This window comes from Cricetulus griseus, chromosome 6 (genome assembly GCF_003668045.3).
Source record: "Cricetulus griseus strain 17A/GY chromosome 6, alternate assembly CriGri-PICRH-1.0, whole genome shotgun sequence".
NCBI classification, from domain to species: Eukaryota; Metazoa; Chordata; class Mammalia; order Rodentia; family Cricetidae; genus Cricetulus; species Cricetulus griseus.
The window spans coordinates 88,352,579-88,424,667 of NC_048599.1; the positions used below are offsets into that span (position 1 = coordinate 88,352,579).

Sequence of the window (72,089 nt, forward strand, 5' to 3'; positions counted from 1 at the left end):
ATTAACATTTCTTAAATTTGGTTTTCTCATGGAATGTCTTATATTCTCCAATTATGATTAGGCTAATATATTGTTTATGATCTAATAAAGTCATTAGAGATTGGTTTACAAAGCCAGCCACACTGGTTAGCTATAGAAATTATGCAGTGATGGCACACACCTTTTATCCCAGGACTCAGGTTTAAGAGGTAGACAGATCTCTGAAAACTTGAGGTCACCCAGGACTACAGGAGATTGAATCAGTCTAAAAGAGTAACAGAGATCACACATTTAATCCTAGGACACATGAGAGGTATTTAAGACAGGAACAGGGTGTGAGAGCTGGCATTCATTCTCCAGCCACATTTGGGATACGAGGGCACTGAAGTCTCTCCAACCATGCTGATGAGAGGCAGCAATCTGAGCCTTAGTGAGAACTTGTGGAGACAGGATCAGATCTTTCACCCTGAGGTATCGGTAAGAGATAGTGGCTGACTGGTTTGCTTCTCAGATCTTCAGCTTGAATCTTCCTCCCCAATATCTGTCTCTGGTTCTTTTTTATATATCATGTTACATATATTGACTGAAAATTTTGCTCCATATAGTATTATAGGCTTGCATTTGTGGTCTCTGAAAGTATGCAAGACATCTGTTCAGGCCTTTGGATTTAGAGTCTCTATTCCATTGAGAAGTCATTTAAAATTCTAATAGGTCTGATTTATATGTTATTTGGTTTTCTTCCCTTGCAACTTTAAGGATTCTTTATTTGGTCTGAATGCTTTGTGTTTTGAATATTATGTGCCAAAGGGACTTTCTTTTCTGGTCTAGTCTATTTGATGTTCTATAGGCTTATTGGTGCTTTGATCGGGATCTCCTTTGTTAAATCAGGCAACATTTATGATTTTGCAGATAATATTTTTTGTGGCTTTTTCCTGTATTTTCCTTTCTATGTTCCTTTTATTATTGTATTCAAGCTGTTCATAGTGTTCTCATTTTCCTGGACTAATCTGTACCAGGGAGCTTTTTGTTTTGACACTTTCTTTTATTGACATATCCATTTCTTCTATCGTATCTTCAATGCCTGTGATTCTATACTCCATCTCTTATTTTGGTTGGTATAGCTAGTATCTGTTGTTCCGTTTGAGTTCCTAACTTTTTTATTTCTAGATTTTCCTCAGCTTAAGGTTTATTAGATTGATTTTGTTTACACTTCTAATACTTGAATCATTTTAATTTCCCTCCATGGTTTACTCACAGTTTCATTAATTTCTTTAAGATATTTATTTGTTTCTTTTTTTAGGGACCTCCATCATATGCATAAAGGCAGTTTTAAGACTTGTCATTTTGTTTCCCGCTGTGTTGGAACATTCAGGGACTACTTGGCAGACTTATGTCTACTGGAGACCTATGTCTAGTGGGTACAGTGTACATATTGTCCTGACCACCATTGATAGTGTTTTGGTGTTGGTATCTTTGCATCTGTGATTGGGAAGTTGGGATTCTAGGTTCTGGTTTCTGGTCCTAATAGGTGTGGATATTGGGGGTAACAGGTAAAATATTTTTTCTGGGTATTTGGACCTTTGACTTAAGAATGGGGATGGCCTTCAGGTTGGGGTGGGGGTTGGTGGAGAGAATTTGCAAGAGATAAGAATTCAAGGTATCCTACTAAAATCTTCTTAGTTAGATACCTGGTAATGTTTGCAATGATTGATGAGAAGCCATAGCAGAAGGTTTGCCACTGTGCTGGAGATGAGAGTAGAGGATTGGAGTTATAGCAACAGAGGGAGGCAAAGATGTGCAGTTAGTCTGTTGGCTTCCCTGGTCAGAATGGCCTGCAGATGAGTCAGTGTCAAATCAATGAGTGAAAGAAAGGAAGTTTGGAGTAAGATCTGTGTGCTGCATTGGAGACAGTTGCAATAAGGAAGGAATGTTATAGCAGGTTCTCTGCTTCAGATCTGGGGATGAGACTGGGGGATTAGTTTGGAGGAGTGGAAGGAGTGGTGAAGAGCTGCATTTTACCTATGTGTGTCCCTGGCTGCAGTGCCCTGTGTGTTATCAGAGAGTACCTGATGGAGTTTGGGGGTGGGACAAAGATACAAATGGGAGAAGGGAGGGTTAGGGGGGGAATAGTTTTGGAATCCACTAGAGATGAGGTAGGGAGAGGCTTCTATGGGTATTCTGCTGGAGAGTTAATTATGAGATTGGTAGATTACAGTTGGAGCAATGGAGGGAGAAGCGATGCCTCTGTTGTTAGCCTATCTGTTTCCCTGACTGGAGTCTATCTCTTAACTTATAACCAGTGGGTCTACATGCAAGAATAACAATATGTGCATTTAAAATACAGCTATTGTGCCTCATTTTTGTCTTAATAAGCATAAATGAAACTATAAAATAATCTTGACACTCAATGCTTTCCAAATCAAAGAAAATATAGTTGAATAAATATTTAGTGTATAATTCCTAATCAATATGTCTAGAGACTAGTAAATAACCATGTTTCCAAAGAAATTATGTCTAATCCTAAACTATGTACATATTTTCATGAAATGTAAAACCATATATAATTTAATTATCTTGGAATATTAAAATAAATATTGTATATTTTGTTTTGTTTCCTTGAATTTCATTTATATGGAGCTAGAGTTTATTAAGTCATGATATGACTTAATATTCATTATTAAGAGAAAATTATTTTTTTCAGTAGAAGAGAGATTTCCTCTAATTACTTCTATGTGTTTCATGAACACAAGTTATGAGGCTTCCCCAGGGTCTATGTCCCTAGTGCCAAGTAGTTACATATTAAACAAATAACAATATTATGAACTAAATTGTCAGGTTTCTGTCTTCTTCCTGACACCTGTTTGTTCCTTATAAATTGTGTGTGTATTTTTGAAATTTGTTTCAATGATAAATTACAACTAATTTGAGAGAATATAAAATCATTTGTATTTTGAAGAAGACTGTATATTGGTTTATTAATTTATCAATGACATTATCAAAAGTGGATAATGGAAAATACTATATTTTGGTGAGTTACTACAATGTTTTTATCTTTTCATTCTTATGGGATGTACATGGAGTCCATACATATCAGTGAGCTGAGAAAGAATAGTACACTCTTCGTTATTAGGTTTCTAATCTTGAATTCTAATGTTTCTTTCACCACTGTACTGAATTTAAATACACAGGGCTTTTCTGTGTATCCTTGTCTATCCTAGAACTCACTCTGTAGACCAATATAGGCATCAATTGATAGATATCTGCCTGTCTCTGCCTTCCAAATGCTAGGATTAAAGGCATGTGCCACTACCACCCAGCACTTTCCAGTAATTTTAAACTAATAGTTAACTGTAAGTTTATTCTCATGACTCTAATGAATTCAGATGCAAAAAATAAATACATAAAACATGTCCACTTAAAATAGTCCAAAAGGTAGAGCTTGTTATACAAAATGCAATATAGTAGTTGCAAGAAAATGGAACAGGATTAAAAATACTGGAATTGATGAAGAAAAAGCAGTTTTCTGAGAAGAGCTGTGTGCATATCTTGTCAAGAAAGCAACATATAAACCACTAAACAATATTTTTCACAGATGATATAAAGTTAAGTTATCTTTAAGAGCCAATATGGTAGCCTTTTAAAAATTATTCAATTTTTATATTTCTTTCATTTTATTTTTCTCTTTCCTCCTTCCAAGCACTCTCGTGAACTCCTCCATGCTATTTTTCAAAGTCATAGCCTTTTTTTACATTATTTATGCACATTTTTATCAAAGCACCCTGGAAACAGAAACAGGTGTATCTCTGCAGTTTTAAGGAAATCCTGGCCCACATAGTGAGCTCCATGTCATCCACCACTACATAGTGAGACTGTGTTTTTTTTTTTAAATTACTGATAAGAATTAATAAAATATTTTGTTTATGTCCTTCTCCATGATTCAGTGGAGTCCATGAAAACCAATATTAATTTGTGCATTTTATAAAATTATATCAAAACAGGAAATAGTGTCTTTATGATTATCAACTGAGCAAAGGACCCTTAATGAAAATGATATTTGAGCCGGGCATTGGTGGAGCATGCCTTTAATCCCAGCACTCGGGAGGTAGAGGCAGGTGGATCTCTGTGAGTTTGAGACCAGCCTGGTCTATAACATCTAGTTCCAGGACAGCCTCCAAAGTCACAGGGAAACTCTGTCTTGAAAAACCAAAAAAAAAAAAAAAAAAAAAAAAAAGCCCTCGGAAAATGATATTTGATTGGTAATGACATGTGATTGGTAATGTTATCCCTTTGATTTGTTGGTCATTGACTGCAGAGTACTTTCCAACAGCCATGTGAACAGGGTAATCATTAACCACCAGAGAATAGTGGAAAAGCAAGGAAAACAATTTATAACCTAACACTGGCAAGGGAAGCATCAGTGCACAGATAAACCCAAAAGTGAATCTTAGTCCTTAATCTAAAAGGAGACAAGATACAGCTTTATAACTTTTCTTTTGTTTCATGTTTAAATGATGTAAACATTGACATATCATTTAAGTAACATTTTTGTAAATATTCTGGATGGTTTGTCTTCAAGAACCATAATGGATATGATGGTATCAAAGATATTTGTAGTGGTAGCAGATTATTATTGGAGGCTTCTCAAATTGTGTAGTAATAGGGCAGTAGAAATGATATAAGTTCATAGATAAGATTTTCATCAACACATGTGACTGATTGTATAACACTCAGAGTTCCAATAAGGTACCATGTCATGGACATTAGATGGTATAGATAATGGTCTACTATTAGCATCAATAGTGACAGGAATTATGGGAAATTATTTGTTGTTACAGACAAGTTCAAGAGTTGTGTCAGTTCTCTACATATTCAACATATGCAATTGTAATTATTATCCAATATTTGGGGGACACAGAACAATACAACAGGAACATCATTTGCACTTGAATATCATTCATTTTCTCTCTGGACATGCTCTTCATTGACCAGATCACTAAAGCATTTCCAAATGTTTCAAGTTAAATATTGTATGTATTACTGAAAATAGACTTTTAATGCTAAAATATTTAGGTTTACTTTAATCTCTAATTTCTAACTTATAGATGGTTATGTTCTCCTTTAATGCAATGTGCTATGAACACATGAGTGAAAATGAACAAAAGGTAGGAAATGTGAACGTTTGAAGACTATTCCAAAATCCTTCTACTTAGTGTCATGTTTTACATCCAGAGCCATATACTGTGTATTTAGTATGCACAGACCTTCTCTAACTTGAACTTATGGACACTGTAATTTTCTTAGTTCTTGAAGAACTTTATTATATGTCTTTAATGTCATGGTTTCATCATGAAGTACTCTAGCATCAAATAAATGCATATATAATTACCATATGTCTATAAACATAAACCATAGTTCTCAAAGAATAATAATGATGGGTACTACATTTTAATTCCAGACAAGAAAAATACAATAGTAGAGAACAAAGGACATTGCCTTCATTGCTAATCACTGATCAGCCACGTAAGAACCAAAAGTGAATCAGAACACTTATGAATTTAATATGCCTATATCTGACTTCATATTTCTTGATGAGCCTCACCTGAATTCCTACCACTCTACTCTCTCAAGTTCTGTTAAATTTCATTTTCATTTTTCAACTTTCATAATCTGAATGATGCTGTCACATCAACTGATGAACCAGAGTTCTGTTACTACATTCATCTTGGTGGGCTTCTCAGAATATCCACAGCTCCAAATACTTCTATTCCTCCTGTTCTTGACCATCTACTCAGTGACTTTGATGGGCAACCTGGGCATAATTGTGGTTATAAGGATCAATCCCAAACTTCATACGCCCATGTACTTTTTTCTCAGCCATCTTTCATTTTTGGATATATGTTATTCTAGTGTCTTTACACCCAAACTTTTGCAGATCTTGGTTATGGAAGACAGAACCATTTCTTTCAGAGGATGCATGGCACAATTCTTCTTCATTTGTACATTTGTGATTACAGAGATGTTCATGTTAGCAGTGATGGCCTATGACAGGTTTGTAGCTGTTTGTAATCCCCTGCTCTACACAGTTGTAATGCCTCATAAGTTCTGTGCTCTACTAGTAGCTGGTACTTACTTGTTGGGTGGATTATGTGCTGTGATACTCATATACACTCTTTTACAGCTATCTTATTGTGAATATGGCATCATTAATCACTTTGGCTGTGAGTACTCTGCTGTCATCTCTGTATCGTGTTCTGACTCCTCCTTTAGCCAGATGACATGTTTAGTCATTTCTATATTCAGTGAGTCTTCTAGTGTCCTGATCACTTTAGCCTCATATGTGTTCATAGTTGTTACTATTATTAAGATGCCTTCCAAAGGAGGACTACGAAAAGCCTTCTCCACCTGTACCTCCCACCTGACTGCCATCACAATCTTTCATGGGATCATACTTCTCCTATATTGTGTGCCCAACTCAAATAGTTCACGGCTCTTTGTCAAAGTTGCCACTGCTCTTTATACAGTCATGATCCCCATGCTGAACCCCCTTATCTACAGCCTTAGAAATAAAGATGTGAAAGAGACAGTCATGAAACTTATCAGGTCCAAACTGCACTCTCACTTGACATAATTGTGTGTGTGTGTGTGTGTGTGTGTGTGTGTGTGTGTGTGTGTGCGTGTGTGTGTTTGTGTGTGTGTGTGTGTGTGAGAGAGAGAGAGAGAGAGAGAGAGAGAGAGAGAGAGAGAGAGGGAGAACTACTGTCCATATGTCTCACCAATCAAGATAACAATATAGTATACCTCAACTTAATGAATATTGAAGCAAAAGTGAAATCAATTAATTGTTTATTTTATTGTAATATCACTTAAATCACTTATCTAGTGACACAAAACAATACTACTAAATTGCATCTTGGATCTTGCATTCTCTCCCAGGGTCTATTCCTCAGCAGTGAATCATAAATGAGTCTAACTCATTAATTAACCAACAAGAAAATATATTTATTTCTTTATCCTTCTTAAACATTTCTCTTTCCATGGCAGGATTCACAATACTAAAGTAGATCTCATCTTCTTGCCCCTTAAGAGTGGCCATCACAATGAAGTTATTCTCAAGATTTAACAGTAATCTATTTTTGGCATCCTCATTAATAATACACATCTCTTATCATTTCTAAAAATGTACATGTCTGTTGACCTTTCCACATAGATGACAGTGTTGTAATAGAATCCCAGTGTACTTTTGAAAATAAATGTTTTCAGCAAAATAATATTTACCTTCATGTTTACTTTCATTAAAATAAAATAACTTAAGAGACATAACCATTTAATTCCTGAGCAGAACAATAGTGGAGTAGTGCTGGTATCTTACCACCCGGTTATAAATACTGGTTCCACTGCCAGCAGCCCCATAGACTGCCCAAGTCCCACAACTGACACACATATTCAGGGGGCTTAGTTCGGTCTTATGCAGGTTCTCTGCTGTCAGTCTGGAATCATTGAGTTCCCACTTGCTCAGGTCAGCTGTTTCTGTGGGTTTCTCCAACATGGTCACGACCCCTTTGCTCATATTATCACTCCCTGCTCTCTAAAATTGGACTTCAGGAGTTTGGCCTCATTCTTAGCTGAGCATCCCTGCTTCTGCTTTCATCAGCTATTGGATGATAGCTCATTGATGACATTTAAGATAGTCATCAATCTCATTTTAGGGGAAAGGCATTTAAGGTATCCTCTTCAGTATTGCTTAGACTCTTAGTGGGGGATCATCCATCCCCCTTGTGTCAAGTTTCTCATTAACCCATTAATGGTTCCCTTTATCAAAGTATCCCTTTCTTTTCTCTCCTTATCTATCCTTCCCCAACCCCTTCTCTTCCTTCCCCTTCTTCTCCTCCCCTTACCCGTTCTCTTCTCCTCTCTTCCTTACATCCTTCTCCCTCCTCCCATACTCCCAATTTGCTCAGGAGATCTTGGATGGGAGGGTCCATTTATATCTCTCATAGGGTCCTCATCCATTTCTGGTGGGAGTGCAAACTTATAAAACGACTTCGAAAATCAGAATGGCAGTTTCTCAGAAAATTGGGAGTCAGTCTACCTAAAGACCCAGCAATACCACTCTTGGGCATATACCCAAAGATGCAAATTCATGCCACAAAGACATTTGCTTAATTATGTTCATAGCATCATTATTTGTAATAGCCAGAACCTGGAAACAACCTAGATGCCACACAACTGGAGAATGGATAAAGAAAATGTGGTACAAATACACAATGGAGTACTACTCTATTAATAAACAATGGCATCTTGGAATTCAAAGGCAAATGGATGGAACTGGAAGAAACCACCCTGAGTGATGTAACCAAGACACAGAAAGAAAAACATGGTATGTACTCAGTCATAAGTGGATATTAGACATTAAGCAAAGGATACCCAGGCTTCAATGCACAACCCCAGATAATCTAGGTTTGTTTCTTTTCTAAACAGAGAGAGATCGTTGAGTGCCCAACCAATGACTCTTCTAGCCTAAAACACATGACACTAGAATAATCCTAACCCTGACATTGCCTGGAGCTCCGAGGTCCACAGGGTAAATGACCCAGAGACCTAGCATAGAACCAAACATGAATGGATAGAACAAAATGTCAATGTAATGATACCTAACCATATTTCACAATACACATAGATTGGTGTCTAGCTTAATTGTCATCAGAGGGACTTCAACCAGCAACTGATGGAAAGACATGCAGACCTACAACCAAATATTAGGCAGAACTCAGGAAATCATGCAGAAGAGGGGGAGGAAGGACTGAGAGGACCATAACAAAACTGACAGAATCAAATAATCTGGCTGCTAGGGGCTCACAGCAATGGAATCAACAACCAAGGAGCCTGCATAGGACTGACCTAAGCCTCTGCATATGCTTTGTGTAGCTTGGTGTTCTTGTGGGACTTCTAACAATGTGAACAGGGGCTGTCTCAGACACTTCTACTGTTTTTTGGGATCCTCCTCTTCATACTTGTTCTCCTTGCCTAGCCTTAATACATGGGGAGGTGCTTAGTTTTAATGTATCTTGATATGCCATGTTAGTTGATATTCATGGTAGACCTGCCCTTTCCTAAACAGACATAGAGGAGGAGTGGATTGGGGTATTGGAACAGAAGGGGGTTGGGAGAATGGAATGAGAGAGGAGGGAGGGGAAACTGCATGTAAAATGAATAAATGAACAAATAAATAAATTATTAGATTTATTTAAAAACAGAAAATTGAAGTGAATTTGAATGAATGGGATGGGAAGTAGGGAGGGTTTGGAAGGAGTTGAAGGAGTAGAAAAGGGTGAGCAGAATATTTTCTGAAAATATTTTTAAAAAAATAACAATTCATTTTTTTAATGGTAGACTCACAACCTAAACATAAAGAAATTGCTCTTATATTTGGTGCTCAGAACCTGTTATCAAATTCTATTTGGTGTTATGAAATATATTTTCTTTCCATATACCATAAGAAGAATATTGTTCTTATTTCACAAATTCATGATCATTTTATGTTTTGCCATTGGTGCCCATACATTTATTGGTTGTGTATTATTAACTGAAAATTTGATTGATGCTATTTTATACTTATATTCAATTTAAAAAATAATATGATGTAGTATAATTATATTTTACTCAGCTTGTAGCATAACACAAATATTGTTAGGTCAGCATATTTTAGTTGATAAAAGCAAACAAATATAATCCCCAAGAATATTCAATGGTAAATTATTATATTAAGAATTTACTGAAGTAGCTGTGAATATTTATAGAAGTTTGGAATTTGAGAGTTTGATAACTTGATCTGTGAACCTCTAATATGCCTGTGTGACCTTGCTTAAAGCACCTTTGCCCACTGCTCTTTATTTAAAACAGTAATAATGGAGTTTTGGAAATATCAAAATCATCCTTGAAAAAGCTGGGATGTATTTGTTTGCATGCTATGTTTTAAGTAAATTCCTGTGTGTAATCCCCAAAAGAAGGAGTGTGGTGATCTTAAAGTACAAATCAGTAATCGTGGAGGAATGTTCAATATTGTTATACTGGCAGTGTTTTTAATTACAGAGAAAACAAGCCTCTAGACACACTTGTGTCCCATTATCTAGATTAAGTTAGTCTGTGACCATATGAGGGATTGTCTGGATTAGGTTGATTAAGATAGGCAGTACCATTCCCCAGTACATTGTTCTGGACTGTATGAAAAGGTGAAAACTATCTGAGCACCAGCATTTACTCAGTCTGCTTCTGCCATGACAGACTTAACCTTGGAACTATGAACTAAAACAAAGCTTTCCTTTCTTAAGTGGCTTTGTAAAGTACCTTTTGGAAAGAACAAGACAAGTAATCAATACCTGTGGTACAGGGATGTTATAGCATAGCCTCTTTTCTCTCTGGATACATGAAGATCATCTCCTCACTTTCTTGCAGTTGGTTGAGTTAGCTGAGACTACTTAATTGAACAGTGGAGGAGATCACAATACTCTGCCTGTGAATTCACTGAATCGGTAAAGACTTGAAGAAGTAAGTAAAACATTTATGCCATAGGTTAGTAGGCTGTGGAATGTGCAGCTAAATGGAATCAGTGTGAGCATTGTGGAATCAGAGGATTATTAAATAACTTTCAGGTGTTAGTGAAAGAGTCTTTATAGTTTAACATGGATCTTAAAGTTATTTAAAAGTAGCACCAAAACTTCAGTGTGTTTAATGAAGAAGGTGTCACATATGAACAAATGTGTGCACTGTATTACAATAATATCAGGTGAATTAGAATATTCATAGTTTAAATTGTCTTCAGACATTATTTTTAAATGTTATTATTTTACATTAAATGCCATAGTTTGGAAATAATGATATATCCTCTTTCATCTCACCCATGGAACACTGCTATAACAACAGTGCAAAGCAGCACACCTCACTCAAAGCCTGGTCCTAAGCACCTCCCTGCTTTCTTTCAAATCTATTGTCTCGCTTTCATTAATTGTTGTGCATGCACATATGTATATGGATATGCATATATATTCCTAAAAATATAAATACAACCCAATCAGTCTGTATAATGTTACATGTTTCTATGTTTCCAGGTCTTGAGTAGTCAATTGGTGTTCTCTTCCAATCTCAGTATTGCTTTTCACCTGCTGTCAAGGAAATCTTTTTTGCAACAGATGAAAAACATCACACAACCCCTGTTTTTGTTTTTGTTTTTGTTTGTATGTGTGTGGGTTCTGGGAATTCAAATTCAAATGATCACGCTTGTATGGTGAGTGCTTTAGTTACCAAGGTGGTACTAATGTTGAAGTCGCAGGTGCTGGTGGTGAAGGTGCTGGTGTATCTGGAGGACCCTTTGTGGGTTGACCTTGGCCCAGGCAGGAGGAGTGAACCTGAAAGATACATTCAAGAATGGGTGGGGTAAAATGGGATTTCTTCATACAGAAGCACAACTTTCCCCAGGAAATTGCAGGTATCTGTAAGACAGCTGGAACAAGATTTACATCTTGGTGACATCGCAAAAGGCTATGGCTTTAGGATAAAGGACATGAACATTTTTAGAACACAGAGGAAATTTAAATCCCTGAACCTCTGAAGTTACATCTGAAACCTGTTAATTCCTGACTACGAGAACTGTAAAAAAGGCACACCTGTCTGTACTTTTACCAGGAAACTTAACTTAATGAACTAATGAGTTATCAGTCATCATATGTTATCAGATCTGAGGGAAGAGTAAATGAGTAGAAGTGAGACAGATTTTTCAGCTAAAGCTGTCCCAGGTTTTACTGAAATGGAAAGGAAGGGATCCCATCCATCCCCATGACAGGAATTGGAGAGGGAACTGTGGAACCCGAGTGAAAGGTCAAATAAGAATAGGTAGCTCCCATGTCCAAAAGAAAAGTAATGGACTTGTTTACTACCTGCAGTTTTACCCTAGGCTTGGAGAGGGCAATGGGAGTCACCAAGTCTGAGCTGTATCAGTCTTCTGCCAGGCTGAGTAGTTCGAAGGCTGGCATAGTCTCAGCTGCCAGTGTTGGTAAGGCTGGACCTCTGTGGTGTGGCTTAGAGGACCAGCCTGCATGGGGGAGGGGGTCATTCTCATTTCCAATGTCCAGGCTGACAGCTGAAGGTCTAGGCAATATCTTGCCAAATGACCATCCTGTCCTCATTTGTAGCAGGCTTCTGGTGGAGTTGACTTGGGTTGATCTCTAGAGGGATTGAGCCACATAGTGGTCAAATTCTCTTGTAACCCTTGTGGCCTCAGGGCAGCTGCTAAGGCTCAGGCTTGGAGCATGGCTTTCTGTTGGGAGGACCCCACTGCCTTTTCTCGAGCATTGAAAACTTTAAAAGCCATTTCACCAATTCCTGTATGGGAGTTTGGGGATGCCTCATCAACCTTTTAAAATTGCTTTCTAATATCTAGCACTGACTGAGAAATGAAATGGATGGCCAGGACTGTCTGCTGGGGAGGCTAAGTCAATGTGTACAGGGAGACAAGGGGGTGACATGGAAGGGTAGGGAGGAGTGGTAAGAGGAAAGGGTAAAGAGGAAGGTGGGAAAAGATAAGGAAGTCATTACTTGACCTTTGTCCTGGAGAGAAAGGAAGGGGGAAGAAGTAGAAAGGGGGAAGAATGAGAGGAATGTGGGCCACTTAATGGAACATGCAATGGGGTTGGGCAGGCATGGTTTGGGATGATTGGGAGAGGGTGCCAGTGTCTGGGTCAGCAAGGTCGGGGGGAATTTTCAGGGTCACAGTTCCCAGATAGGCAGGAATCTGGAATCACCTTGATTTTAGCCAACAAGACCAGTACTTGAGACACTGGCTACTGAGGGAAGGGCAGAAGTGCAGTATCCAAAAACCAGGGACATATGGTGGTTCTGTTCACTTGTCTTCAAGCGAGCAAAAAATTTCAAGATCAAGGAGGATGAAAAATTCAATACTTCTCTCAGGCAGCCATCGTGTCCCATTGTCAGGGGCATATTGAAGCCAGGCCTTAGTACACAGAGAAATCAGGCATTCAAGACAGATGGTGTCAGATAGCCCCAATTTAAAAAGATCATGTAAAAGACAGTGCAAGGGCATTTGGGGATCTAGCTGTAAATGGCACGTGCCCTTTTCACAAGTCTATGTCTGAGCCCAAAGACTAATGCAATACATCCACTGTGGTAGGTCTTGGAACAAAAACAGGGGGTATGTGATATTCCCTTGAAGAAGGGTTCCCACTAAACAAAGCAGGTCCTTGTCCCAGTAACAGGTTGGGGACCTGACATGGCTGCATCTTTGGCAGGACACCCCCAAAATGTCAGGAGGCCCTGACCTCTAAGGTAATGACTTACAAAGGACAAGTTACTCAGTTGAAAGCTGGTCTAGCCTGGTGGAGAGCAGGTGTGGGGGGAAAGGGACTTTTCCCACCATGTGGCCCTGGCTTTTGGGGTAAAAACAGCCCTTTCAGTGGGACCTCCATATGAAAAATTTCGATGCAGCAATCCAGATCAGACCAAATCAAATCAAATTAGAAAAAAGTCCATGTTTAATGGATACAGAACTCCCAGGTGGCCTTTCAGCTCCCGCAGAGAAAAGACATGAACACAGTCTGTTCTCTGGGGGACAGTTTACATACCTTGTGGAAGAGGTCTTGAGTATCATTTGGCAGGTTTTCTGAGATGCAGCAGTGTTTGGAGGGAGATGGGAGAGGGGGCCTTGGGTGGATCTTCCACCATAATATTCTAGACTCTGGATTTAAGAATGCCAGGGGCTACCATAACAATGCCGTTGGTCCCTCAGGGTCCTACAAACTTTGCTTTTCTGCCACAGGATTCCTGGAACTTGGGTCTCTGCATCTGCTCTCATTAATTGCTGGATGAAACCTCTAGGATGACATTTGGTCTAGGTGCCAATCTATGACTTTTATTTTCCTTTTTGGGGCCAGTTGCATCTATTCTATCATAGGTCTCTGGGCTGTCCAGCCTCTGTGTCTGAGTCATCCAAAAAATGTCAGTTGTGGACTCTCTTCTTTCATGGGTCTCAAGTTGGGTCAGTCATTGGTTGGCCATTCTCACAAATTCTGCTCCACCTTTACCACAGTACATCCTGCAGGGAGGACAATTTGTGGGCAGAAGTATTGTGGCTGTATTGATGTCCCAATCCCTACACTAGAAGTCTTTCCTTGTTATAGAAGATGTTTTGTTCAAGCTCTATATGCCCATTTGTAGGGAGCCGTCCCTGCATTCTCCATTACAATGATGGCGCCTGCAGGCACTGAATGCAATCAAGATTATTGCGCAGGCGCTGGGTAATTTTCCATTCCTTGATCTCTGCCTATTCTGTGGCGTTATATGGCCTGATGAGCTGCAGCCAATCATAGGGTGACACGTCCCAGGCGGCGGCTGCCAGCCTTTATTAGGGGACAGGATTCTTGGCTCGGGGTCTCCGCTCTGGTAAGCTTATGCTCTCCTCTCAAGACGCATTAAAGCTTTACTGCAGAAGGATCCGAGTGTCCTGTGTGGTTCTTGCTGGCAAGGCGATTGCGCGGGACATCTGGTGCCGAAACCCGGGAACTTGTTAACATCGCCGGCACTGCGGAGACCCCTCTAACGGGGCGGATTCAGATCTGCAGGGTGGTAAGTTCGGAGAGGTATGCTTTATTCTGACACCTTCTTTTTTGACTTTGTTTTTAATTTGTCACCACTATGGGATGGAAAAGCCTTAATTCTAGTCTTTATTCTTCTTTTGTTCACATTGGTCATATATTATGCCCACCATGGCTGGTGTTCCAGTTCGTGACCAAGCTTACCCCAGGTGGCCTCCAGCATAATGGGCTCTTCAAAACAGAGAGACCTAATTAAAAACTGTCTAGAGATTGAGGCTTGCCGTCCCATGGTAGCAGAGAATCAAAAAAACGCTTAAAGAGGTACAGGATAATATATCAGAAACCGAACGAGATGAGAGATTAGGAGCTCAAAAAAGGAAGGACATGTCTAAGGAAAAAGGCCCTCCCCAGGATACAAAAAAAGGGGGAGAGAAAATAGGGAATAACCGGTCACACCCCGGTAAACTTAAGAGAAATAAAGACTCAAAACCTAGCCTCTGCCCTACAATGAAACTAGAGGCCTTGGAGCTGAGCAACTCAGACTCTGAGATTTTAGACTCTAGCGAGGAAACAGAGCTAGAGCAAGACAGATACCACCCTGATAGAAAAATGAAAGCAAATATGAGGCCGTCGCCTGTTAATCCAGCGGGTGTACTTCCATCAACACCCCCATTATTTGGTACCGACTCCTTTTTACCATTAGAGGAGCGGAGAAAATTACAGATGGCTTTCCCAGTCTTTGATAGGGAAAAAGGCTGTGCATGTTATTCAACACTTCTTGGAGGCCTGGAATGCCTGGGGAAAGCCTCATAAACATTGACGCTCGGGGCCATACTGTGGCCAAGCGCCACACCTCAGAACCTGAAAGGCCAAAGGAAATGGTAAAATGGAAAGATATCTTAACTGGTCTTTGGAGAGGCCTGGATCCTATTCTCATAAGATCCAGGGGAGCTATATGTGTTTTTCCACAGGATGAAGAGAATCCCCTATGGATCCCGGAAAGACTCACACGAAGAGCCCCTTTGGACCCTCAAAAGTCAGAACTCCACCCTCTCCCCGGGAGTTGAGAGCCACTATTATCCAGATTAACTCCTGTCCTTGACGGAGAGATTGTCATCATAGATCGCTTAATGGGTGGGGATGGGATTGTTTGGTGCAGCCGTTTGCTTCGGATTGGTGTTGCTTCTCTGGCTGGTCTGTAGGCTCAGGGCTCAAACTAAGAGAGACAAGGTGGTTATCGCCCAAGCACTTGTAGCTTTAGAACAAGGGGCTTCCACTGATATTTGGCTAACTATGCTTAAGCAATAGGCCACAGGCCAGACAGCTCTTGCACACCCGGAGCCTAGGCTCATTGCACAGGGTAGAGTGTCTGGTTTGAGCAGCCCATGAGGGATGTTGAGCAAGGCATCACACAGAGAATTGCCCAGTATGCAGGCTTCTCTGGGAGGCATGTTGTCCTGCATAAGGGTTGCCTGCCCTAGTCTCCCTTTCCCAGAAAAACGGCAGAGGACAGGTCGAGAGCACTTCAGGTCAAGCTAACAGCCTGATGGCGACTCTTGTACACAGTCTTAATGTTTGATTGGGAAGGTACAACATCTGCCTCTATCCCTCAACATATGGGTGACCTATTTGCTTGTAAAAATATAAAGCCTTATCATTAATTAATAAAAAATGGGGAGATGTAGGGAGCCATCCCTGCATTCTCCATTACAATGATGGCGCCTGCAGGCACTGAATGTAAACAAGATTATTGCGCAGGCGCTGGGTAATTTTCCATTCCTTGATCTCTGCCTATTCCGTGGCGTTATATGGCCTGATGAGCTTCAGCCAATCATAGAGTGACACGTCCCAGGCGGCGGCTGCCAGCCTTTATTAGGGGACAGGATTCTTGGCTCGGGGTCTCCGCTCTGGTAAGCTTATGCTCTCCTCTCAAGACGCATTAAAGCTTTACTGCAGAAGGATCCGAGTGTCCTGTGTGGTTCTTGCTGGCGAGGCGATTGCGCGGGACACCCATTTATAGGAGTTTAGACTAGGGTCACCATTGTAGATTCCTGGGAGTTTCCATTGCACTAGGTTTATACCTCACCCTGGAAATGTTCCACAATTCCAGTCATCTCTCCCAGGGTTTCTCCCTTCATCCATAAAAGTGTCAATATTAGAATGGATCTATCGACTGATTCTTTTAACACCTGTCCTGCCTTCCTTCTTAAAAAATATTTTCAATACAATATCATTTTCTTCTGAATTTCTTCTCTTCTTTCCCTTGAGGTTTTGTACATAAAACATGCCCACAGTTTATGGAATGTATCAGTTAAAAGAACAATAAATGATACTTTTGAAGAAGAAGCTATTGTCAGCACAACATGGAGCTTGCTGACATACAACATCATGCAATTCTGCCAACTTTTGCAGAATGATAATTAGCAATGTAGTGTATTTTGAGAAATATTTTCCCAAATAGAAAATACTTAAGAGATTTTCTCTTTCCCACGGGAGTCTAATATCTTTTTTTTCCTCTTTGTGCATGTACCTATCTACTACGGAATATGCAATATGCAAAATGGAAAAAAAGAAATTGAAAAAATGGTGAAATCAATAGCTGTCCTTTGGCAAAGACAAATTTGTTAGACTGTTGCTATAGCAATAAAGATTTGTATTTTTCTTAGAAGAGCAACTTTCATTAAAATATAAACTGTTTATCTTCTCTTTAAATATTTTATTGAAAATAACTTCTTCATACAATATATTTTGATTATGGCTTTCCTTCCCAGAGCTCCCACCTGGTCTTCCCCAAATCCCCATTCACTGAACTCTAAACCCTTTCTTTCTCTCTTTTTTTGAAAACAAACAAACAGGCAAACTAAAGAAGCAAACAAACAAACCAGAATAAAAATAAAAAAAAAAAAAAACATGAGGATCACACAGACAGAGGTGTTAATTTTGTTGTTTGTTTTCACACATGAATATCAGTATAGTAATGATTTGGAAGATACTATGTTCTTAATAAGAGATGAGGGAGTTCCTCCTAATTGTTCTTGTTTCAGATGGCGATGAACTGTAAGGATTCTCCAGGGTCTGAATCCCTGAAGTAGAAAGTTAGGTGTTCAGTACATAAAATGTGCATAAAATATAGCTTCAAGGCTCCACTAAGAGCACCAATGCTCAGCTCAAATCCTTGCTACTTTGAAATATGGTCCTTTTTTGAATTGTTTGCAAGAATTTGCAATTGTCTTTAAAGGAATGGCTTACTTAGCATGTAGGACTGTTTTAATGTGGAACAATATTGTGTCATTAGCAAGGGCATAATTGAAAAGATTGTAACAGGAAATTCTGTCTTTGTGTGAATATTTTACATTTGGAATATATTTTGATTTTAATATCCAACGTGTTTGAATTCATAATATTTTTTAAAGGAAAACCTATTATGAAATGAGAAAGAGTGGCATATGCTTACTTGACTAAAGGTCTGTATTTTGGTGCTAAGCAAATGTGATGAATGTCATTTTACTGATTTACTCAAAGTTCCCACTCGGCTCTTCAGACCATGTGATGCCAAAGGATACCATTCAAGCATAAGGCTTTTAATATTTTATTTTAGCAATTGCTGTACCCACTATTTGTATAGACTAGCCTGGTCTTTTACTCACAGAGATCCAACTGCTTCTGCTGGATCTAAGGTTGTGTACCACCACACCCAGCTTGCAATGTATATTTTGCACTTCAAACAGTTGTACAATGGTCAAACAAGAAATATCATTGTTTTCTTGAACCCTTGTACATTGCTATGGATCCCTGAAAACAATGTTTTACAGTACTACAGGTATACTCTGTACACCCTTACAGAGTTGAAGACTAATTTCTTTTTATTACTCTCTCTCTCTCTCTCTCTCTCTCTCTCTCTCTCTCCCCCTCTCACTCTCTCTTTGTGTGTGTGTGTGTGTGTGTGTGTGTTTGTGTATGTGTGTGTCTGCATGCACATGTGTGTATGACTTATGTGTAGGTGCTAACAGATGTCAGGAGAGGATGTCAAATATCTTGAAGCTTAAGTTACATGTAGCTATAAGATACCCCGTGTGGGTAATGGAAAATTAACTCTGATCCCCAGAGTAGTTACAGGTGCTCTTAATCATGGAGCCCTGTCCACAACAGCAGAGTGGAGATGTAAAACTACATCATAAATATTTAACTAATTGCCTACCTTAGAAATGATTAAAAATGTCCCTAATGATGAGTAAAATCAGTGGGACTCTAAATTTTAGTGACCGGCTTTTTGTAAAGATATTTTGGGTAAAACCATGTGTTATGAATTAATTCAGCTATGATGGATAGTGTTGTATATACACTGATGGAGTTTTAGAAATGAACTGAGTAGGGACAACAATTTACTTCATTTATGAGTTTGTTTACTTTTTATTTATTCTCTAACTTATACATAAAACTATGCATAGTAATATAAATGGTACCAGGTAATAGTTCAATATCTGTATATATTATATTATCTTTAAATAATAGAAACATATAACACTTTTGAAACAGCTGTCATTTATCATGTGTATAATAAAACACAGCATTTGAACTTTGAAAACAAACTACATGTTTTTGTTAGCCACTGTGCACCAGTATGCAAGAATTTCCCACTCCTCTCACTATAAATTGGTATTTCGCCATCTATTTCCTTAGTTTCTGTCTCTGGTCACTTCCATTCCACTGTCAAATTATGTGAGTTGAAAAAAAATAAATTCTATCATTACAATCAAAATATCACAATATATTTGTCTTATCAGGATAGCACATTTCAGTGAAAAAATAATGTGAAGTCCAATTCTAGTCTTATCATTGCCACTGACAACTTTTCATTCTTCTTGTGGCCAAACAGTAAATACATCACTTGTATTCCATATTCTTCAGAACCCACTTCATAAAGCAGAGAATTATGCTTTATGTTTAAAACTTTGGATGGTGTGAATACAGTAGGTATTGGTGTATACAATCTAGTCAGCAGGTTGGTTCCACTTCCTTCTGATAAACTCAGCAGTCTAAATACTGCGTTATATGATAGTCGTGACTACTGAAACATATAATCTGTCCTCATGGGATCAAATGTGAAAGACTGTACTATTCATCCAATAATTGCCAGCATTTTTCTGTTTTGTTATAATAGCCATTAGTATAGTGTGAACATTATGTACGTGTATGTATGTACCTTCTTAGTTATTAGAAATGTTGAAAATTTTTTCTTTTGCCTTTGTTGATTTCATTGTATTCTCTTTATAATTGTCTAATATGTATATATGGTTTATTTTCAAATCTTGTTTCTCTTTTCTTTGTTGAGATTTTAAGTTCCTTATGTATTATAGACACTAACTTACATTCTATACTGCATTTTCATTCACTGTATAATTCTTCCTTTCAACCTGACTTTATTTTCTTTCTTCCTATAAGGCTATTTTATTTGAGAATAATTTTTTCTTTCATCCTTGTGCTTTTTTTAAAGAATCGAGATGCCTTTCATAGTCCAATGTCCTAAAATATATCTTCAATGGTGTTTTTGTAAATAAAATTTTATTGTATCTTATATTCAGTTATTAGTCTGTTTAAATTAATTTTATAGTTGAAACAGGACTAATCCTATTATTGAGCATGTGAACATAATAACACTTTCAGCACCATTTATCAACAACACTGATCTTAATCCATGTTTTTAGAAATTTGATATAAATTATTTGACTATCAATGTTTGTGTTTATTTCAAGTGACTTGTTCCTACTTGTTATTTTTTTTAAATAAGTGTCTATGATTGTGATGACTGGAGTTTTGCAGTATTACTTCAGAATCATGGAGTTTGCCTCTAGCTTTACCATTTTGCTCAATATTACTTGAAATAATATGGGTCTCCATATAAATTCTTTGTGCTAGATTAACATTTGGTTATATAAAAGTTGTCATTGGTGCTTTGAAAGAATGATCACTGAATCTGTATATTATCCTGAGTAGGAAAGCATTTTGCCAATGTTTATCCTTACGAATATATGAAATATGCATATGGTTCCCTTTATTTTCTGCCTTCTACAATTCTTTATATTGAAATTAGTTATTTCATTTCTTCATTTACATTTATCTTTATTTTTTTCATGTCTTATGGATAGAATTGTTTTCTTCTCTCCTATGTCATTAAGTAGATGTTTGCTTTTGGAAATTCTATTTAATGTTGTGTGCTAATGTCAAAATATATATGTCATTATATTTTATAAAAATATTTGACTGCGCATTTTACCTTGTTCTATCTCAAACGGAAATATTGAAGCTTTTGTCATATTTTGCATGATGTTAGCCATTAATTTTTCTTATTACACAAAATGTTTAAATGGATCGGTGGTGGTGGCCCACAACTTTACTCCCAACAAGTGCTGGGATTAAAGGCGTGCGCCACCAACGCCCGGCGCCATACTTTTTCTAATAAAAATATCTAATTATCCATTGTACCTGTGATGTTCTATATTAATGTCACTTATTAAATTGATGGTGATTAACAAATAACATGCAGCTTATTTTAGTGACAAGGAGTGAAGACCACTGGAAGTGAGGAGATCTTTGATATAAAAATATAATACAAATGAAGGATTGAGGATTAGAAGAAAATGATGAGAGAAACATGGTAAGTATGGGATTAAATAAAAATAAATGTAAAACTAAAATGTGAAATACTTTAATGATTACAGAAAAATTTATTTTACACTTATCCTAAACTCCCTTTATTTCAGATTACACCAAATTTTAATTTGATATTGGTTTATGTTGAGAAGATCACATAATGTTATGACAGTATAATATGACCTCACTAGTAATTATTTTTTTTCTTTTCCCCTTTTTCTTAATTTATTTTTTTGCCTTCCAATCCCTCTCACTCCCTCCAATAACCCTCCTCCCATTTGTTCCACAGAGAGGGTAAGGCCTCCCATAGGAAGTCTACTAAATCATTCCCATCACCTAGTTGAGGCAGGACCAAGGCACCTCTCCATCCCACTACCCTGTGTCTAGGTTGGTCATGGTATCATTCCATTTAGAATGGGCTCCATTAAGTTAGCTTGTACATTAGTGTGAGGTCTTGGACCCACTGCCAGTGACCTCATATATTGTCCCAGTCACACCATTGTCACCTATATTAAGGGAGTCTAGTTTGGTTATGCAGCTTCCCTATTTGTCAGACCTGAGTCAGTGATCTCTCACTAGCTTGTTTGATTTCTTTGTTCATATTTTTTCCTTCTCCCTAACTTTGATTGTACTCCAGTAGCTTGGCCCGTTGGTTACTTGTGAACTTCTGCATCTACTTCCATCTGTTTCTGGAAGAGGGTTCAAGCTTCTCTGGGGTTACAGATTGTAGGCTGGGTATCTTTTGCTTTATGTCTGGTATCCACTTAAAAGTGATTAATATTATATTTGTCTTTCTGGTTTTGAGTTACCTCACTTAGGATATCTTTTCTAATTCTGCTGATTTGCCTGCTTATTTTAGAATGTCATTGTTTCTTACCACTGAGTAGTTCTCCATTGTGTAAATATACCACATTTTCTTTATCCATTCTTCAGGTGAGGGCCATCTAGGTTGTTTCCAGTATCTGGCTATTAGAAATAATGTTTCTATGAACATAGTTGAGCAAATGTCCTTGTAGTGTGAATGTGCCTTCTTTGGGTATATGCCCAACAGTGGTATTGTAGGGTCTTGAGCTAGGTTGATCCCTAGTTTTCTGAGAAATTGTCATATCGATTTCCACAATGGCTGTACAAGTTTGCACTCCCACCAGCAATGAAAGAGTATTCCCTTCTCCACATCCTCTCCAGCATAAGCAGTCATTGGTATTTTTGATTTTAGCCATTCCGATTGGTGTAAGACAGAATCTCAGAGTCGTTTGATTTGCATTTCTCTGATGACTAAGGATGGTGAGCATTTCCTTAAGTTTCTTTCTGCCATTTGAGATTGTGCTGTTGAGAATTCTTTATTTAGATTTCTACCCCATTTTTGTTGGATTATTTGGTAGTTTGATTTTTAAGTTTCTTGAGTTTCTTTTATATTTTGGAGATCATACTTCTATCAGATGTGGGGTTGCAGAAGATCTTTTTCCATTCTGTAGAGAGCTCTTTTGTCATATTGACAATTTTCTTTACAACATCTTCTCAATTTCAGGAGTTCCCATTTATTAATTTGTGCTCTCAGATTCTGTGCTACTAGTGTTCTCTTTTGGAAGTGGTCTCCTGTGCCTATGTGTTCAAAAGTATTTCCCATTTTCTCTTCTATGAGGTTCATTGTGGATGGATTTATATTGAGGTCTTTGATCCATTTGGACTTGAGTTTTGTCCATTAAGATAGATATGGATCTATTTTCATTCTTCTACATGTTGAGAGCCAGTTATACCAGCACCATTTGTTGTATATATTTTCTTTTTTAGGAATTACATTTTTAATACCATGTAAAGTGACATAAAATTGATTTCATTGACTTACAAAGAAAGATATAACATGTCTAAATCATCAATAAAGGAGAATCAACAAAGGTCTCCAGTGTTGTGGGATTTCTACTGTAAGAGAGGGTGACATTAATCACATGAAGTGACTGAGGTAAAATACATATTTCACTTAAACTATAAAATGCTGTAGTTAAATGGAAAAGTTACATTTTTCCCTTCCATTCACAACATTCAATCATATTTATATAATTTCTACCTTTATTCCCTGAATTAGCCCTTCAGTATAACCATCTGAACTACTTAAAGCTTCAATTCTTTATGAGTAACCAAAGTAAAAAGTTCCCATTAACAAATCACGTATATGTTTTAATTTTCTTAGTTTACATAAAAAAGGGATTTTAGTTTCTTTATTATGAAAGAATATCTTTTCATTCCCCAATCTTTTCTCATGTTTATTTCCTAGTAAATAGTTGATTATTCTTTCTTTTTTTGATGAGCTAAGTACTAAACATGGCCACACAAGTTGAAAAACGCCATTGTGAAACTTTTAAAATTTCTTTAATTTCATTTTCAAGAAAATGTATTTGTTGCTGCTGAGAGCCTTGAGTTCTCTAAACTGTCAGAAGGTGGAACCTAAATTCAATAACAATGCCATCAGTGTTCTTCAAAGGCCTCAGAAATTTATAAAATGTATATGATTTTAAAAGTATGCAGCAATGTAATGTTCATAGAATAGATAAAAATAGCATAACACTGTGGATATATGATACATAGCTTGATGGACCAAATCTAGTAACTTTACCATTACATTTTAATATATCTGATAAAGGTATTATATCTGAAGGATTCTTCTGACATTACTTTATTACTAAAAATACCATTTAATGACTTTTGTCTTTAATGTGGGCTTTGTTGTCATAAAATTTTACTTTAATAGATAACATTGTAAGAATATGTATACATATATAATTTATATTATGATAATTTTATCAGGTAATACTTTTAAATCCTAGATTAAAAAATAAAACTCTGCATGACTGAAGATGAAATTCAATGAAAATAATATAAATCAGAAATCAATACAAGGAGGATTCCAACTGAAGCAGAATTCTCATGAATTAGAATGGACCACCTCCTTTTTCACAAGGCATCAGCTTAAATTCAACCAAATAACTATATCCCAGTTTGCTGCTTTAAACTACGTACTCTTTCATTCTATTTTGCTCAATAAAGGATCATGGTGCTTGATATGGGAAACCAGAGTTCTGTGACCATGTTCATTCTTTTGGGTTTTTCAGAGTATCCACATCTACGTGCACCTCTTTTTCTCCTGTTTTTTATCACCTACATGGTTACTTTGATAGGAAACCTGGGCATAATTGTGGTCAGAAGAATCAATCCCAAGCTTCACACACCCATGTACTTTTTTCTCAGCCATCTTTCACTTTTGGATATTTGTTACTCCAGTGTATTTACACCAAAACTGTTAGAAATCTTGATTGTGGAAGACAGGACTATCTCTTTCAAAGGATGCATGACACAATTTTTTTTTATTTGTGCATTTGTGATTACAGAAATGTTCATGTTAGCAGTGATGGCCTATGACAGGTTTGTGGCTGTTTGCAACCCTCTGCTTTACACAGTTGCAATGTCTCCTAAGCTCTGTGCTCTCCTTGTAGCTGGAACATACATGTGGGGTGTATTCTGTTCATTGACCATCACATACTCTCTTTTGCAACTTTCGTACTGTGGACCTAACATCATCAATCACTTTGGCTGTGAATACTCTGCCATCCTCTCATTGTCCTGTTCTGACCCCACCTTCAGCCAAGTAATCTGTTTAATAATTTCTATATTTAATGAAACTTGTAGCCTCCTCATCATCCTTGCCTCTTATGTCTTCATAGTTGTCACAATCATCAAGATGCCTTCTAAGGGTGGATTCCAAAAAGCATTGTCTACTTGCTCTTCTCACCTGACTGCCATCAGCATCTTCCATGGGATCATTCTCCTTCTCTACTGTGTACCCAACTCCAAAAACTCATGGCTTGTGGTCAAAGTGGCTACTGTGCTTTTCACTGTTATGATCCCCATGCTTAATCCATTAATTTACAGCCTTAGGAACAAGGATGTAAAGGGGACAGTCAGCAGACTCATGACCTTAAAACTGCATTCTCATGCAACATAATTCACATTCTACTTTATTATACATGCATATTTTTGGAATACAAATTATAATACTTTAATTGCTTTGTTTATTTCAATTATATAACTTTGTCTTGAATATACAAAGTTTTGCACCTTGGTAACAATATATTTCCCTACACAAATATAGTATATTCAGTTTCATAACATATAAAGTTTCTATAACAAATATTTTAAAAAATTTCTTTTCCAAAAACTGTGGAGGTTGTATTAAAAAGGGAAATTACATAGTTAAATCTGTGTAGCTATATTATGTTTTAATTTAATAAATACATAAATGATAACTGCTTCTATATTACTCAAACTGAAATCCTGATACTAGTTTTGAATCAGCAGCTTTGGTCAAAATGATTTTAATTCCATCTTAATGTCATATTTCATATAAAATCTTGCTTTACAGCACAAAAAATACTCTTAATTTAAATTAGTATGCATTGAAAATATTACCTATGAAGTACACCACTTGCTTTTGAATGTCCATATGATTTACTAAGATCAATAAGATATATTGAAGCATTGCCACTATCAAAAAAGAATTTTATCTATTCACACTAATTTCTACACACACACATATATATATATATATATATATATATATATATATATATATATGATTGACAAAACCACCATAAATGACAGATGATTACCCTATTTTATGGATATTGAAAGTATAAGTGATGTTTTGACAAAATTAAAAAATCAAGTTCTGTGACTCCTTTTACGTGTAAAATATATACCTGTTCTCTGTATTGACTAAAAACACATTCAAGCTGTGAATCTAACAGGATGGCTCTCTCCTGAGGCTTTTTATAAACCCTTTTTAATATCATGTATCAACTTTTATTTTTTAGATTTCTTTTTAACCATACAAATTATGAAGATCTGTATCCTTTCATCTGCCAAATTTTACAGAATCATCCATAGATTCCTCATGTCTCTAAGCTAACGCTATCTGCTTTTGCTGTCTTTTTCATTGACTATCTCCTGGGACTCAAATCATAAATTTTTTCTGCTAAGACATTGGCTGACTGACTGGATGCTCTTTTTGACCATATTAAAGTGATTTTGATTTTTTAAAACTATATCCTAGACAATGTAAATGTCTCTCTAATCATATCCAAGGCAATTTAGGCATCTTCATTCATCTGTTTTCATAAATTCACAATCATATCACGCATCCAGGTGTGGCAACACTGTTTATTCATAACTTGCATACATCTCACATTTCTCCTTTTGTCTAGGTTATGATTAGTTTGTTGAAAAGAAAAATCCCTAATTGAAATTTCTCCTAATATATAGCTATAGTCAATCCTTGAAATATGAGCATCCAAAATTTGAACAAATCTAAGCTTAAATATGTTGCCCTTTCTTCTCTATAAGTCTCAAAAACAGTTTCTGATTGGCTGTATCAATAGCATTTATATACATTGACTAGCATCAGCCATAGTGGCATCTCCCAAGGCTGTAAGTTACCCCGAGGAGGCAGGCTGTCTGCCTCCCTGTCAGCCATTTTGTCTAGCCTGCTGCAGACGCTGGCATGAGGTAGCACCAAGCTGCTGGCTGAGGGCAGGCAGACCTCGACCGCTGCCACAGCTGACCTTGGCCTTATCTTGACTGTGCCCTCTGGGCCGCTGGAAAGTTTGTGGCTGTATTTTGGGCACAAGACTGATCCCCTATTCTCTCTTTCATTGGTACTGTCTGACCTGGTGCCCTTCCTGAACCTGTCCAAAGCAACCTCTAGAAGGCTCTGTGTATTACTTCCTCTCTATGCCTTGCTTTCTCTGTAGGAATAACATATTATTAACTGAAGTTCCTGTAAGGCAGCCACCATTGCTAATCCGTGAGTGTAAGCTAGGTCCACATCTGAAAAAATCTTAATGAACTTGCCTACGTCAGTCCTTTTCCTGTGAGGCCTTAGCGCAGTCTAGCATTCAGTACCAGCATTCTCAAAAGCTATCTGTTTCACAATCAAAGTTCTAATACATGTGTCTCTAACTTTTTTGTATAATGTCTACATAGGCCTAGAAACAATTCTGAACTAACTCCCTAGGTCTCTGCCTGCTCTCTATAACAAATATCCTCCTCCTGACCCGCAGGCTGTGGTTACCTGCTTTCAATTTCCTAGGGGTGAGGCTTGTACAGTAATATTCCCTTTATCAGCCTCTGGGTAAAAATTGCTGTTGGTCCATATTGAACATAAGCCATTTTTAGTTCCTTGAGCTGTTTTGTATTGGCAATGCATCCTGCTTTGTTCCCATGAGCCTCTCTCTGATCCGAGGAAACTGTAAACTTCTTGTCTCCTGTAAGCAGTTTCGCTAAAATTTCCAATTCTCTTAGCTCTTGCTGAATTTTACCATTGAGTATTTGCCTTTCTGTATTTCCAGTTTAAAATGAAGGAGGTGAAGACTCCCTCCATCTTGGTACTTATTAACTCTCTCTCCCTGTTGATCCCAATCATTTGTCCTGTATATTCTTTACCATCCAGCTGCCCCTAAGTAGGCACAGAGTTTTCTGTTGTCCATCATATCCCTAGATATCTCCAGAGGGCCTGCGTGTATGTGAGGCCACACCTATGTCTTCCCAAGTCCCTGTGCAACTCGAAACGCTGCATCATGGTGGTGGCTTTTGCAAGGGGGAAGGATACTTTTTAAAACTCTTAAACTCTAAAATCTCCTGTACTTGCTTTCACTTTGTTTTAGCTCCCCTGGCTATTAAACTATGCCCAAGTAAATAAATATACAATCTTCTGACTAACAATTACCTGCCTGATTTCTTTAACTATATACATTTTACTTTCAAGGCTAACTTACTTCTCTTTACCATCTGGCTAATATTCCTGTTTCATATTTACAATTACCTGCATTTTTCATTCCAGAGTTTAACGCATTACATTTTACTACTTCATCTCCTGACTGACATTTCAGTCTCACATCTACTTTGTGCATTTTCTCTTATTTTAAGGGTTAAATAACCCACTTTATCTATTTTCATCAGCTGCTGCCTGGCGTTTTCCTATTTGTGCACCTTTTATTACTTTAAGGGTTAAATAACCTGCTTTACCTTTCTTGTCAGCTGCTGACAGACATTTTCGTCTTACATATGCTTTTGTGCACATTTCTGCTTTAAGGATTAAATAACCTGATTTATCTTTGTTCGTCAGCTGCTGGATGACGTCTTCCTATTTTATATTATATATATATGTTTCCTATTAACTCAATAAGTACTCATTACAACTTTGTATGCACCAGAGATATTCTTCAAAGCATCATATAGCTAGTTGCTTAAATGAAGGTCTATTTATGAAACACAAGAACAAGCAAGAAACGAACAAACAAAAACCCTAAAAACAAAATCAAACCAAAACACAACAACAAAGAAAACCTCCAGAGATACCAAAAACCTATAAGCAACCTGACACAGCTTTGATTCAGGGTAGGAAAAGTAGATGCATTCTTTTGTGTAATGGAGCTCTGTCACTTGAAATAATTCATCATTTTTAGAAAGTAAAGAAAATGTCCGAATTAGAAGATTCATAGTTCATTGCCCCTATAACATACTCACAAAAACCAACAAACACTTTCTAATAATGAAGTATGAAAGTTTATACACAAAATAACATAAAATTTGACATTCCCATTGTTTTCATCAAATTAAAAGGTTGTTTCTTATTTCCAACTGTTTTGCAGGGGTAACAGGAAACTGTTCCTCCATATAGTATCATACTATATGCCAACAAAATGATACTATTTCTTCCTTTCCTATGTATGAGATTTTAATTTCTTTCTCTTGTCTCATTGGCATGAGTACTCTGTGGTCACCAAAATGCACATATATGAAGGTGATCTAAATAAAATAGTCAAATAATAGGTGAGACAGTGCTACATCAGGCCATCTCTTGTCACCAAATGAAGCTTCATGTACCAGGGTTGGATTATATCTAATTGAGCTGTGGGCCAAAGAAGTACCAGGGAAATTCTTAGGCAATCCAGGCTGTGTTGCTGAAGAAAACACCTACACAACTCATTCAGCATATATAAATGGAACTGGCAACTACACTGAGCCTTCACCCCTATGTTCTAGCATATGACCAAGACCCTGAAACTAGATAGCCAGGGACTTAAGTAAAACTGAGTACTACTGTTCTACTAGAAGAATATAGCAAATAATGTGATTCCTAATGACATCTGCTATATTCAGAGATCAATGTCTTGCTCAGCCATCATCATAGATGCTTCTTCCTACAGTAGATGAGAACAAATACAGAGATACAAGGCTAAAAATTATGCAAAGGGTAACAGACCATGGAACACTCAGTCCTAAACAGGGTATCTCTATCAGATCCCGCCTGGCAAGACTGAAAGAGAACCTACAGAAGAAGAGCAGAAAGAGTTTGGGAGCCAGAGGAGATGGAGGACACCAAGAAAACAAGGCCTTCTAAATCACATGATCAAAGCTCATATGAACTCTCTAGTTTGAGGCAGTATGCATAATGCCTGCACAGTTCTCCACCTAGTTCCTTTGCATATATATTATATTATTTCTAGTTTAGTGTTTTTACAAGATTTCTGAAAATGCAAAGAACAAGAGAGTCTATGTTTCTTTTTTTTCTTTTTGTCCTTCTTCTTCTTCTTCTTCTTCTTCTTCTTCTTCTTCTTCTTCTTCTTCTTCTTCTTCTTCTTCTTCTTCTTCTTCTCCTCCTCCTCCTCCTCCTCCTCCTCCTCCTCCTCCTTCTTCTTCTTCTCCTTTCTTTTTCTTTTTCTTCTTTTTGGATTTTCAAGACAGGGTAGATCTGTAGACCAGACTGGCCTCATACTCACATAGAACTTCCTGCTTCTGCCTCCTTAGTGCTGGGATTAAATGCATGCGCCAGCAAGTGGCCTGCTTGGGTCTCTGTTTCTTATGCTTTTTCTTGAGATCTTTTCCTTCCATTTGTTCTGTCCAATTACGATGTGATAGTTTTTGTTTTATTTTATTTTACTATTATCTCTTAGAGAAGTCTATTTGTTTTCAAATGAGAGACAAATTTAGTGATTGCAGATGAGAGGGGAGTTGTGCAGTAATGAGGAAGAATGAGGGAGGAGAAACCATAATTAGGACATACTATGTTTGAAAATTTATCTGTTTTCACTGTAAGAAAATCAAGAGAAGTATAAAAATAAGTCTGAGCATCCTTATTTCCTCATAAATCATGTCCACTGTCAGAATGAGGACATGGTGGACTCCTGGTGACCTGTGGATGAGATCTTCCTTCCTTCCTTCCTTCCTTCCTTCCTTCCTTCCTTCCTTCCTTCCTTCTTTCCTTTCTTCCTTCCTTCCTTCCTTCTTGCAATCTCCTCTGCAATGGATCCCTCTTCAGGAGCAGTGGTTTTATTCTTCTCCAGTATTTGTAAATTAATGTTTTGTGGATCTAGGCAATTACAGACTAAAGGAGGTTCTCTATGGATAGAGAGACTTTCATTCCATATTTCAGCTCAATCCTCAATTAATTTTAGTCTAATATAACCTCTCCATATTAGTAAAATACCATTAAATATATTATGAGTTTCCTGGGAGTTATTTTGTAAACCAAATGAGATAAAGTTCATGAAAGTGTCTGTAAAAATAAAATGTTATACAAGTGTTTTTTTTTAAAGAAACAAATACAAAAGCAAAAAAGAAAGGAGAAAGGAATGAAGGAAGGAAGATAGGAAGGAAGGAAGGAAGGAAGGAAGGAAGGAGGAAGGAAGGAAGGAAGTGAATCCCAGCCTAAAATGTAAACTGGTACAAAAGTCTGTCTGGTCATTGTCTGCTCTTAGTATATCAGGAGAGTTTACTTATTCTGTAATATACTCTTCATGATTTTTATATGAAAAGAAAGAAAAGAACAGGAAGTATAACTGTATTTTCAATACAAAAAGGAAACAAAATTTACTACAAAGATTGAAAAAAGAATCCTAAGAAATAGCATACTATTCTTTACCCACTTTAGAGGGTTTCAATATCTCCCTAGCTATTACATCTTTGCATTTCTCTATTAACTGCATGCTCACAGAGGTATTTTGCTCATAATTTTCAAAGTATAATTTTCCTCTTACAAACCAATTAAATAGCAATTAGCACTAAAGAGTAATATCTCAAATGAAGAAATCAGCAGAATATTTAGTAGCCAGTAATTAAAGAGAAAAACAGAAAAATATATACCACAAAAGAACTAGCTATTTAATCCACCATTTTAGATATATTGACTCTGAGGACAGAATACTTTTCTTTAATCATTTCATTTGTAGAAGGTTGGGATAAAATCAGGAATCTCCAGAGTCTGAATCCCCATGCTCAAGCAACTGGATAGAAAACAAACAATACAATGGAGAACATGATTCAATACATTCATGTCCCTGTAGAATACGTATGTTCTTCCTACAAAGTTTTGACAATTTGAAAAAAAATAACATTAGTTGGATGATCTATAATGAATCATTTAATGTCTTTAATACTTGGGAAACTCTATAAGAAATTTTTAGTTTTGAAGAAAACAGTGAATTCAATCTATTAAGATTCTGTTACTCATAAATATGTACCAAGAAAGCCAGATCTTAGGTAAGTTTATTCAACTTTGGGTATCTGTGTATTGTAACATCAGGCTTACTGAAATACAGAAGACCTTGGTTAGTAAAAAATCCTATATTAGAGATGGAATAATATCTCCTTACTTCAACTATTGCTAGTATTCAACTTTAAAGTATATTTCCTAAGGTCATTTTATTCTTATAATACAATGTTCTTAATTATTGTGTGTTCTACAATAGATTTAAAAATCAAACGTTCAAGAAAAGCTTTTTTCTTGTGAAATATAATGAATTTATGAATGGTTCAGTATATCACACATATGAATATATTCCTAAAGTAGCAAAATATTTGAGACATTTATTCCATGATAACATATGTATAGAGCATAGAGCAGAAGAAATATAGTCTTCTGTGTTCATGAGAAAAACTTTCTTGGAAGAGATATTAGTTTAAATTAATGGAGTTGTGTGTATATAATTATAATGACAGATAAATGATTAGAATAAATAAGTAATTGGACGGCACAATAAAAATTTTTAATTATGGCATGGATTTATCCTTATATTTATTGGCAATTTTTTTGTATTTCCTGAGTTACTATGAATATAATGTTAACTACATTACACATAATGCATATTTTTCATAAAGTCTGGTCAATAAACATAAAATTATTACATTCAAGAATAAAGAGTTCTCCTGTTGTAATTTCCAGAATTCAGTGAAATCAATTGAAATAGGAGTTTTTGACAGTCAAAACAAAAGAAAATAAATGAAAGCCACACAGAGAGGGAAGAAATGTGTAACATTACTGTTGTTTACACATTATATGATACTGTATGTAGAAAAGTCCTAGGATCCCTCATCAAACATTACTAAAATTGAGAAACAAACAACTTCATGGTGGTTACATATGAGATTATAAAATTATTAACAAAAATGGTGAGAGAGTGATGTTAGAGAAATGAAAAAAGAAAAGTGGGAGTTTCTATGCCACTGTATTGAGAAAAAAATTAAGGAAAACTTTACATTAGTACATAATTTTAATTCCAAACTTAGAATCCCTTGGGATATGTAAGTTCTTAAAAAATTCTATTTCCTTATCTTTTGATGTTGCTCATAACCCTAGCAATCCTGTAAGTACTCACCCTAATTTTCTCCAGAAACACCATGACTTTCACAAAAATATTGCCAGAACATGCTAGCAGTGAGTTTCCCTATTTGTCCTTAGTGTACTTGTTTATCTGTAAACAATTAAGGGAACAATTATAACACTGTACTGACAATAGGTGTGGGATGTGCAGAAGGAACCATTACATTCTCTTAATCATTACCATAGTACTCTACAGTATACAGGACTGTATCTTTAAAGACATGTTATTAATAAAATGTGAATATTATTTCAGAGTTTAGATTAAAATATCTTGAAACTACTTAGCAAACTGCCCAAGTCATAATGGATAGAGAAATACATAATGGTTAAAGTCTAGATTTGTTGCCAGGCAGTGGTGGCACATGCCTTTAATTCCAGCACTGGGGAGGCATAGGCAGGTAGATCTCTGTGAGTTGGAGGACAGCCTGGTCCAGAGCTCATGCCAGAATAGGCTCCAAAGCTACACAGAGAAACCCTGTCTAGAAAAATATAACAAGAATTCTATTATAATGAGGGGAGTCCATAACCTAAGTCTAGATTTGACAACGATGATGTAGTGTCATCGTTTCTTTCAGTAATCATATTTAGAAAAATTCCTTAATTGTGTAAACAGGAGAATAATTCTGGGAAAGGAATACAGTAATACTGCAAATGAAGACCAAGCTTCCAAGTTCAAGAATTCAAAAGCTTTTGTGATTACTTAGTATCTTGTTCTAACCTTATTTTACTAGTTATTTCTTTTCATGAAATATGACTAGAGAAAGCTTGCATAATAGGTATAAACAACAATAAAACTTTAAATTGTCACCCAAATACTTCCTTAGTAGATCTTTATTACTTAATTTATAGAATTACAAGTAACCATATATTGTGGAAATAATTTCTAGCATATAATCAATAGATTTTTAAAAAGATTTATTTATTTCTCTGTTTGTTTACATGTGTTCTCTATCTGCATGTTCCTCAGCTAACCAGAGGAGGGCATTGATTCCCATTACAGATGGTTGTGAGCCACTATGTAGTTGCTGGAAATTGAACGCAAGACCTCTAGAAAAGCAGTCATTGCTCTTTTTTTTTCTTTTTTCTTTTGGTTTTTTGAGACAGGGTTTCTCTGTGTAGCTTTGGAGCCTATCCTGGCACTCGCTCTGGAGACCAGGCTGGACTCGAACTCACAGAGATCCTCCTGCCTCTGCCTCCCGAGTGCTGAGATTTAAGGTGTGTGCCACTAACGCCCAGCCAGTCATTGCTCTTAACAACTGAGCAATGGACTCTCTCTAGCCCCATCAGTGGAATTTTTTAATTGAACCATTTGAAACATCATTTTAGTTGATGTCTAGTGAGCTGTTAATGATTGACTGCATCTAATAAAGGACTGTGAATGAATGCCAAATATATTTTACTCCCTATAATTTTTCTGTTATATTTCTACTTATCTACTAAATTATTTAATTTTCCAAAGCAATCCCCATAACAGACATAAAAACATGGTAATTTTTTTTCTGGTTTGCTATTTTTTACTTCCTTTTTATCTTATTTTTCTTTTTATTTATCATTCTTTCATATAATCCATCTTGAATGCATCTTCTCCCCCCTCCATTCTTCCCACTACCCCCACTCCTAACCCATCCCTAGATATACTGCTCCCCCATTTCCCTTCAGGAATGAGCGGGCCTTCCAGTTATATCAACCAAACACTGTATAAAAAGATGCAATAAGTCCTGGCATAAACCCTCTTATCAAGGCTGGACAAGGAAATCCGGGAGATACCTCTACTCTCACTGTTAGGAGTCCCACAAACACCCTAAGCTAAACGACTACAGCATATATGTAAAGGACCTATCACAGACCCATGCAGGCTCCAAGATTGTTGCTTCAGTTTATGTGATCCCCCATGAGTCCTGCTTAGTTGATTCTGTGCGCTGTAATCCTGTGGTATCCTCAATCTCTCTTGCTCCTTCAATCTTTCCTCCTTTTCTTCCATGTGATTCTCCAGCCCCACAGAATCTTTGGCTGTGCGTCTCTGCATCTGCTCACATCAGCGGCCAGAGGAAGCCTTTCTGATAAATATTTGAAGATTGGGCTAGGGACAAATCTATAAATATAGCAGAATATTGTTAGAAATAATTTTTTCTTTATTTTTCTTTTTTTTCTTGGTTTTTCGAGATGGGGTTTCACTGTAGTCTTTTGGGGTCTTTCCTGGAACTTGCTCTATATACCAGGCTGGCCTCGAACTCACTGAGATCCATCTTCCTCTGCCTCCCAAGTACTAGGATTAAACGAATTTTACTGACTTTTTAAAAAATCAGTTGTGGTTGATTCTACCCTAAGTCTCTGAGCTATCCAGTTTCCAGTTTCCAGACATCCAGTCAGTGTTGGATTAGGATCTGTCTCTTGGCTTGTGCCTTGAGTTAGAGCAGTCACTGGCTTGCCACTTCTACATGCTCTGAACTACTATCGCCTCAGCACATCTTTCAGGTAAGACAGGCTGTGTGCCAAAGGATTTTTAACTGGGTTGTTGTCCCAGTGGTGGCTGGGACACCTAGCCTGGGAGCCTAGCCTGGTTAAAGAAGGTAGTGCATTCAAGCTCCATATCTTCATTGCTAGGGATCTTCAGTAGAGTCCCCTTTATAGGTTCCTGGAAGTTTCCAGTGCTCTAGGTTTCCACATCACCCCCAATTAGCCCCCTGTTCTAGCCATCTGTCCCTGTATTCTCTCCTTCCATTCCTCCCATCACAAAATCAGTCCTATTCTCATGACCATCCATCCCTAGTCCACCCACAGTATTCATTTTATTCCCCCTTCTCAAGGAGCCCTCCTTGTTTAATATGTAGGTCTGGATTGTAGTGCAATTCCTTACTTATTTTCATATCATTATATATCCTAAGATTTCTAATAGCATATGTTTAAGTATACTTTTTGTGTGTATGCATCTTTGTGGGATTGTTTGTTTTGTGGACATTTGTTCACATGGGTATGAAGCCAGAAGACAACCTTGTGTTGTTCCTCAAGAATGCTATATTTCCTCATTTTAAGGTAGATGTTCTTATTGGTCTCAGACTTGCCCATTAAGCTACATTGACTGGCCTACAATCCTCAAGGTTTTACCTATATATGACTCCATGATACTAGGTTTACAAGCACAAGCCAACATGACTTACCTTTTTATTTAAATAGTTGGAAAGAAATACAGGTCCTGCTTTCACAGCATTTTTTTTAAAGATTCCATCACCTCCCCAGCCATATATATTAAGAACACTGATAATAATACAGTTTTGTTTTTTTACAGAAAAAAAATCCTAAACAACTGGGGTAGAAATCTAACTTCCCATGGATATCATGTGCTCAAATAAGACTCCATTGTGATGTGCGATGGTGTTGAATGCAACTGCTAACACTTCCCTTCATTCTTTATTCTGAGCCTGTAATAGTGTCTACCTGGCTACATTTTCAACTTTGTGAGCATTATTTCATTGTTTCTTTTTTGTGGGGTATATGCCCATGATGTTTGATGACAGAAACCAGACTTTTCTCACCACATTCTTCCTGCTTGGTTTCTCAGAAGACACAATGTTCCAGGTACCCCTCTTTTTCCTGTTCTTGACAATCTACTTTATTGCTTTGATGGGGAACTTGGGCATAATTGTGGTCAGAAAGATTAATCCCAAACTTCAGACACCCATGTACTTTTTTCTCAGTCATCTTTCATTTCTGGATATTTGTTATTCAAGTGTATTTACTCCCAAACTATTAGAAATCCTGATAACAGAGGACAAAACTATCTCCTTCAGAGGATGCATGGCCCAGTTTTTCTTTGGCTGTGCATGTGTGATTACAGAGATGTTCATGTTAGCAGTGATGGCCTATGACAGATTTGTGGCTGTTTGCAACCCTCTGCTCTACACCATGGCAATGTCTCAAAAACTCTGTATGTTCCTAGTAGCTGGTACTTATATGTGGGGTGGACTTGGTTCTTTTACACTCACTTACACTCTTTTGAAACTCTCCTACTGTGGACCTGGCATCATTAATCACTTTGGCTGTGAATTCTCTGCTATCCTTTCTGTTTCCTGCTCTGATCCGTCCCTCAGTCAGTTAGCATGTTTCATTGTTTCTGTACTGAGTGAGGCCTTCAGTCTTCTCATCATCCTGGCCTCCTATGTCTTCATAGTTGTCACAATCATCAAGATGCCTTCTAAGGGTGGACTCCGAAAAGCCTTCTCAACCTGTGCCTCTCACCTGACTGCCATCAGCATCTTCCATGGTGTTGTCCTTCTACTCTACTGTATTCCCAACTCCAAAAACTCGTGGCTGCTGGTCAAAGTGGCTACTGTGCTCTTTACAGTAGTAATCCCAATGTTGAATCCCCTCATCTACAGCCTTAGGAACAAGGATGTGAAGGAGACCATCAGAAAGCTCATCAACTCCAAACTATACTCTCACTCAACATAGTTGGAAAGTGTTTCAGTTTATCACAAAGTACATCTAATTATTTCATATTTGTCATAGATGAAACTTTATCTTTGTAATTAAAGAATGATAGTGATTTATATCAAATAACTGTTGAATATGTATTAGTTTTAAAATATAAAAATATTTGTATGTTCTCTTGTTTGAAACAAAATTATAAAGTTAGACGTTTCTGAAAAAATATATATTTTAGCCTATCTCTTGTAGAAATAATAAAGTTAGAATGAATGAAAAACATCTATATTTAGAAATTTATTCCTTTTGTTTTGGCTTTACATTAAATTCTGATTAATACAGATTTTCTCTGTCAGTTCTCATACCCCTGTAAGGGATTACTTGACTTTACACCTTCCATGATATATCACAATTTCACTATAGTATTTTACTTCAAAAGGAACATAGTTATTGAGCTTATACATTGAAGACTATTGTGAGATTTTAGACAAGCAGACATTTAAAATGTTATCTGTTGCCTTCAGCCATCAAATATATGCAGTATAAAAAGATAAATGATGAGCCCTAGCAAAATACATACAAATAACATTATAATACTTATCAGGTTGTTTTTGTATTCAGAATACATATGCACACACACAATTCTTGTAAGAAAAAAACCTATGAATTTGAAGCAGAGTAAAAAGGCATATGGGAAAATTTAGAGGGACTAATAAAATAATTCTCTTATAATCACAAAATAGAGAAATAATTAAAAAGTAAATGAAATAAAAATAAAATAAAACATAAAACTAGTATGGCAAATGAATAAGAGGCATTGAGAAACAGTACCCAATAATATGATTATTTTTTTCTTTTTCTTTTAGAGGCACTCATATTTACATATCCATCACCCCATTCCCTCACCCTCCCATCCTCCCATGTTCTGCATTGACCCCCACAACCCACTCCCCTTCCTCCCCTGGGATAGTGATACCATCCACAGGGGGCCATAAAAGTACATCATATCATTTGGGGGAGGGCCTAGGCCCTTCTTGTTGTATCTGGGCTGCAATAGTATCCCTCCATAGGGAATGGGCTTGCAAAGTCCATTTGTGCTCTAGGGATAAACATTGGTTCCATTGTTAAAGATCCCATAGACTGTCTTGGCCTCCTAGCTTGCACCCACATTCAGAGGGCTTGGTTAGGTCCAATGCTGGTTCCCCAGCTTTATGACTAGGGTCCCATGCTCTCACTAGATCAGGTAAGCTGTTTCTGTGGGTTTCTCCAACATGTCTTGGCTCCTTTGATCATCCCTCCTCCCTCTGCAACTTGATTCCAGGAGTATGGTTCAGTGCTTAGCTGTGTGTGCCTGTTTCTGCTTCGATCAGTGACTGGATGAAGGATCTAGGAATATACACCAATGTAGTCATCAATCTCATTATAGGGGAAGGGCATCAAAGGCAGTCTCTCTACTACTGCATAAATTCATAGTAACTAAACTGGTTTTTATCAGTAAACCATAGTCATAGCTGATGGGGGATGTCATTCTGTATATATGTTTCTCTTATTGGTTGATGAATAAAAAACTGTTTGGCCAATAGAAGCAGGAAGATAGGCAGGGCTAGGAGATGAGGAGAATGATGGGAGAGTTGCTACAAGGAGACGCCATGCAGCCAAGGAAGGATTAACTGGTCTGGACCCTTCTCTGGTAAGTCTAGACCACATGGAAATACATAGTTTAATAGAAAATATTAATTAAGACAGAGCTAGCAAATAAGAAGCTATAGGCATTGGCCAATGGCTTATAAATTAATATATGTCTCTGTGTGCTATTTTGGAACTACAGCAGCAGTGGGAAGTGGCTGGAAAGAAAACTCCAGTTACACATAGCTATGTAGTTGATTCAACAAAAGAGAAAGCAAAAATATGTTCTCTCTTAGACTTTCTCAAACATATGCAGTAACTCAAACTATTTACATCTTAAACAAAATATCTGATGTCAACTATATACATCATCATTCCTCATATTAAGTAAAAAATTAAAACTGCAACCATTTATTCCTAACTTTTTTTAAATGGCCTATAAAATATTATCAAATATTAAATTTTTTGTTACTCAGTTCTCATTTATTGAAGGTGAGTTTTATAAAATGTATGGCAGCTCATTGTACACTATAATTTTAGGAATTGTTCTGGATAATACTGAACATTGTCTTGATACCTCATTGTGCTTTTGTATCTGTTACATTTTTTTTATTAGTTCAGGTTAGGGAACAAGCTTGTCTCACATGTAAATCCCTTCTCGCTCTCCCTCCCCTCAACCCCATGCCTCCTCCCGACCCCCGACCTACCCCCACCCCATCCACCCACCACTCCTCAGGCAGGGTAGGGCCTTCAACAGGGGCTCTGCAAAGTCCACCAAATCTTCCTGTGATGGGCCTGGGCTCTTTCCCATGTGTCCAGGGCCAGAGTGAATCCCTTCATGTGGGATGGGCTCTCAAATTCTCTTCTTACACCAGGGAAAAAATAGTAATCCACCACCAGAGGCTCCCTGGAGTGCAGAGGGCTCCTTATTGATATCATGTTCAGGGGTCCAGATCAGTCTTGTACTGGCCTCCCAGACAGCATCTGGGGTCGATGTGCTCTCCGGTGTTCAGGCCAACTGTTTCTGTGAGTATCTCCAACCTGGTACAGAATCCTTCGATCTTCATTCCTGCCACTATTCAACTAAATTCCAGATTTCAGCTCAGTGTATATCTGTGGATGTCTGTCTCTGCTTCCATCAGCCACTAGATGAGGGCTCTAGGATGGCATAAAGAGTAGTCATCAATCTCATTTTCGGGGAAGGGCTTTTAAGTTATCTTCTCTACCATTGCCTAGACTGTCAGATCGTGTCATCCTTGTAGGTCTCTGAAGATCTCCCTAGTTCCAGATCTCTTCTCAGACCTATAATGGCTCCCTCTAATATGGTATCTCTCATCCTGCTCTCTCTCCTCTATCCTTCCCCCAACTCAATATTTCTGCTCCTCCATTTCCTCTCCTCTACTCCTCCTCTCTTGCTCTTATTGTGGCAGCAACCTCTCCCCTACCCTCATGCTCCCAATTAGCTCAGGAGTGCATGCCACTTCCCATTCCTGGGCTCCATTTATCACTTAGAGTCCTTCATGTTTCCTAGTTTCTTTGGTGACGAGGATTATAGGCTGGTAATCCTTTGCTTTATGTCTAAAATTTATATATGAGTGAGTACATACCATTTTTGTCTTTTTGTGACTGGGTAACGTCACCCAGGATGCTTTCTTCTAGTTCCATCCATTTGCCTGGGAATTTCAAGATTCCATTGCTTTTTTCTGCTGAGTAGTACTCCATTGTATTAAAGAAGATACCAGAAAATGGAAAGATCTCCCATGCTCTTGGATAGGTAGAATTAACATAGTAAAAATGGCAATCCTGCCAAAAGCAATCTACAGATTCAATGCAATCCCCATCAAAATCCCAACACAGTTTTTCAGAGACATTGAAAGAACAATTCTCAACTTTGTATGGAAAAATAAAAAATCCAGGATAGCCAAAACAACTCTTTACAATAAAGGATCTTCTGGAGGCATCACCATCCCTGACAATTAATGTGTACAAAATATATTTAAGTAAATGTTTTAAGCAGGAATCATAAAATTGCCAAAATACAGTGTAAATACCCAACATCAGTATGCCCCAGGAGGTGAAAGTTACAGGCACTTTGCTGTTTATTCACCATATCTCTGACTCCTCTCTTGCACATCTTCACTTATCTGTTCATCTCAGCATCTCTGGTTACACTTTATGCATCTAAATTCCATCATCCTCTCTAGGTTTCTCCATTGATTCTTTTACAGTGTGTAGGTCTGAAGTTTACAGTGCATATTCAAGAGTCTTTTTTTCTTCTGGGGTGCATAGATATAAACAGCTCTTCTTTACTTTCCCTTCCTTTCAAATTCATAGTATTAAAGTATTAAAAAGAAAACACATATACACACAGATATGATGTGATAAAACACAGAATAATTTTTAAAACTACAAATGATTTGTACATTGCAGTTACTAAAACATGTGTTATAATTAACATTTTATTATAATAAAAAGTTATCTGAGGCTTATCTTACATCTGATTTGAGCAAACATAATCATCTGTTTATATATTTTTATTAAAATAGGTATGCATATGTGAGAATTATCTATTTAATTAAATTGCAACTCTACCTCTCAAGTGTTTTTTTTTGCACTTGATTTTACATCCTTGTTCCTGAGGCTGTAAATCAGGGGGTTAAGCATGGGGATCACAAGAGTATAAAACAATGAGGTCATTTTGTCTTGATCCAGGGAATAAGCAGAACTTGGCCTAAAATACATGAAGAGCATTGTTCCCTGGAAAATTGCAACAGCAGTCAGATAGGAGGTGCAGGTGGAGAAAGCTTTGAACCTCCCCTCAGCAGAATGGATCTTCAAGACTGATGAGATGATGTAACCAAAAGAGACAAGGACTCCTGAGATGGTGCTCAGCTCAATAAATCCAAATAGGGTGAATATGACTAGTTCACTGACCTCTGTGTCTAAGCAAGACAGTAATAGTAGAGGAGGGACATCACAGAAGAAATGGTTATCTCTTTGGACCCACAGAAACACAAGCGAAATGTCAATGTTGTATGTGTCAAAGCATCTACCATTCCAACCAGATAAACCACAGCCAGGAGCTGATAGCATACCAATCTGGACATGTCTACTGCATATAGCAAGGGGTTACTGATGGCCTTGTACCTATCAAAAGCCATCACTGCCAGCAACACACACTCAGCATCTGTAAAAATGCAGAAAATGAAGAACTGAAGAGCACAGCCAACAAATGGTATTGCTCTTGGCCACAAGGCCCACCAGCATTTTGGGGCCAACTGCAGTAGAATAGCAGATGTCAGAGAAAGAGAGGTGGCTGAGGAAAAAGTACATAGGAGTGTGAAGCTGGGGGGTCCATTCTGATCAATGCAATCATTCCAAGATTTTCAATGAGAATAATGAGATAAACAATTAGAAAAGCAGTAAATAAAATCACCTTCATTACAGGGTTATTGGTAATTCCCAAGAGAAGGAACTCAGTGGCTGAGCAGTTCCCAACCTCCATTCTTCTTTGTTTTGTAAACTGTTTCCAAATATTCAAAAGGATAAGTTAGAGATTGCTTTACATCATACAGGGTTTCCCTATGTAGCTCTGGCTGTCCTAAAACTTGTTATGTACACCATGCTGCACTTGATCTCACAGAGATCGTGCATCAGCCTCTGGAGTTCTGGGCTTAAAGATGTGCACCACACCCACTCAGGTCAATATTTTTTTCTTTAAATTCTTTCATTTATTCTCAGTAAAAAGCATAGGCGAATATTTTTAAAGGCACATTATTATAAATGCCTAATGTAAATTTTCCTTAATACATAGTTCATGTAACTGAATTATCTTGATGATTCTTACCCACTATTAGGCAGTATATTTGAATAAGTTAAATATTGACCCTCCATTTTCACAATGATATAAAAATAACAAAGACAGATAAGTTCAGAAGATAAAAGGGACCAAAATTCATTTGTTTAATTAAAAGAACATATTCAATGCTTCAAGAAATATACATTAATAAGTGGAAATTATTCTGATGATAATTTAGTATCAAGGTTTTACTGAATAATCAATTCTGTTTCGACTACATGTTCTACTAGTTGCCTTTACTGATTTGTCAAGGTGTTTATAATCCCTTTGTTAAATTTACCAGCTTCCAAAAGATGAATGATAAAACATTTGGAAAGTGTGAAGACATCAAACAATCTAGGATAACAGACTCTACTAAGTACAATGACGTCTTACTTGTTCTTCACTTAGAAGAGTTGTCAAAGTGTAAATGGAAAGATTCAATAACAGTTACAGATGTCAGGTCCTCTCCTTCATGTTTGCAATCATGTGTGCACATAAGTATGTCAGAGGACTTGTATGAGTCTGTCTTCTGATCTTCTGATGTGTAATTTGGAATGTAGATGGAAGTCTGATTCTTACTTTTTTATACGTAATACTGTATTCTTTCCATATATCCTGGAAAAAAATATATATACATATATACACATGCATACATATATATATATATATATATATATGTATGCATGTGTATATATGTATGTATGTGCATATATATGACTATTTGGATTATTAATTGTATTATTATTTAGTAAAACACAATTTTAAATTACATGTACATTATCACTGTACAGTTATTTGAAGCATAATGATTTATTGATGGCTTCAGAATAAATATGAATAAATGAATCCTTTTTAAAATATATATACAAATAATAAGTGAAGTCATTAGAACACAGATAGTACTAACAGGAAGATATCATTGCCCATTAGATTGTATATTATGTTTAACTGCATGAGTCTCTCACACATTACCCAATGACAATTCCTCAGTTTTTCTAAGAAAGCTGAATTATTTAAACACAAATAAATGATTACTAAATAAATAAGAATGCAGGAATGAAGGAAGAAAGAAAATAACATACCTGAGATGAGTTTTTCTGGTCTCATCAGTGACACATAAATAATATGTAGGTGATTTTATTTTCATTAAGAGGCTACTGGGACTTATATATATGAAAAACCTCTTCCTTTGATACACTCATTCATCAATGGTTAATTAGAATTCTTGGTGATCTTTTCCCCCAGAAATACTATGGAAACTTCAAGAAGAGTTGAAATTATGTTTTTATATGTACTGTAAGAACTAATTAGCATCATTGATATCCTTACTTCAGGTCAAATAAAGGTTACACAAACAACACAATTCTATTCAGCAAACACAAAAATGTTCGTATTCCAAATTGATGTATACTGTAATGTTTTTTAGGATATTACAGTAATAATCCATGGAGAGAAAATATAGTATATGTATATATATCTAGATTAAATTCATTTTTGCAGTAAGATATTGAAGTGGAAATATATTATATATAACCAAATAATATGCTAACTCCTTTCCAGTCTTCTTCTTGGTTATTCCATCAGCAAGGACAAGTAATAGTATTAAGCTATGAATATCATAGCATTAGACATTTAACCCATTCATAATTGCTACAATATTTATGTAATGCTTGTCATAAGGTAGTGGTAAAGATAAAATGACATAATTTAGAGTTTTATAACTGGAGAACTGATGAAGATTTTATTTGAATGTTAAGGTTTGTATAACAAGAACATTGACTCATACACAAGTCTAGGGATTTTTAAGCCTATATTTCATTTATAAATATTTTCAAGTAACCCACACAATGCAATATCAAACCTATAAATTCAGGGAGATAATGCTTACTATTAGACCAGTTTATATTGGACTATTTTGAAACAAGATAAATTGTATTTTATCAAAACATATGATTCATACCATGAGTCAAATATACAAAAAACCTGAGATTCGCTACAAACTGAAGAAACATTAACAGGCTGTCATCACAAAAATGTATTTAGAATATACAAAGAATACATAAATTCAATTTAAAATAAAGATCTTGCCTTAAATACCAGCACTCGGGAGACAGAGGCAGACGGATCTCTGTGAGTTCAAGGCCAGCCTGGTCTCCACAGCGAGTGCCAAGATAGGCTCCAAAGCTACACAGAGAAACCCTCTCAACAAACCAAAAAGAAAAAGAAAAAGAACAGATCTCATTTGTTAATTTTTTTGAATTTTTCATTTAAATATATTCTTCTCTCATACAATATAGCCCAACCACAGTTTTCCTTCCCTCCACTCCTCCTAGCCTCCCCTGTCCCCATTCTCCCCAAAGATACACTTCCCCTCTGTTTCCTATTTATAAAAGCAAAGGCCTGCAAAAGGTGACATCAAAACAAGCTACAGTAAGATAGAATGAAAGCCTAAAAGTTTTGCTCATCAGTTGGTAGAATTTTGGTTTCTTACTACTTACTTCATACCCACTTTACCTAAACATATGAATTCATATAACCCTCAAAATAGTCTTTAATCATTATAAGAGAAAAAGACAGGGCAAGGCATGGAAATTTGCATACTATAATCACAGGCAGTTAACTTGCTTGCTTATGTTATGTTTCATATGAGGCTTTCTGCCATGTTGTTGATTGGCTTTGTATGAGCTATTAATTCAAAGACTATATTCTGGCAAATTCACAAAAGTGGGACATCTGAAATCTAGAACATGCTGCTTCAGTGAATGGTGCAGTATTATTTTATCTGTCATAGAGATCAAGGTTTTTACATCTTTTCCTCTGTTTATAAGGAGAAAACCAATTGCTGAATTCACTTCTGAAAGGATCATTAGTCAGGATATCACCTACTTATATCATATTTTTGTGAGTTAAAAATCTCAGGATATGGAGATACTAAATATAATTTATTAATTAACAGGCTTGTCAGACATGCTTTGGATAAAGGGGATTAGCTCAGAACTATTGCATAGATGGAAACTTATACAGCCTCTTATCTCAACCGAGTATCCTTCAGAATTACTTTGTAATGAAAGTGTAGGCATTTCTTAGGCTTCACAACTCTTTTGAATTCCATCATAATAGGGCATTATTTTACACTGGCAGATAGAAACGTAAGACAGCCAATTTCCCCCCCTAAATCAGGGTTTCTCTGTGAGTCCTGGAACTGACTCTGTAGACCAGGGTGGCCTCGAACTTCAAGATCTGTCTGCCTCTGCCTCCAAAGGGTGGGATTAAAAATGTGTGACACCACTGCCCAGATGACCACCATTGTTTTAAAGATTCCTATTTAATATAAAATTAATAAGTATCTTTGTATCTTTCATGGCCCATCAAATATGTATCTGTAGGGAAACAATTTCTTCAGGATATTACATGTGATTACCTGGCCTGTCAACATTTCTTAGTGCATGAAGTGAGGTTTCAACCACCCCAGAGGAACTGTTGTTATTTATTGGAATCTGGGAGGGGAGAAGTCGTAGTCTTCAGAGATACAGATACCATGAATTTTCTTGTGCTCTAATCAATAAACTCCCCAAAATGATCACTCATTAAGCTCTAATTAAAGTCAGAAAATCACAAGAAAAATGCCTGAGGTTATGAATGTATTTTTTGAAGAATAAGAATTTGTTCATGGGTGGAGAGAAGGCAATGAGAGATGACTATGATCACAGTACATTATACTTATAAGGCCACATGAAATTGTCAAAGAATAAATATTTAAAAGACAGAAAATAACTTTTCATTTGTTAATTCATTAAGTATTCACAAACATTTCATATAATTTCTTTTTGTTTGTTTATTTGTTTCATGGGTGCTAGGGATCAAAACTTGGGTCCTCATTCTTGAACAATAAGCTCTTTACCCATTGAATAACATCCAAAGTTTCCTCCTCCTTGGATTCTTATAAAAACTGGCAAACAATTGAAATCCATGCCATCCATACCTTCATCTTCTGATCTACATTTCGACTACATTAGATTTTCTATGGTTGAAATTGTTTTTCATTTTATATTCTCTCTCTCTCAAGTTTTTTCTCAAAGGAATGAGTACTCCATGAGAATGGGCATTTTTATTGAATAGTTTGATTAATTCTTTCAAAATATCATACAAGGGATCCAATACCTGACACTGCCAAAGGTCAAGTATCTTAGACTAGATAGGTCATGGGCCTAGGGAAAACATAATAACATAATAATATTGTAAGATTTTTAAAAGAGATTTTGTGTGAATGTTTGTGTGTGTTGCATTTGGATTTGTCACTTGCTACACTTGTAAAAATTTATTGACATGTAGTACTTTTTCAAGAAATGTTATGTTAGCTAACATCAAATTTTATTTCTTCTTTGTTTTCACTTTCTGTATTCAACATATGGTGATAATGATTTTACTTCTGGACCTTGGCCAAAAAGTCTTTACATTGAAACATTAGATATATTTACTCAAGAAGGAAAATAAATTTAAATAATATTTTAAGTAGTTTATTATACACAATGATTATGATATTTAACCAAGAACAGATTTGGAGAAGAAAGGAAATCTTCCAGAAAGAAATAATTTCATCATTCATAGCCACTTTGCCAGGGTCTTTTTAACTGGACACATTTTTTTTTTATGATTTAACCAAACAACTTCAACATTAAATGAAATTAGAAAGATAATTATTTCTTTTATTTTTAATATTATACTCACTATTTCCTTCCTCCAACATCTTTCAACTATCCCTGTTATGTCTCTTTCAAATGCATGGCACCCTTTTCGTTGATTGGTGATACATACTTAACTTTAAGGCCACAGATTCTGACTATGCCCATAAAGTTTTAACTACAAGACTGAATAAACATGAGGGGAACAAGGACAACAATAGACATACAAAAGTGAATGGGAAAACCTCATAGCCAAAGCTCTACACAAAAACCCACAAGCAAGTAAGGGATGTTCAGCATGGAAAAAATAGTCTTTGTGAAAAAATTGGTGTGTGAAAAAAAACACCAATTAGTTATCCAGTGTCAATTGATTAGCCCTGAAATCATACCTATGAATAACATTTTTACAGACTGAGCAGTTTATATTTAGGAGTATGCATGTACAAAAAAATCCCCTTCAATTACTCTCTGCATCCTCTCCTGATGGGTCTTCATGGACGTTAAAATGACAAGGCTTTCTTTATCTCAATGCCTATCTTTGTGTTAATCTGTATGGCTGTGTATGTAAATGTTTCTTCTCACAATCTCCCCAACATACAAATTTTAGGCTTGGTACTTGTATCTCTAAGCAGCAAAACCTACTTCTTGCACACTAATTTTAAGCATCCACATTAAATACTAGCCTACATTTCATTTATTTCAGGAGATGAGGCTGATTAAAAAATTTTCAATATATATTTTAAGGGTCTAGCTTCCAGTAGTGAAGGAAATTCACCAGGAAATAAAGTATTGGATTTACCATAAAATATAATGCATAAGAGATGCAAAAAGTGTCAATAAACATTTGTAACTTAGTATAATAAACACAAATAGAACAAAAACTCAATGAAATAGGTATAATAGGAATGACTGGGAAAATTTTACAGTTAAGAAACACTTATGTTAATATGAGGTATACAAAAAATCATATACTTGACCTGGGTGGTGGTGGTGCATGGCTTTAATCCCAATACTCAGGAAGCAAAGGCAGGTAGATCTCTGAGTTCAAGGCCAGCCTGGTCTACACAATGTGTTCCAGGAAAGCCAGCACCACACAGAGAAATCCTGTTTCAAACAAACAAACAAGAAAAAAAAAAAACAGGAAAAATCATACATTTACATATATGCTATATCTAATTACAAGCACAAACACAACATTTATTAAAGTAAAAGCAAAATAAAAATTTATTTTATGTGTCATCAGTACAATTTTCCAGAAAGAACAATCTGTTAAGTTACTGAACATGTACATTTAATAGACTTGCTTAGAACCAAGTTTTTGTTTTCAGTTTTTGCAGGGCCTCTTTAACATCCTTGTTCCTTGGGCTGTAAACCAGAGGGTTTAGCATGGGAATTACAAGAGTGTAAAACACTGAGGTCATTTTGTCTTGATCTAGAGAATAAGAAAAACTTGGCCAGAAATACATGAACAGCATTGTGCCCTGAAAAATTGCAACTGCTGTTAAATGGGAGGTGCAGATGGAAAAAGCTTTGAACCTCCCCTCAGCAGAATGGATCTTCAGGACTGATAAGATATAACAATAGGAGACAAGGACTCCCTAGATAGCACTCAGTTCAATGAAACCAAACACAGTAAATAAGGCCAGTTCATTGACTTGTATGTCTGAGCACCAGAGAAGATAGAGTAGGGGCAAATCACAAAAGAAGAGGTTGATATCTTTGGACCCACAGAAACACAAGCGAAGTGTCAATGTTGTGTGTATCACAGCATCTACAATACCCACCAAGTAAACCACAGCCAGTAGTTGGTAGCACACCTTGCTGGACATGTCTACTGCATATAACAATGGGTTGCTGATTGCCTTGTATCGATCAAATGCCATCATTGCCAGCAGCATATACTCCACATCTGTAAAGATGCAGAAAATGAAGAACTGCAGAACACATCTAAGAAAAGGAATTGAATTGCTGCTCTTGGCAAGCAGTTCTACTAACATCTTAGGGCAAACAGCAGTGGAATAGCAGACATCACAGAAAGAGAGGTGGCTGAGGAAGAAATACATTGTCGTGTGAAGCTGGTGATCCACTCTAATCAGAATGATGGATTCCATGGTTTTCAATAAGAGCATGGAGATAAATATTTAAGAATGTGGTAAATAAAATCACTTTGATCACAGGGTTATTGGTAATTCCCAAGAAAAGGAACTCAGTGGCTGAGCAGTTCCCAACCTCCATTCTTCTTTGTTTTGTAAACTGTTTCCAAATGATCAAGAGAATTATTGATTAGATATTCTTTTTTGCATGTTTGAGTATTATGTGTTATAATTTATTTCTAGAGTTATTTATCATCAAAAACATAGTCTTGGCTCTTTAAAAGAGGCAATATCATAAATATTTCTAACTTAAGAGGGCCCACTTATTTCATAATAAACACAGTTCAGCAAACTCATACTTCTTGACCACTTATCCATTATTATAGCATGATAGAACCAAACTTCAGGTCCACAATCAAAATAATATGAAAGAAATATCAGTGCAAGACTGAAAAGCCAGAAGATAAATGAGGAAATATTTCATTGCTTGACAAAAATATCACATTTATTGTCTTATTCAGGAAGTATTAATTTTAGTAGTTTTGGTGGTATTATATATAAATTAATGGGTAAAAATTATTCTGATAATATTTATTGTCAATTTTTCCTAAAAAGTCAAATGAGTTTTGGCTATACCCATCACATGGTGCTACTTTGATAATGAATTTTAAAATCTTATGATGTTTCATCTACTACTGAAATATGCATCCCTCAGATTAGTACAGGAGACTGCTTTCTGAACATAACACCAGTAGCACAAACATTGAGATCAACAATTCATAAGTAGGACCCCTGAAACTAAGAAGCTTCTGTAAAGCAAAGTACACAATCAGCAAGACAAAATGCCAGCCCACAGAATGGGAAAGGATATTCATCATCCCCACATCTGACAGAGGGCTGATCACCAAAATATACAAATTAACTCAAGAAGATAGCAACCAAAACACCAAACAACACAATTAAAAGATGGAGTACAGAACTAAATAGAGGATTCTCAACAGAGGAATCCAAAATGGCTGAAAGACACTTGAGAAAGTGTTCTACATCCTTAACTATCAGGGAAATGCAACTCAAAACCACTCTGAGATACCATGTTACTCCTGTCAGAATGGCTAAAATCAATAACACCAAAGAGAATCTATGCTGGAGAGGATGTGGAGAAAGAGGGACTCTCCTCCATTGCTGGTGGGAGTGCAAATTTGTACAGCCACTTTGGAAAGCAGTATGGCGGTTTCTCAGGAAAATGGGAATCAGTCTACCACAAGATCCAGAAATTCCTCTCTTGGGTGTATACCCAAAGAATGCAAACTCATACAACAAGGACATATGTTCAACTATGTTCATAGCAGCATTATTAGTAATAGCCATAACCTGGAAGCCATCTAGATGGCCTCAAATAAAGAATGGATAGAGAAAATGTGGTACATTTTACACAATGGAGTAGTACTACTCAGCAGAAAAAAACAATGGAATCTTGAAATTCGCAGGCAAATAGAAGGAACTAGAAGAAATCATCCTGAGTGAGGTAACCCAATCACAAAAAGATAAACATGGTATGTACTCACTCATTTTTGATTTTTAGACATAGAGCAAAGGATCACTAGTCTACAGTCCACACTGCCAGAGGAGCTAGGAAAGAAGGAGGATCCCAAGAGAAAATTGCATAGTCCCTTGAAGAAGGGGATAGGGACAAGAACCCCTGACCAAATGGGAGCCCAGGGGCATGGAGAGGAAGGAGAGCCTTCATCCTGTTTGAAGCAGAAACAGTCACCCACAGCTAAGCACTGAACCTTACTGCTGGAATTAAGTTGTGGAGAGGGAGGAGGGATGAGCAACGGAGCCAAGACGGGGCTGGAGAGTCCTGCAGAAACAGTGTAACTGACCTTCTAATAGCATGGAGACCCTTGTTATAAAGCTGGGGAACCAGCATTGGACTAAACCAAGCACTCTGAATGTGGGTGCCAGCTAGGAGGTCAAGACAATCTATGGGACCTCTAACAGTGAAGCCAGTCTTTATCCCTAGAGCACAAATGGACTTTGGGAGCACATTCCCAATGGAGGGATACTATTGTAACCCAGATACAGTAAGGAGGACCTAAGCCTTCCCCCAGAGGATATGACAGACTTTGAAGGTAAGTTGTGGGGGGCCTCACTATCCCTGAGGAGGAGTTGGGGAGTGGGTTTGTTGGTGTTGCTGGGGAACATGGGAGGATGAGAGGGCAAGGGAATGGGGGGATGGATATGTTAATATGAGTAGTAATTAAAAAATTTAAATAAAATTATTATGTAAAAATCCTGGCTAAAAGATTAATAACCAAAACCTCTACAAACACACACACACACACACACACACACACACACACACACCGAGTCATATAATTCACACAATTTTAGAAAGAAAATATCCTTGCACATTAGGTTGAGAATTACATTTAACTGAGAAAGCCTGCATGAAATTAATTTTCACCTTATTTAATAATGATTTTTTTCTATTTTTGCAATGGAAATATCTGTATATTCCATATTGATTAAATAGAGTTACTTTAAAAATCCTATCTGTGAAGTTTTTGTCCATATCAGTGTTATGTGAATTTATGTAGAAAGTATTTTATTTCTGCACAGTGACTGTTGGGATTTTCATCTGACGATACTCCTCTCTTTTAGTCATAAATGTCTAATTAGACTTCTGGTTGGAAATTTCCCCCTAATAATACTGCAGGCAGCTTATTAAATATTGACATTTTATTAATTTCCCTTTGTTAACTGACTTAGTCATCATTGTTGAAACACCTATTTTATGTCAAAAAAGGAAAGATACATAATGAAATCGCTTCCTACAAACACAAAACATCTAATTTTCCAAACTTTCTTAACTTTTCAATGGGCTCTCTGGCTAGTAAAATAAAATCTCATAGAGACAGAATGAAACCCATTTATAAATAATATATATTTTGTCTTGTTTTATGTAAAAGAAAGTTGAAGTAGTGTTTTATTTGTGTGTGGGCAAATAGGCCATCTAATTTTATTCTTTTAGGTAGTCATTCCAGAAGCAAGGATGAAGGAAGAGTTAGGCTCCTGAAATATAACTACATCATTAATTTTGCTACCATAGTGTCTGGTAATATTGTGTTAGGGTAATTCTCTGTCACTGGTAGATATGAATGAATGAAATATTTTAAAGACGTGCATGGAAATATCTAAAATAGATGGCAACTTTGATATATTACCAACTGCATTTCCTTTAGCTTATATTCAGTATAAATACTATAAAGTAGTTTCACAAAATGAAGTTTCAAATACTTGAATTCAGAGACATTATGCATACAACCAGATCAAAAATTGGGGTTGATATTTTTGTAGCTTATTTATTCAACATCCAATTCGTTTAAATTAGGGGCACATGAAGTTCAAATTATTTTTTAAATGCTGCATTAGAAAGACAGGTCAATTGCTTGAACTTGTGCAAAGGTTAAATTTTTCTTTACATTTCAACATATTTCAAACAATGCCTTCTGTCATGTTGAACATTTAACATTTAGGACTATACATCTAAAGTAAGAAATATTTGTCACCTTAAATTGAGCAACAACAGTGAAAAAGTCAGAAATATGCATTCCAATCATTGCCAGATTCAGTTATGTTTGAATCCTACTATCTTGTTTAGAGGTCAGGGTTTTCATTATCTTTGTACAGTAGTAAGGCCAGGAAGAGGCCAAATTATATTTTGTGAGGGAAAGCGCAGTTTCTAGGGGCTCTGCACTTATAAATTAATTGAATCTCAAGGACTTCAATGTCTAATTTCATTTTGAGGATTAGAATTTCAATATATAAGGAAGAAACCATGGTAATATTCATATGTTATAATTTTTAAAGTTTAATGGTTGATAAAATATTGATGAGGTAGAAATAAAACAGTTTATTATAAAGGAAGAATCTTTCAAAATTACTTTTTTTTCCTGGTGTCTTCCAGACTGAAAACAAGAAGCACTTCCTTGGCTTTATTTCTCTAGTGAAATGTTGTTATAGGCAATATTTCACACTGGCAGGGAAAAGCTCTGAGGCAGTCTACTATATTCATCTTGTCTAATCAGTGTACAATTAGCAATGTCCTATGGCTTAGGTCTTTAAAAGATAATGTTGCTATTTCCCAGAAAGCACTTAAGCTATAAAAAAATTTGAACGAGTTAAGATGAAAAGTAAAAGTAAATATATATATTTAAAGGGCCAACTTAACATCATTAGTGTGTATTCAGCACCTCAGTGCCCACAAAAATTTAATAGATTTTTCAAGAAATGTTCATCTGTATACTTTTGTGTGTGTGCATGTCATATAATATCCTTCAATAATTATACCAACACCCAATACATAATAAAATACTGTGTTATCTAGTATCTTGTTTTGTTACTTTTGTCACATCCTTTTACCAAACATGATGTTTGAGTTTTAAGTGCAGGAATGCAATGCTTCAACATATAGTAAAAACATAAATGCTTTAATATGTAAAATTATACATTTTTCCAATTTTGAGTTCTATCATTTACTTGTCGTAGCTACTGCCACTAAAATATACCTTTAATACTATACTAAATGGGGCTATACAGATTTTAATGTTTAATGATAGTAACCATATTTTATATTACTTACACTTTTATACCTTTTGATTAGAGTATATATTCAACTACTTTGCATGTTTATATATTATGGATTTTCTTCTGTAGCAAAATTAACTCACAGCAGCTGGTACTGCATGTACAATATTTTGGGGAAATATTATGTGAAAATTCCCCTTGATAGATAATTAATTTTCAAATGTTTCCCACATTTTAAAAAGTGCCATTTCCAGAATCATTTATCTAAGTTTTGCTGAAATACAGTTAAATCATTTCCTATTGCTGATTATACTTTACATAACATAGTTTACATTTTTTGCCTATTTGTCCTTATATAGAGGTCAAATTTTAATATTTAAGTATATTGTCATTTTACTGTGCAATAGCATATGTTTGTGTCTTATGTAACACAAAATATGTGTTACAATCTGTTGAAAATTATTCCTTCATTATGAAACAGAGATTCAAAAAGAAGTATTACATTAAAAACATTTAAATGAGTTAATTTTCTTTATTTTTTGCTTAACAGCCCTTTCAACCAAATTTATACATATATTCAATGTACTGTGATCATGTTAATACCATTTTTCAATCTTATCCCAAAAGCACCTACTATTTTTATGCCATTCCTTAACTATTCAATTTACTTTGGCAGTCTCTCTGCACATGTACTGAAGGCCATTTGCTGAGCAGGGGCAATTTAGCAATGGCATCACCACTTCAAAAATAGACACAACCTCTGGCAAAACAAGTTGCAAATTTGGAAATTGGCGATGGGATAAATGAAAATGTGTGGTTGTATTGATCGGTGTATAATTTCCCCAAGTAGAATAGTTCAATGGCTGAGTAATTTTGTACCCCTTAATCAGGGTTAAAAAAATGAATATATATAATATAATATAATATAATATAATATAATATATCCTGACTGTTTGACTGTTTGAACTTCAACAAATCCTGAAATAACTCAAGTATTGTATTCACATTTAAATTTAGGGAATTCATTTTTGTAAACCTGAAGAGGCAGAGGAGTAGACATTTGGATTTTAGCTAAAAAATGAAAAAGAAGCAGCAGCAACAACAGCAGACCATCATAGTAAAGGAAACTAGAGTTGCAGTAACAAAAGGGAAAATATTTTGAATGTTTATAGTGCTCTGTTATATGATAATGTGATGTCATAATAATTAGGGGAAAGGATATGGATCTCATCTTTCCATTTGGTATTATTATGGAATTTCCCAACAGTGGAGCAGAATCATATATGTAAATGACCTTCAATAGGAACTGAGGCTGTAAAATTTGTAGATATTTCCAGAATTTTTATTAGGGTCCAAGAAGACTTGCTGGTAATTCACTCATCACTTAGTTACTTACTCATTTTTCCATTTCTACCAGTAGTTATTGCTATATATGCTTCAGAATCATAGAAGACTGTCAGAAAATATAGGTATGAAGGAATAATTATCGATTAACTCTATAATATGTACATCAAATTTTGAATTCTATGCATATATTTAAAAGGAAATGTAAAATATTAAACATTTGTTTTTAAAAATAAGTGTTACTTTTCTTCTGAGATGGTATAGAGGGTTGTCTGGCCTAATGCACATCAACATAGAATAAACTGCACAAGAATATTTAAGTTTGAAAAAAGTTCATTATAAAATGGAAGTGACTGCCTTCTCAATATGAGGATGAATCACTTCCAAATTTGTGAGTTAACCAAAATGCAAGAAAATAAATCACTTAGATGATAACACATGGTCCTACTTTTGGAAAATTAACTTTTTCAATGCTGCAATCACCTCCTTGTTCCTAAGGCTGTATATCAGAGGATTGAACATGGGAGTAACAATCGTGTAGAACAGGGAGAGCAGTTTGTCAGTTCCTGGAGAATGCATGGACTTTGGCCTTAAATAGGTAATGGTACCAGACCCATAAAACAAAACCACCACCAGCAAATGAGAAGAGCATGTTGAGAAGGCTTTTGCTCGCCCTTTGGCTGTTGGCAACCTCAGGATGGTGGCGATGATTTTACTGTAGGATGTAAGCACCAGTATAAAAGGCAGTGCTGCCACCACCATAACAACCACATAGACAGACAGTTCATGCCCTAAAGTGTCCCCACATGCCAGCTTGAGAATGGGTGGTATATCACAGAAGAAGTGGTCTATTTTATTAGAATTGCAGAATTTCACAGAGAATATCCAACAGGTTTGCCCAATCTGGATTGGGATGCCAATGAGCCAGGAGCCTGTGGCCAGCTGAGTGCATTTTCTGGGGTTCATGACCAGAGGATAGTGCAGAGGGTTGCAGATGGCCACATAGCGATCATAGGACATCACAGCCAAGAGAAAACACTCATTAGTTCCCAACATAAGAAAGAAGCACATCTGCACAGCACAAGCCAGCACAGAGATGTTTCTATCCCGTGTCCAAATGTTGAACAGAATTCTTGGGACAGTAACTGATACATAACAGATTTCCAGGGAAGAAAAATTTGCAAGGAAAAAGTACATGGGTTTCTGCAGTGTAGGGTCAAGTCTAGTTATTAGTATTATGAGGCAATTACCAATGAGGATAATCATGTAAATGATGGAGAACAATGCAGACAGAATCCCTTGGAGTTTGGGAAGATCCTCGAATCCCAGGAGGACAAATTGCATTACTGTGGAAATGTTGGTTTCTGCTACATACTCCTCATGTTTCATTTGTGGGAGTGATTTAGTCAGTCTGAGCCATGTCCAACTTAACTTTGATTCATTTTCTACAATCCAAGAATAGCGTTCATTCTTCATTTCTCCCTTCTCTATAAGAATTTGTTACTATTAATAAGTGTCTTTTCAAAAATCGTATTTCATTCTTCTTGAGAAATTACATTAAAATTGTTCTCATAAAAATTCTTTTATTCATAGTGTTCATTTAAAATCACTATTATTTGTAATCTGAAATATGTTCAACACAGGTTCCTTGAATTTATGCTCATTATTCAAATATGTTTCCAGTGAATCTCAGCTTGTGTTTATTTTACAACCAAATATATCATTTTCAACTAAAATTATTCAGTGATAAATAAAATATCTATACATCTAGTTTTATTAGTTCTTAAAAATTAATAGTAAGGAAGAGAGTACAATAAAATACTTAAATGCCAATGTAAAATCTGCAAAATCAGCTTTCAAATTATTTTTAGATTTTACAGTGAGTAGTGATAATGGCTGAGGTGTTATAAGGCTCAGCAGTAACTCTAAGGGAAAGTTGCACACTCAAATTACATGTTTACTTACTTCATGAAGATTGCCACCTGCTACTCGCATTTGTGACTGTCTCAAATCTCTCATAATTCATTAATTACTGCTAATATAATTCAATGCATTCATTGTTTTCCACTCTGTGTTGTTTTGTTGAAAAATCATCTTTCATGGTAGGATTATATATTTTCATTTCCTTATATCCAAACCTATATGATAAGGGTAATAAATAGTATTATCCAGGCTTAATGTGTGCTAAAAACATTTGACAAATGTAGTTTAGTACCTTATTGGAAAATAATTGTTAAGTCTAAGTGCCTGCTTACAGTGTATCCCTAAGGTGTACGATGTGGCTTCTGCTAGAATTCAGAACCTCTCATAGCTATTGACAGTTTTGAAATTTGTGTCTGTGATTATTAAATGTGTAGGAGTTTGGAAGAATGATTTTATTTCCTTTATCTCTTTCAGAAACAATATTCCTATTATTATTTTGGTAAGAACATTATTGTGACTTATTATCTTATAAATGATATGAAGAGAAAATGGACTAATTCACTGCAAGAGAGTCACATAGATAATCATTTGCTAAGAAAAGTAAGTCTAGGAAGTGATCTAGATTCAAGCATCAATCAGAAGTTAAATAAGTGTTTATTGTGCTATTGCACTTACAATACTGTAAGAAAATAGTTCCTTAAAATATCTATAGTCTTCCATTAGCATTCAATGATACTGATTAAAGATTGATGCTAAACATTGTAGAAAACAATGTAAACTGTTTCAAAGAAGAGAACATTGTAGAACTTATGAGAATCTGGTAGATCCAGGACTTCAGGAAGAGAATGTAAGGTTCATTATCAGATACTAAATTCTAGTCAGAAGTATAAATGGTTTTTATGCTACCCTATATATAGGAGATTATATATTACTCTCTGCTAAAGTGAACCATATAGGAAATGTGTCAATATATTCCACCTAACAATTAAACTTACTTCAGGAGAGAACTTTAACCAAATTTTAATGGTATAGAGTAACATACATCAGTCCCACAACATGGTACTGATAAACTTTGAGAACTGCATTGTAATAAGTAAAAATAAATGAAAACTAAGACTAAGAGAAATGGATGTCAACTCTCTCTCTCTCTAACTCTATAATTCACACACAGTATTATAACTGAATTACTAAGAAAATCATGTTTGTGGATTGTAACACAACTATGATCTGATTGAGACTATGACATATTCAAAAATGCCCATGTATCCTACTCTATCCTACAATATTTTAGTTTAATTTCATTCACGTATTCACTCCAATTTATTTCAGTCTCAAGCATAATGCAGAAAAATCAACTCAAACAAACAAGGTAGCCCTTTGTTAGTAGGTGGATGAAGTTGAACCCAAGTCAGAAACATGCAATATCTATCTTGTTATTAATTATGTAAAGATTATGCACTGCTCAAATGCTGTCTTCAGTATATGTTTAACTCATGATATTGTTTTGTGCTTATGAAAACAACAATAATTATAATGACACTAATTTTACTATCTGGGCTCACTATATAATAAAGTTATTTGCCTTTTGACATCTTTGATCTCATAATAATTATATCAGAATATTGAAATTTATGTATCCTGTATGTGGAATTTTAAAAGAAAATTGAGCAATCAATATTTCAGATATTCTATTACAATAGATTTTTACTGATAATAAACATACATGCATTTGTAAGCATAAATTGTAATATACACAGTAATCAATGCTAAATTATATGAAGCAAAATAAATAAAGTACATACCTTTATTGGATTCTATAAAATGATAGAAGTTTAAAAATTTAAATCATATTAGTTATTTATTTTTTTCAGAGTCCATCAACATTCTACAACATGTTCTAGTGTCGCATCTGAGAGTGTTCTTTAAGTTCTAAAGGATCTCTACTCTGGGGAACACTTTCCTATTTTATTTTATAATTGGAATGAGCTTGTTAGTTTGACACTTATAGGGTTTGATGCAACAACCAAAATAGCATATGTATGTGCCTTCTTCTTCTTCTCCTCCTTCTTCTCCTTTTCCTTTTTCTCCTCCTCCTCCTCCTCCTCTTCCTTCTCCTCCTCCTCCTCCTCCTTCTGCTCCTCCTCCCTTATCCTCCTCCTGCTCCTTCTCTTTGCTCCTCCTCTTTCATCCTCCTCCTGCTCCCCTACTAATCCTCTTATTGGTTTGCAAATTATCAAGCTCTCATGTTTTTTTTGGTGATTATTTTGAAAAAAGCTTTAAAACTATTGGTATATTGGAACAGCATTATTTCCTATTAAAAAACTAAATGCTCTTTATGATGAGATAAAAGACAATGTTTTGACCCAAAACAATTATTCTTTTTTCTTTTATTGGTAGCTGTGCTTCTTGCATTCTATGACAGTTTGGGCATTTGAACAGTCATTACTGTTTCATCATGAGTCTTTCTTGCCATATCCATGTCATTCAATCCAGTCCGTCTGTATCCCTCCCTAGATTATGAAGCAGAGGCAGACAGTGATGGAATAGAGCCATTACTTTTAGATTCTTCGAAACTGGAAATGACATTTAGAGTTTGCATATGTAAGTAAGTCCTCATGTGAAATTTAGTTACAAGACCACAGCAAGGTTCAAGAGAAGTCAAATGATGTTATTTCCAGTTTAACTTCTGTGGGACTAGCGAGGAAGCCTGGGGCTTGTAGTAATATGAAACTCAACTCTGGCTATACTAAGTGTTCAGTCAAGAAGAAGTTCATGTTAGTGGTGTCTTCTGAAATTTTTGTAGGCTTCATGCAAGCACCACACACAAAATGATTACCTTCCTGATTTGTTAACAATAATATTATTTACAATGCAAAAATGTGTGCCCAAAATCACAGAGAACAATTTCTTACTTCAAAGATTAAGTTTAAAACAAGTTTCTGTAGTCGTTGCAAGAAAATGAATGCCTGTTAAGGTAATTATTTTCATGAGTGAGAGCAGAAGAAATGGTCTCCCTCAGGGAAGAGCACAAGAATTGATTATCCAATACCAAATGTTCAACCATGAAAATGCAAACATACACACAAACATATAGGAAATTGTGATATACATATATATATATATATATATATATATGTGTGTGTGTGTGTGTGTGTGTGTGTGTGTGTGTGTGTGTGTGTTTATAGCAAATATACTGTTCCAATATTCCAATAGTTTTAAAGCTCATCTCATATATATCACTATAAAGATTGGGCAAGTTATATTTACTGTTATATATGTATGTTCATATATTCAACCAATAACAATTAATGAAAGTTGAAAGAGAGCAAAGGGGTATAAAAGAGTGTTTGGAGGATGGAAAAGGAATTTCATAATTATTGTTCAATATCATAAAAAGAGAACTAATTATCTTAATTTAATAGCATGCTGAAGTGCTTTGTATTAAACTATATATTTAGAAACATAAAGTTAATGATTAATATTTTTATAGTTTTAAGTCAACTAAAATGTTGAATAAATTTCAATTCTGAATAGACAAAATGATGTGACTGAAAATAAAGGTAAGTATGCAGTATGAGACAGATCTGGAATTAATGTTTTCTTTACTTCAGCTGTAAACTTGGAAATTATTAACCTTTATAAGAAGAAAGAGCTGTGGAAGGCTGTTCCATTATACAACTGCTGCCCTCTGAAATCACACTTGCTTACAGTCTTAGAAAAGATTATGTATTAGTCATGTTTCAGTGGACATTTAATAATATATAATCCAAGACATTATATTTATATCTGCAATTGCTATTTTCAGCTAATACCTACAGTTACATACTATGTTAAGATTATATACAATCATCATGCCAATCAAGACTCATAGTGCAGTCAATTTAATTGTGATGAAGACTGTCCATTTTGGACTAGTGATGTGTCAGTGTTTAACAATATTGGCTGCTCTTGTAGAGGATTCAGGTTCAGTTCAAACTACAAGGCTTCTCATAATCAACTGTAACTCAAATTCCAAGGGGTTCAATGCTCTCTTCTTACCATGCAATATGCTCATATGTTTAAATTTTTTTCCCACAGATGATTTCCTATCTTCAAGAATGATAAAGTCCTAGTGTGTTACATATAAAATAATTGGTGATTATTTTCCTTCTTTATTGTTAAATTAGAAAATATATAAGGATATACAGACAGACTAACCACAAGCACTGCCATCAGTCACAAATCTTTCATCAGCACCAGAAGGACTATTACCCATTCGTCTATAACTTCCCTTTTCTCTTTATTCTCCAGCATTGACCAACCATTATTATGATATTTCTCTTAATTTGCCTTTTATACATAATATTTTCAGATCCCTCAATGTATATATAAAGTTAGTTTGTATTTTGTGAGTTATGAGCAAACTATACCACAAATTTTCTTCAATTTATATTTGTGTTCCTGCATACAATGTTCCTTGTGAACTTTCCACATGAAATAAAAGGTAACATACTGTAATAACTTCACAACTGACACAGATTATCATAAAGGTAGCCATCAACTCAGCACTTTACTTGAACATGAAACTTCTGTTACACAGAACTCATGCAATAAAATTCTACTCATAAAATTATTATGCTTTAACAAATTTCATAAAATAATTCAAAAACAGAAAAACTTCTGTCATGGTCATTATGCTTAACATCACATTTTAATTCACATGATCTTTTTCTTTTTCATCATGGCAAATTATTGAAACATATAAAACAATTAGTAACAAGTGATATACATGTTTGCACTTTCATGAGTAAGAAAGATGAAAGAATAAAAATAATTAATCACATTCAGAATGCAAATCATTAGAAGAAAACTCAAACTACTATTTGCAGTGAAGTAAATTTACTGTAGTACTTAAGTGTATAAACACTCCTAAACATAAAAGAGGAACATAAAAATGTTGTGGTGAATTGAAAACCTCCTATCAATGAATTAGTGACTTGAGAATCTAGTGGTATATGGATGGGAGCTCATGATTCTACTACATGCTGTTCATTTTCCTTGATGAGTTCATATCAAATATCTAGTAATGTTAGTAACCTCAGGAATGATGAAAAGTATGACGATTATTTAAGATGAATGATGCAACTGTGTAGATTAGGATGATCCTGAAAGTCCCAAAAACCAGCAAACAGTTGCTTTCACATTCAAGTTCTTTGATATTTTAAAAATAGTTTTGAAATTATGATATAATTACACAATTTTTCTTCTTTTCTACACATGTATCCTCTCTATTTTATTCCTCCAACTCAAGGCATCTTTTATTAAATATTCAAATATATATGTATTTACATATGTCTGTGTATATACACATATAATACATATATACTATGTGTTCAACATATATATGATAATTTGGAAATCTTTAATACGTATAGTGTATTTTTGTAGGATAATTAGGAAAGATAAAATTGCACTAAGGAAAAGGACATTGTCAAAAATAGTGAAAGATGGCAAATTGTGCACAGGGATAAAGCATTTAGCAGGGCAGAAATGCTTTGCTATTTAGTGTAGTGTTATGAGGATTTACTAGGAATATAGGATGTGTGTCAACTTCTCTTTCAACAGTGGTATATATGTAATATACCTCAATGCATGGTCAGTTAAACTATTATACTACATTATCTATTGATATTGTAAAGTGCATAGGTATTGCTTGAACTGTAATTTGTGGCAGTCTAATATATTTATATATTCACTCATGTAAATGTAGAAGTATTCCATCATAACTTATTGCTAATAATTATTGTTCTGTGTAATACAGAACAAAAGATGCATGTTTAGAAATATGTAAATGGAAATTTAGTATCAATTACCCATTAAATTAATCCACGAGTAATAACATTCTGTATTTCATTTCTATCTGTGAAGATGAAAGGCAACCAAAGTGATATTTTATTGAGAAAATACCATCCCTAGATATAGATCATAGAAGACAGATGATTTACATAATATACATACAGATTGTGAAAATTTCAAAATATTTAAGTACCAAATACATTCTACATTCTCAAATCAAGCTCAGAGTTAAGAGGGTTCTCTAAAAACTTAACCATACATGGCTGAAACTATGATTTAAGAAATAACATTTTTAGAGCAGCAATCACCTCCTTGTTCCTAAGACTGTATATCAGAGGATTGAACATGGGAGTCACAGTAGTGTAGAACAGAGAGAGCAGTTTGTCAGTTCCTGGAGAATGCATGGACTTTGGCCTCATGTAGGTAACTGTACCTGACCCATAAAACAAAATCACCACCATCAAATGAGAGGAACATGTGGAGAAGGCTTTTGCTCTCCCTTTGGCTGTTGGTAGCCTTAGGAGAGTGACCATGATTTTACTGTAGGATGCAAGGACCAGTATAAAGGGGAGTTCTGCCACCACTGTATCAACCACATAGACAGACAGCTCCTGAACTGAAGTGTCCCCACATGCCAGCTTGAGGATGGGTGGTACATCACAGAAGAAATGGTCTATTTTATTAGAACTGCAGAAATGCAGAGAGAATATCTGACACGTTACTCCTATCTGTACTGGGATGCCACTGAGCCAGGAAAACACTGCCATATGGGTACACTTTGTTGGGTTTATGATCAAGATGTAGTGCAGAGGGTTGCAAATGGCAACATAGCGGTCATAGGCCATTATAGCCAGCAGCAAGCTTTCAGTAGTTCCAAATATAAGGAAGAAGCACAACTGGGTGGCACAGGACATCACTGAAATGCATCTGTTCTGTGTCTCAATATTGTAGAGAATCCTTGGGATAGTAACTGACACATAACAGATTTCCAGAGAGGAAAAATGTGCCAGAAAAAAATACATTGGCTTCTTTAATGCAGGGTCCATACTGCTTACTACTATTATGAGGAAATTTCCAATCAAGATAATTATGTAAACAATAAAGAACACTGCAAATAGAAATTCTTGGAGGTTGGGAAAGTCAGAAAATCCTACCAGCACAAATTGCATCACTGTGGAGACATTTTCTATGTCCTTGAGCTCTTCATGTTTCACCTATGGAAATATTAAATCGTAAATAGACATCACTTCTGATTTTAGCCTATTTAGTTTCATGTATACTTTTCTGACAACACACATTTGAGTTTTCCTTTTTAATAATGAAATTTAAATTCCACTGTTCTAAAAATATAATTAAATATATTTTTAAAATTAATAAATGATCATATAGAAGGTGGTGCTTTAGCTTTCTGAGATACAATTTATTAATTTTACATTGAAAAGAAGTATTATTTAAGATGTATAATTCATTTATACATACAATATCTGAAAAATGCTATGATTTTGATATGTTTTCTCCAAGGTGTTTTCTAGGCTTGTTTTCTGTGAAACTATATAATTTCAATACAAAATAAAACAGAGCTATTAAATATCTTAAAATACTTATTTGAACATTGTTTTCCTCCCAGTGTAAGTTTTATGAAATTTGTAGGTATAAATTTTGTTTAAACTTTAAATTGGGTAGTTGTATCTGGATTGTTTCAGTCATTTACCACTTTATTAATCCAGTTGTCAGCAGACTTATTGTTGTTCCATTCAGTATTATCATAGTGTGTGTGTGTGTGTGTATATCTATTATAATGCAATTGTTGTTTCCTGTTTTCTCATGTCTAAATACTGATTAAAAATTAATAGTCACTACACTTTATCAACTGTTTATGTGCAACATATAGCACTGTTTTCCAAAAATAATTTATTAATTTAATGGATAAAACACTAACACTTTAAACTGCCTATTTGACAAGAATAATCCTCCAAAACAAGCTCTTGTTCAATGCTGATGTTCTCAACCATGCCAGTTTCACATTCAGCACATCTTACATATGTATCTGTGATCATGGTCAGAAAATGGTGGGAGTAAAATTATAGGTGAATTATTTTCTTCCTGTTCAATCAAGTACATATAGTATATGAAGAAATTAGCTTCTGTTGTGTGATATCTTTCATTCAAATTATGTTATGACTATTAGAAAAATGAAATTAAGTAGCTCACTATGAGGAGAGACCTCATCATCATTTACTAGCAGTGTAAGTCTGGACAATGATAAAGGAAGAAACATCAAACACATATTAAATATAAACTTAATTTTTTTCTCTGATACTCTACAAAAATAGTAAATTGCTTAAATATTCTGTATAACCTATTATTATATCATAATTTCAATTAGAAAATCAATAGAAATAGAAATAGATAATAGAAATAGAAAAAACATGCAATGTGGTCCCACAACAGTTGCAGTACAGAATGCCAGAGGTTAGATCCAGGGAGACATGGTGAGATGGAGATAGACTGACAATGTGCATTAAGCTTTGGTTGGCTTAGAAAAAAATCAGAATTCTATTTTGCTTTTGGAAAGTAAAGACTTAAGAATTATGTATTGCGTTGCTGCTTAAAAACATGTGACAAAACGGTTTTTGAATATAGTCACAATAAAACTATGCATCTTTGACAGTTTAATCTGTTTAAATCATGGTAATATCTCAATGTAGCATATCAAAATTGTATTCCTCCAGAACTCATTAGATTAACTTATCAAAGTAAAAAAAGAAGAAAGAGCAAAATGACAAGTAGATGTCCTCATGGGAAATATAACTGAGGTGCTAGATATCTAAAATTAAATAAGTAGTGACATTAATAAGGAATGGTTTCAAATTCACATTATGCTTTCTCTACTGTAACCACTGTATACTCACAGATATGTTTCAGTTTAAGGAGAAGATTAATGCAGAAAAACAAACAGGAAAACAAAGGAAGCCTTTTAATAAGAGCATGATAGGCTGTAAATCAATGTAATAACACCCATTATCTAACTTACTTAATGGTTTTTACAAATTTGTGCTTTTTGGAGATCATATTTACAGATTTGATATATGTAAAATCTTTGACTATCTCCTACACAGATGATTTCCCTAATGAGGATTGAGAGTTAAAAGACAATTTTGGTGAAGATGTGATAATATTTAGTATATAAGCTTACTTTGCAATACAGTATTTTCCATTTCTTTCATGTGATTACTTAGTAATTATATCTAGATATGTAAAATGTCTACCTCAGTCAATGTTAAAAATTTAAGCATTAAGGAAGTATTTAATTCCCTGTAATGAAATATTGTTTTCTGCTGTTTGTACAATTGTACAGTAACCTTGTATTTGACAAAATCATTTCACACTTATCTATGTGTTTCTATGCTCAATATAATACTTACCATTATTGTTTGCCCAAAAAAAACGAGAAAGGAAAAGAATGTTTTCGGCTCATGAAGTTTATTTAAAACAGCTGCTAACTGCCTTCCCAGGGTCTTATTGTAAGCTAATTACATTCCTTAAGTAAAAGAATCTTTACCCTGGAGATCAACTCTTTTCCCATGCAGCCTTCTAACTGAGATATTAATTCTGCCTGTCACTCAAAGAGTTGGATATAGCAACCACAATAATATACAGACAGACTATTTTAAGAATTTCATAATGTATATAATGAATTTTGAGTCAATTTAATACTGCCTCTATGTTTATGGGTTAGAGATATCTGTCTGGTTACAGAAAACCATTTAGGCACCAAATTCCTGGATAAACTGCATCCCTCATTTAATAGTTAAGGAATGGCATAAAAATAGCAGGTGCCTCAGGGGTAAGATTAACAAATAGATTTAATATGAACACAGTACATTGAATATATGTATAAAATTGTTTGAAAGGCTGTTAAACTAAAAAACAAATGAAAAAATGAACTCATTTAAATGTTTTTAATGTAATGCTTGTTTTTGTATTTCTGTTTTATAATAAATGAATACTTTTAACAGATTGCAACACAAAATAGAATTAACACATTCACAAGACCATAAACATATGCTATTGAACAGTAAAATGACAATATACTTAAATATTAAAGATTAATTTCCAGTTAAGGAGAAATAGGTAAAAATTGCAAACTATGTTTTCTAAAGTATAATCAATAAAATTAAATGATTTAAATGCGTTTAGGCAAAACATAGAGAGTGGATTCTGAAATCAAATATAACATTTTCTAAAGACTTTGAAACAGGAGTCTGGACAACCTCACCTTTGTCCTCACTCTGCCCTCTCTCCTCCGGCTGCTGCCCAAGACTGAAATAAGTCTAGGGGATGCTCTGCCCCCAACCTTGCCCATCAACCTCACCTTGCTTCTGCTTGAGTCCCCCTCCCCACCCTGGACAAGAGTGGACCTGCCCAGACAGGAATACCCACCCTGAGTCTGGACATACTTCACCCTTGTTCTCCGTCTGTCCTCTGTATTCTGGCTGCTGCCTGAGCCTGAAATAAGTCTGGGGGCTGCACTGCCCCCAACCTCCCCCATCAACCCCTGCTTGCTTCTGACTGAGTCCCCCCCTTACACCCCCCCCACAAGAGTGGACATGCCCAGACCAAAAGTCCCACTCTGAATCTGGACACACCTCACTGGTTGTCTTCACACCAACCATCTGCCCTCCTGCTGCCTCCTGAGCCTGAGTCTGCTGCCTGAGTCTGAGCCCTCCACCTGCTGCCTGAGAAGAGATCCCACCTGTACCCACTGGAAGAAGCGATGGGAAGAAGACAGAATAAGAAAACACTCAAAAAAAGAAAGACCGTTATGACACCACCAGAATCTAGGGATTCCACACCAACAAGAACCGAAAAACCCAATGCAGAGGATGAAGACGAGATGGACCTTAATAATTCTATTATTAAGATGATAGAGACCATTAAAGAGGAAACAAGAAAATTCCTTAAAGTAATAATAGGAAAAAAATACATGAAATGGAGGAAAAGACAAACCAAAAAATCCAAGAAATAACAAATCTCTTAAAGATTCTAAAGAAACCCAAGAGAAAACAAACAAACAAGTGAAGGAAACAATTCAAATAGTTCACAGTTTGAAAGCACAATTGGAAACAATAAAGAAAACACAGAATGAGTGGATACTAGAAATAGAAAAGCTGGGTAAACGTTCAGGAACCACTGATTTAAGCATTACCAATAGAATTCAAGAGATGGAAGAGAGAATCTCAGGTGTTGAAGACTCAGTGTAGGATATACAGTCATTGACCAAAGAAAATCTCACATCCAACAAATCCCTAACAGAAAATATCCAGGATATATGGGACACCATGAAAAGACCAAACCTAAGAATAATAGGTTTAGAAGAAGGCTACGAAATTCAGCTCAAAGGCACAGAAAATTTATTCCACAATATCATAGAAGAAAACTTCCCCAACCTAAAGAAGGATATGCCTATGAAAGTACAAGAAGCTTACAGAACACCAAATAGATTGGCCCACAAAAAGAAGTCACCTTGTCACATAATAATCAAAACACCAAACTTAAGAATAAAGAAAAAATATTAAGAACAGCAAAAGAAAAAGGCCAAGCAACATACAAAGGCAGACCTATCTGAAATACACTCTGACTTCTCAATGGAAATTTTGAAAGCCAGAAGTTCCTGGATAGGTGTTCTACAAATGCTAAGGGAACATGGATGTCATCCCAGACTATTGTATCCAACAAAGCTTTCAATCAATATAGATGGAGAAAACAAGATACTCTATGACAAAACCAGATTTAAGCACTACATATCCACAAATCCAGCCCTACAAAAATTACTGGAAGGAAAACTGCAACATAATGAAGATAACAAAGCTCAAAAAACCATAGGTAATAGATAATCCCACTTTACCAAACACAGAAAAACAAAAAGTGGAGAAATCCACACACAATAACACCACCAACAACAAATCCAAAACAAACAAGAATTAACAATCAATGGTCATTAATATCCCTCAATGGCAATGGTATTAACTTGCCTATAAAAAATGCAGGCTAGGAAGGCAGAATCCATCCTTCTGCTGCATTCAAGAAACACATCTCAACTTCAAAGACAGAGGGTAACTCAGAATAAAGGGTTTGGAAAAGATTTTCCAATCAAATGGACCCAAGAAACAAGCTGGTATAGCAAACCTAATATCTAACAAATTAGATTTCAAACTAAAATCAATCAAAAGAGTTGAAGAAGGGCATTTCATATTTATCACAGGAAAAGTCCATCAAGATGAAGTCTCAAACTTAAACATCTATGCCCCAAATACAAAGGCACCCACATTTGTAAAAGAAATATTAATAAACCTCAAATCTCACATAAAACCTCACACACTTATAGTAGGAGACTTCAACACCCTGCTCTCACCACTAGATAAGCCACCAACAGAAACTTAACAAAGAAACAAAAGAACTAACAGATGATATGACCCAATTGGGTTTAACAGATATCTATTGAACATTCCACTGAACACAAAAGTACATATCTTCTTCTCAGCATCTCATGGAATCTTCTCTAAAATTGACCACATACTCCGCAATGTAGCAAACCTACACAGATACAAAAAAAATGGAATAACCCCCTGTATCTTATCAGACCACCATACTTTAAAGTTAGAATTCAACAACAACACAAATTGCAGAAACCCTACAAACTCCTGGAAATTAAATAATCTGCAATTGAACCATTCCTGGGACGAGGAAGAAATAAAAAAATGAAACTAAAGACTTCCTAGAATTTAATGATAATGAAGACACAACATACCCAAACTTATGGGACACTTTGAAAGCAGTGCTAAGAGGAAATTTTATAGCACTAAATGCCCACATGAAGAAACTAGAGGAAAATAACATTGACAGAACAACTGAAAGCTTTAGAGCAAAAAGAAAGGAAACAATTCCCAGAGTAGTAGACACCAGGAAATCATCAAACTGAGGGCTGAGATCAATAAAGTATAAACTAGGAAAACACTGCAAAGGCTCAATGAAACAAAACATTGGTTCTTTGAGAAAGTCAACAAAATAGGCAAACCTTTATCCAAACTAACCAAAAGGCAGAGAGAAAGCATGCTAATTAACAAAATAGAAATGAAAAGGGGAACATAAACAATGCAAAACTGAAGAAATCCACAGAATCATCAGGTAATAATTGAAAAACTGTACTTCACAAAATTCAAAAATCTAAAGGAAATGGACAATTTTCTGGATAGATATCACTACCAAAGTTAAATTAAGAGCAGATAAGAATCTTATCTAGACCTATAACCCCTAATGAAATAGAAGCAGTCATCAAAAATCTACCAACTAAAAAAGCCCATGTCCAGATGTCTTCACTGCAGAATTCTACCAGAAATTCAAACAAGAGCTAATACCAGCACTCCTCAAATTGTTCCACCCAATAGAAGTAGAATGTACATTGCCAAACTCTTTTTATTTATTTATTTTTTAAATTTATTTATTAGTTCTAGTTAGGGAACAAGCTTGTTTCACATGAAAATCCCTTCTACCTCTCCCTCCCCTCAGCCCCATCCCTCCTCCCCCACCCCCAACCTACCACCACTCCATCCAACCACCACTCCCCAGGCAGGGTAGAGCCCTCAATGGGGGCTTTTCAAAGTCCACCAAATCTTCCTATGCTGGGCCTGGGCCCTTCCCCATGTGTCCAGGGCCAAAGTGTAACCCTTCACGTGGGATGGGCTCTCAAAGTCCTTTCTTGCACCAGGGAAAAATACTAATCCACCACCAAAGGCTCCCTGGAGTGCAGAGGCCTCCTTATTGACATCCATGTTCAGAGGTTTGGATCAGTCTTGTACTGGCCTCCCAGACAGCATCTGGGGTCGATGTGCTCTCCCTTGTTAAGGCCAACTGTTTCTGTGCGTTTCTCTCTTCATTCCTCCCTCTCTTCAACTAAATTCCCTATTTCAGCTCAGTGTATATCTGTGAATGTCTGTCTCTCCTTCCATCAGCCACAGTGTGAGGGCTCTAGGATGGTATAAAGAGAAGTCATCAATCTCATTTTAGGGGAAGGGCTTTTAGCTTATCCTCTCCACCATTGCCTGGATTGTCAGAACGTGTCATCCTTGTAGGTCTCTGGAGATCTCCCTGGCTCAAGATCTCTTCTGGGACAAATAGTGGCTCTCTCTGATATGGTATCTCTCATGCTGCTCTCTTTCCTCTATTCTTCCCCCAACTCAATATTTCTGCCCCTCCATTTCCTCTCCTCTAATCCTCTTCTCTTGCTCTTATTGTAGCAGCTCCTTCCCCCCTACCTCATGCTCCCAATTAGTTCAGGAGTTCATGCCACTTCCATTCCTGGGGACCATTTATCCCTTAGAGTCCTTCATGTTTCCTAGTTTCTTTGGTGAAGAGGATTATAGGCTGGTAATACTTTGCTCTATGTCTAAAATTCATATATTTGTGAGTACATACCATGTTTGCCTTTTTGTGACTAGGTTACCTCACTCAGGATGGTTTCTTCTAGTTCCATCCATTTGCATGCGAATTTCATGATTCCATTGATTTTTTTTCTGCTGAGCAGTACTCCATTGTATAAATGTACCACATTTTCTCTATCCATTCTTCAGTTGAGGGGCATCTAGGTTGCTTCCAGTTTCTGGCTATTACAAACAATGCTGCTATGAACATGGTTGAACATATGTCCTTGTATGAATATCCACTATTTGGGTATATACCCAAGAGAATGGCTGGATCTTGAGGTAAACTGATTCCCATTTTTCTGAGCAATCG

The 72,089-nt window shown here is 35.8% G+C and overlaps 5 protein-coding genes and 2 pseudogenes across 5 annotated transcripts; 3 read left to right on the forward strand and 4 right to left on the reverse strand.

The window, feature by feature from the left end:
* Positions 1–5,650: 5,650 nt before the first annotated feature.
* LOC100762342 (olfactory receptor 5D18-like) lies at positions 5,651–6,607 on the forward strand. The gene has a single exon (XM_027421128.1). It carries the CDS (start codon positions 5,651–5,653, stop codon positions 6,605–6,607), a length of 957 nt encoding a protein of 318 aa, XP_027276929.1.
* Positions 6,608–24,276: 17,669 nt separating this feature from the next.
* Positions 24,277–25,227, forward strand: LOC100774772 (olfactory receptor 5D18-like). The gene has a single exon (XM_027421129.1). It carries the CDS (start codon positions 24,277–24,279, stop codon positions 25,225–25,227), a length of 951 nt encoding a protein of 316 aa, XP_027276930.1.
* Positions 25,228–36,432: 11,205 nt separating this feature from the next.
* Positions 36,433–37,389, forward strand: LOC100762637 (olfactory receptor 5D18). Its single transcript, XM_027421130.1, has one exon. It carries the CDS (start codon positions 36,433–36,435, stop codon positions 37,387–37,389), a length of 957 nt encoding a protein of 318 aa, XP_027276931.1.
* Positions 37,390–41,563: 4,174 nt separating this feature from the next.
* Positions 41,564–42,508, reverse strand: LOC100775055 (annotated as a pseudogene).
* A 6,307-nt stretch (positions 42,509–48,815) lies between these two features.
* LOC100750574 lies at positions 48,816–49,761 on the reverse strand (annotated as a pseudogene).
* A 6,221-nt stretch (positions 49,762–55,982) lies between these two features.
* LOC100750869 (olfactory receptor 10AG1-like) lies at positions 55,983–56,939 on the reverse strand. Its single transcript, XM_027421131.1, has one exon. It carries the CDS (start codon positions 56,925–56,927, stop codon positions 55,983–55,985), a length of 945 nt encoding a protein of 314 aa, XP_027276932.1. The 5' UTR covers positions 56,928–56,939.
* A 6,626-nt stretch (positions 56,940–63,565) lies between these two features.
* On the reverse strand, positions 63,566–64,504 carry LOC107977725 (olfactory receptor 10AG1-like). Its single transcript, XM_027421132.1, has one exon. It carries the CDS (start codon positions 64,463–64,465, stop codon positions 63,566–63,568), a length of 900 nt encoding a protein of 299 aa, XP_027276933.1. The 5' UTR covers positions 64,466–64,504.
* Positions 64,505–72,089: the final 7,585 nt, after the last annotated feature.

Bases quoted from the DNA above. Each gene is read 5' to 3' on its own strand.
- LOC100762342 (XM_027421128.1), top strand. From the start codon at position 5,651: ATGATGCTGTCACATCAACTGATGAACCAGAGTTCTGTTACTACATTC.
- LOC100774772 (XM_027421129.1), top strand. From the start codon at position 24,277: ATGGTGCTTGATATGGGAAACCAGAGTTCTGTGACCATGTTCATTCTT.
- LOC100762637 (XM_027421130.1), top strand. From the start codon at position 36,433: ATGCCCATGATGTTTGATGACAGAAACCAGACTTTTCTCACCACATTC.
- LOC100750869 (XM_027421131.1), bottom strand. From the start codon at position 56,927: ATGAAACATGAGGAGTATGTAGCAGAAACCAACATTTCCACAGTAATG.
- LOC107977725 (XM_027421132.1), bottom strand. From the start codon at position 64,465: ATGCAATTTGTGCTGGTAGGATTTTCTGACTTTCCCAACCTCCAAGAA.